Below are 72,089 nucleotides of genomic sequence, written 5' to 3'. Positions count from 1 at the left end.
TGAATACTGAACTGTAACTGACGACATGGTCAATACACTAGAATCTGTTTATGGAAGCTACTAATAACCAACATAAAACTATATGAGCTAAATGTGGAGTCTGATGTATACGCCCCATCGAGAGTACCCAATATACCTTACCAAGGGTATAGAGGCACGACTGGCGTGATCACTAAGTATAATGCCCATAGAAGGGACTTACCTGTGGGGGCACGTAGTTTTGGGACTATGAGGGTGACTGAACCTAGTCCAACTCCGTATTTAGGCCTACTCCCAATAGAATGTATAATATACAACACAACTGAAATAAACTAGATAGCTCGATATTCTGAAATGTTAACTAAAAATGCAACATTAATGTAATGATAATGAAACATTCTTAACTGGAGCATGTATATCTGTGTAAAATGACCTAGTGTAACATCTCGCCAATTGAAAGAACTAGGAAGAAGTTAAAAAATGGAAATAGTCATTTTTGGAAAGTATATAAAAATCTCGAAAATTGTGAAGTATGTTAAGTTGAATTTTTAGTCATATTCAAACGACAATAACTACAAGCTCAGGATGAGTTAGGTGAGCCTCTAGATATCGTAGGAAAGATCTTGGAATAATCTTTCCAACGCAACCAAGTTTGTGCGATTCCGAGTTTGTATGAGTGAGATATGTCCATTGGAAGTTGGGTTGTTCGATTAAGGAAAGTCCAATCCGGATTTGATGCAGTGCAAAATTGGCCTAGAACCACATCTCTAACTGATATTAGGAGTTTCTTGGGTTAGACTGGCTATTATAGAAGGTTCGTAAATGGGTTCTCATCTATTTCATCCCCTTTGACCAAGTTAACTCAGAAGATAGTTAAGTTTCAATGGTCTGAAACTTGTGAGAAAAGCCTTCATGAGTTAAAGAAGAGGTTAACTACTGCCCCAGTGTTGACCTTACCAGAAGGTACTCAAGGTTTTGTAGAGTTGGTTTGGGTTGCGTATTAATCAAAATGGCAAGGTTATAGCTTGTGCCTCCAGATAGTTGAAAGTTCATGAGAAGAATTACCCAACCCATGACTTAGAGTTGTCTACTGTAGTATTTGCTTTGAAGATATGACATCATTATTTGTATGGTGTTCATGTTGTTGTATTCACTGATCACAAGAGTCTTTAGTATGTGTTTACTCAGAAAGAGCTTAATCTCAGACAAATGAGGTGGTTAGAATTATTCAAGGATTATGACATGAGTATTCTTTATCACCCAGGTAGGGCTAATGTGGTTGATGATGCTTTAAGAAGGTTGTCTATGGGTAGTACCGCCCATGTTGAGGAAGAAAATAGAGAGTTAGCAAAATATGTGCATAGGCTTGCACACCTGGGAGTCCGACTAATGGATTCCACAGAAGGAGGGGTAGTGGTGATGAATAAGGCTGAATCATCATTAGTATAAGAAGTAAAAGAGAAGTAAGACCAAGATCCCATTTTGCTTGAATTGAAGGCAAATGTTCATAAGCAAAAAGTTATGGCTTTTGAACAATGGGGAGATGGTGTATTGAGGTATCAAGGTAGATTGTGTGTACCAAGGGTGGATGAACTCCAAGAGAGGATCATGGAGGAAGCTCATAGCTCCAGATATTCCATTCATCCGGGTTCCACAAAGATGTATCGCGATTTGAGAGAAGTTTATTGGTGGAGTAACATGAAGAAGGGCATTGCAGAGTTTGTGGCTAAGTGTCTGAATTGCCAACAAGCTAAAGTAGAACATCAAAGGCATGATGGCTTGGCTCAAAATATAGAACTTCCATAATGGAAGTGGGAACTGATTAATATGCATTTCATCACATGTTTATTAAGGTCTCGTAGGCAGCATGATTCGATATGGGTGATTGTTGTTAGAATGACAAAATCAGCCCACTCTTTGCCAGTAAAGACTACCCATACAACAGAGGATTATGTCAAGTTGTATCTTCAAGAAGTGGTTAGACTTCATGGAGTTTCGGTCTCCATTATTTCAGACAGAGGTGGGCAAGTTAATGCACAGTTTTGGAAGTCATTTTGAAAAGGTTTGGGTTCAAAGGTGAACTTAAGTACTGCTTTTCATCCTCAGACAGATGGGCAAACAGAGCGCACTATTCAGACCTTAGAAGACATGTTGAGGGCCTATGTTATTGATTTCAAAGGAAATTCAGATGATCACATACCCTTTATTGAATTTGCTTACAACAATAGTTACCACTCTAACATCAAAATGGCTCCTTATGAAGCTCTTTATGGGAGAAGATGCAGATCTCCTATTGGATGGTTTGAAGTTGGTGAAGCTGGGTTGATAGGACCTACTTTAGTTCATCAAGATATGGAGAACGTGAAAGTTATTCAAGAGATGTTGAAAACAACATAGAGTCGTCAGAAATCCTATACTGATGTTAGAAGAAAGGAGTTAGAGTTTGAAGTAGACGATTGGGTATATCTTAAAGTTTCACCGATGAAGGGTGTTATGAGATTTGGTAAGAAAGGGAAGCTTAGTCCTCAGTATATTGGCCCTTACAGAATATAGAAAAGGGTAGGTAATATAGCTTATGAGTTGGAGCTACCACAACAGTTAGCCACGGTTCATCCGGTATTCCACATCTCTATGTCGAAGAAGTGCATGGGGATTCCTTCATTGATCATACCAACTGAAGATATTGGGATCAAGGATAGCTTATCTTATGAAGAGATTCCGGTTCAAATTCTAGATCGCCAAGTTCGCAAGTTGAGAACAAAAGAGGTAGCATAATTCAAAGTTCTTTGGAGGAATCAGTTTGTTGAGGAAGCTACTTGGGAAGCTGAGGAGGACATGAAGAAGAGATATCCACATCTATTCAAATCTGGAGAAGTTCCTAATTAAGGTACTAATCCTTTTCTTGGTATTTATTTATAAGTTGGCATGTTGTTTTTGCATTTGTTTGTTGGGTGTTTGAACTGAATAATTGATGTCGCACCCTTAGACTAGTAAGAGTAGTCTCATTCGAGGAAGAATGTTCCCAAGGGGAATATATTGTAATATCTCGCTAATTGAAAGAACTAGGAAGAAGTTAAAAATTGGAAATAGTCAATTTTGGAAAGTATATAAAAATCTGGAAAAAATTGTGAAGTATGTTAAGTTGAGTTTTTGGTCAACTTAAAATGACCATAACTGCTAGATCATTATGATTTATTTGTGATTATAGATACCTTAGGAAATCTCTTGGAATAATCTTTCCAACGCCGCCAAGTTTGTGCGATTTCGAGTTCGTATGAGTGAGATATGTCCATTGAAAGTTGGGCTGCTCGATTAAGGAAAGTCCAATCCGGATTTGGAAGGGTAGTTCGGTCTTTTCCATACCCAACTTAATTAATTCGTTTTTGGTAATATTTCTAAGGGTCTAAACTGAAATTGGTCAGTTTACGCTTTTGAAATTAGGGTTATGGTTTTTGGAGAAAGAAAGCAAGAGGAGAGAAGAGGAGAAAAGAGCCAAAAATCATCGTTCGTAAGGTTTTCGCTTGTGGATTTCATCAATGGATGATCCCTACGAGGTATGTGAGATCACATAGTATTGAGTTAGTTCACCCACACTCCAATCATGATTCCATTCATCAAAGTATATTAGATTAGAAAGTAAATCCTTTGAGTTCTTGATGAAATTCATTTGAATTCTTGTGGGTTGTGTTGTTGAAGTTTTCTTGAGTTTGATTCGTTTTTTTAGGTGTGATTTCGAGTAGAATATGATCTATTTTGAGGGTGTAGTCGATTCCAAACGTTTGGGAAAGAACCATTGGAGTTTAGAGGGTTTAGAGATGAAAAATGAGAAAAATCGGGGATTTTCTAGGCAGGGGCTTCGGGCGTCGCGCCTCACAGAGCTCCCCACTTCAGAGTTTGAAGTTTGGGCTTTGGGGCGACACGCCAGACAGAGCGCCACAACTTCAGCTCTGAAGTTTGTGCTCTGGCTCCCCGCGCCTCTTAGAGCGCCAGGGACGCCAGTTCTTCCCATTTCTTTCCCAACTTTCAGTACTAGTTCCTTAGCTATGTACCTATGTTTTCTAGTTGATTCCAATACTCTTAGGTACATATAAACATCATGAAATCATCCACAAATATGAGATCATGAACCTTAAATCCATAATTCAATTCAAGGAAGGTTAAGAGTCAAGTCTGAAAGTTAAGAAGCAAGTCAAGAGAAGTTTATAAAAGTTTTCAAAAGTCTTTCACAAACGTTTGAAATTTGTTTTAAGACTTAAGTTTTGAGTTAAGCAAAGAGTAAAGAGTTGAGTTCATTTCTCAAAAATCTATAAGGGAACTAAGTATTCCCAAAGAGTTTAAAATGTTTTCACATTTGAACAAGAAAGGGAAACACCGATTTCCAAGAGAGCTTTTAAGCTAAAGTTTTGAGTAATTATCTCAAACCAAAGAAAGAAGTTTTGATTTAAAACATATGAGCTAAGTATATTTTGAGAGTAGTAATGAGCACCGATATGGGGATGCGAGTTCATATTGACTCAAGTCTCCATAAACAATGTAGTCATCATGCGTAGTAAGGATCATACTTTTTAGATAACTCCTTGTTGATCCAGTTGAGCACTCATAGTCAATTGGTGAGCCTCTTTACATTCTGGAGGACTCCTTATATTTTACTTTCAGAATACACTGTTAGGATGATTAGGGGTCTTGTCCCTACACCCCTCTTTTTTTAGAGGCTTCATAGACAGATAGTTATAGTTCTTTAGTCTTATTCATTTCAGTTCTATACGTTTAAGAATTGAGTTGTCATTTTTTCTAAGTTATTATCTTTTAAGATTATTTCATAGATTGTATTTCTTAAGTTTAAGTCTTCCGCTGACTAAGTAAGTCAGACCAAGGGTTCGCTTGGGGCCAGCAATAGTTCTCGAGTGTCAGCCACGTCCGGGGTGTAGGCTCGGGCATGACAAACTTGGTATCAGAGCCCAGAGTTTAAGAGTACTAGGAAGTCTATGAAGCCGTTTCTGTAGAGTCCTAGTTATTGATGTGAAGCGCGCCATATCTATAATTAGGAGACTGCAACATTTAGGAACTATCTCACTTCTTTCACACTCATTTCGTGCATTAGAGTGTGATCTCTAAAAAGTTTCTTCTAATTCGTGCTTGCGCGTATTTTCAGATAATTATGCCTCCACGAAGAGCAGTCAGAGGTCGTCCTGCTAGACGCAATATTGAGGAGTAAGGGGTACCTAATGCACCTGAAGTGCAACCCCAAGGGGAAGTTACTAATGCTGAGTTCAGAGAAGCAATAAGGATGCTAAGTCAAGCTGTGACTAACCAGATTGGGAAACAAAGAGGAGCTCGACAAGAAGAGGCTGACACTTTGAAGATTTGTGAGCTCTTGAGAATGAACCCTCCAAGTTTCACTGGTTCAAGCACTTCTGAGGATCCAGAGAATTTTATTGAGGAGCTATAAAAAAGGTATTTGATGTCATGCACATAGCTGATACTGAGAGGGTGGAACTAGCTTCACACCAAATGAAGGGTGTCTCTAGGATTTGGTTCAATCAATGGAAGAAGAACCGAGCTGAGGATGTACCACCTGCGATATGGGCTTGTTTTGAGAAGGCCTTTTTTGGGGCGTTTCTTTCCTCGAGAACTGAAAGAGGCTAAGGTACGAGAGTTCCTTACCCTTAAGCAAGAGTCGCTAAGTGTTCATGAGTATGGGTTGAAGTTCACCCAACTATCTAGTTATGCTCCAGAGATAGTTGCGGATATGAGGAGTAAAATGAGTCTGTTTGTTGTTGGGTTGTCCCGTCTATCAAGCAAAGAGGGCAGGGCAGCCATGCTAATTGGGGACATGAATATATCGAGGTTAATGGTATATGTTCAGCAGGTTGAGGAAGAGAAGCTCATGAATAGGGAGGAGTTTAGAAATAAGAACGCTAAGACAAGGAATGAGTCTGGGAAGTAGAAAAGCAATGTGAACCGTTCGTCCTTTCAGCAAAAGCAAAAGGGGCCTGCTCCAACATCTTCTAGTGCACATGCACTCAGAAACAAAGGTGAGTATGATAGCCACAATTCCCAGCACTTCAGAGCTAGACCTGCACAGTTTCAGGGATGTGTAGCAGAAGGAGGTAATTAGGCTCCTGCATGTGTTAAGTGTGGTAGAAACCACCTAGTTAAGTGTCGTGATGGCTAGTCAGGTTGCTTCAAGTATGGACAAGAGAGTCACTTCATGAAAGAGTGCCCTAAGAACCGGTAAGGTAGTGGGAATCAGGGCAATAAAGCCCAATCTTCATCAGTTGCTCCACCAGACAGGGCTGCACCTAGAGGAGCTACTTTCGGTACTGATAGGGGAACAAACCGTCTTTATGCGATCACTAGTCGTCAAGAGTAAGATAACTCTCCAGATGTTGTCACTGGTATGATCAAAGTCTTTATTCTTGATGTTTATGCTTTGCTGGACCCAGGAGAAAGTTTATCTTTTGTGACTCCTTATGTTGCAAATAGTTTTGATGTTCTTCCTGAGAAACTTTATGAACCCTTTTGTGTTTCTACACCTGTTGGGGAGTCTATTCTAGCAGAGCGGGTATATCGTGATTGTGTCATTTCCATCAATCACAAAGACACCATGTCTGATTTAATTAAGTTAGACATGGTAGGTTTTTTATTTTATTCTAGGTATGGACTGGCTTCATGCCTGTTATGCCTCCATTGATTTTAGAACTCGAGTTGTTAAGTTCCAAATTCCAAATGAGCCAGTCTTAGAGTGGAAAAGTAGTTTAGTAGTGCCTAAGGGTTGTTTCATTGCGTACCTTAAGGAAAGAAAGTTGGTTTCTAAGGGTTGTATTTATCACTTAGTCTGAGTTAATGACTCTAGTGTTGAGATACCTCTTATCCAATCAGTTCCTATAGTAAAATAGTTTCCAAAAGTCTTTCTAGATGATCTACCTGGAGTCCCTCCTAAGAGAGAGATAGACTTTGGTATAGATGTTCTTTTAGATACTCATCCTATCTCTATTCCACCATATAGAATGGCACCAACAGAGTTGAAAACGCTTAAAGAACAATTAAAAGATCTCATTGATAAGGGTTTCATTCGACCAAGTGTCTCACTTTGGGGCGCTTCGATCTTATTTGTGAGAAATAAAGATGGTTCCCTTAGGATGTGTATAGATTACTGTCTGTTGAACAAGGTTACCATCAAGAACAAGTATCATTATCCGAGAATTGATGATCTTTTCGATCAGCTCTAAGGTGCTTCGTGTTTTTCTAAGACTTACCTCAAATCTGGTTACCATCAGTTGAAAGTAAGGGAGTATGTTATTCCCAAGACAACATTCATGACCCGTTATGGTCATTATGAGTTGTTGGTCATGTTGTTCGGTTTAACTAATGCATCTGCAGCGTTCATGGACCTTATGAATAAAGTATTCAAAACTTATTTAGATATGTTTGTTATCGTCTTCATTGATGACATACTAATCTATTCAAGGAATGAAGAGGATTATGCTAGTCATCTCAAAATTGTTCTCCAGACATTAAAAGATAGAGAGTTGTATGCCAAGTTCTCTAAGTGCGAGTTTTGGCTTGAGTGTGTGGCATTCTTAGGTCACATTGTGTATGGAGAGGTAATTAAAGTTAATACTTAGAAAATTGATGTAGTGAAAAATTGGCCTAGACCCACATCTCCAACTGATATTAGGAGTTTCGTGGGTTAGGCTGGCTATTATAGAAGGTTCACAGAGGGGTTCACATCTATTTCATCCCCTTTGACCAGGTTAACTCAGAAGATAGTCAAGTTTCAATGGTCTGAAGCTTGTGAGAAAAGCTTTCATAAGTTAAAGAAGAGGTTAACTACTGCCCCAGTGGTGAACTTACCAGAAGGTACTCAAGGTTTTATAGAGTTGGTTTGGGTTGCGTATTAATGCAAAATGTCAAGGTTATAGCTTATGCCTCCAGATAGTTGAAAGTTCATGAGAAGAATTACCCAACCCATGACTTAGAGTTGTTTGTTGTAGTATTTGCTTTGAAGATATGACATCATTATTTGTATGGTGTTCATGTTGATGTATTCACTGATCACAAGAGTCTTCAGTGTGTGTTTACTCAGAAAGAGCTTAATCTCAGACAAATGAGGTGATTCGAATTATTCAAGGATTATGACATGAGTATTCTTTATCACCCAGGTAAGGCTAATGTGGTTGATGATGCTTTAAGCAGGTTGTCTATGGGTAGTACCGCCCATGTTGAGGAAGAAAATAGAGAGTTAACAAAATATGTACATAGACTTGCACACCTGGGAGTCCAACAAATGGATTCCACAGAAGGAGGGGTAGTGGTGATGAATAGGGCTGAATCATCATTAGTGTAAGAAGTAAAAGAGAAGCAAGACCAAGATCCCATTTTGCTTGAATTGAAGGCAAATGTTCATAAGCAAAAAGTTATGGCTTTTGAACAATGGGGAGATGGTGTATTGAGGTATCAAGGTAGATTGTGTGTACCAAGGGTGGATGGACTCCAAGAGAGGATCATGGAGGAAGCTCATAGCTCCAGATATTCCATTCATCCGGGTTCCACAAAGATGTATCGCGATTTGAGAGAAGTTTATTAGTGGAGTAGCATGAAGAAGGGCATTGCAGAGTTTGTGGCTAAGTGTCTGAATTGCCAACAAGCTAAAGTAGAGCATCAAAGGCATGGTGGTTTGGCTCAAAATATAGAACTTCCAGAATGGAAATGGGAGTTGATTAATATGGATTTCATCACAGGTTTATCAAGGTCTCGTAGGCAGCATGATTTGATATGGGTGATTGCTGTTAGAATGACAAAATCAACCCACTCTTTGCCAGTAAAGACTACTCATACAACAGAGGATTATGTCAAGCTGTATCTTCAAGAAGTGGTTAGACTTCATGGAGTTTCGGTCTCCATTATTCCAGACAGAGGTGGTCAATTTAATGCACAATTTTGGAAGTCATTTCGAAAAGATTTGGGTTCATAGGTAAACTTAAGTACTGCCCTTCATCCTCAGACTGATGGGAAAATAGAGCGCACTATTCAGACCTTAAAAGACATGTTGAGGGCCTGTGTGATTGAGTACAAAGGAAATTCAGATGATCACCTACCCCTTATTGAATTTGCTTACAACAATAGTTACCACTCTAGCATCGAAATGGCTCCTTTTGAAGCTCTTTATTTTAAAAAATGCAGATCTCCTATTGGATAGTTTGATGTTGGTGAAGCTGGGTTGATAGGACCTACTTTAGTTCATCAAGATATGGAGAACGTGAAAGTGATTCAAGAGAGGTTGAAAACAACACAGAGTCGTCAGAAAACCTATACTGATGTTAGGTGAAGGGAGTTAGAGTTTGAAGTAGACGATTGGGTATATCTTAAAGTTTCACCGATGAAGGGTGTTATGAGATTTGGTAATAAGGGGAAGCTTAGTCCGAGGTATATTGGCCCTTAGAGAATATAGAAAAGGGTAGGTAATATAGCTTATGAGTTGGAGCTACCACAAGTGTTAGCCGCGGTTCATCAGGTATTCCACATCTCTATGTCGAAGAAGTGCATGGGGATTCCTTCATTGATCATACCAACTGAAGATATTGGGATCAAGGATAGCTTATCTTATGAAGAGATTCCGGTTCAAATTCTAGATCGCCAAGTTTGCAAGTTGAGAACAAAAGAGGTAGCATCACTCAAAGTTCTTTGGAGGAATCCGTCTGTTGAGGAAGCTACTTGGGAAGCTGAGGAGGACATGAAGAAGAGATATCCACATCTATACGAATCTAGAGAAGTTCCTAATTAAGGTACTAATCCTTTTCTTGGTATTTATTTATAAGTTGGCATGTTGTTTTTGCATTTGTTTGTTGGGTGTTTGAACTGAATAACTGATGTCGCACCCTTAGACTAGTAAGAGTAGTCTCATTCGAGGAAGAATGTTCCCAAGGGGAATATATTGTAATATCTCGCTAATTGAAAGAACTAGGAAGAAGTTAAAAATTGGAAATAGTCAATTTTGGAAAGTATATAAAAATCTGGAAAAAATTGTGAAGTATGTTAAGTTGAGTTTTTGGTCAACTTCAAATGACCATAACTGCTAGATCATTATGATTTATTTGTGATTACAGATACCTTAGGAAATCTCTTGGAATAATCTTTCCAACGCCGCCAAGTTTGTGCGATTCCGAGTTCGTATGAGTGAGATATGTCCATTGGAAGTTGGGCTGCTCGATTAAGGAAAGTCCAATCCGGATTTGGAAGGGTAGTTTGGTCTTTTCCATACCCAACTTAATTAGTTCGTTTTTGGTAATATTTCTAAGGGTCTAAACTGAAATTGGTCAGTTTACGCTTTTGAAATTAGAGTTATGATTTTTGGAGAAAGAACGCAAGAGGAGAGAAGAGGAGAAAAGAGCCAAAGATCATCGTTCGTAAGGTTTTTGCTTGTGGATTTCGTCAATGGGTGATCCCTACGAGGTATGTGAGATCACATAGTGTTGGGTTAGTTCACGCACGCGCCAATGATGATTCCATTCATCAAAGTATATTAGATTAGAAAGTAAATCCTTTGAGTTCTTGATGAAATTCATTTGAATTCTTGTGGGTTGTGTTGTTGAAGTTTTCTTGAGTTTGATTCATTTTTTTAGGTGTGATTTCGAGTAGAATATGATCTATTTTGAGGGTGTGGTCGATTCTAAACGTTTGGGGAAAGAACCATTGGAGTTTAGACGGTTTAGAGATGAATAATGAGGAAAATCGGGGATTTTCTAGGCAGGGGCTTGGGGCGTCGCGCCTCACAGAGCTCTCCACTTCAGAGTCTGAAGTTTGGGCTCTGGGGCGACACGCCAGACAGAGCGCCACAACTTCAGCTCTGAAGTTTGTGCTCTGGCGCCCCGCGCCTCTCAGAGCGCCAGGGACACTAGTTTTTCCCATTTTTTCCCCAACTTTTAGTACTAGTTGCTTAGCAATGTACCTATGGTTTCTAGTTGATTCCAATACTCTTAGGTACATATAAACATCATGAAATCATCCATAAGCATGAGATCATGAACCTTAAATCCATAATTCAATTCAATAAAGGTTAAGAGTCAAGTCTGGAAGTTAAGAAGCAAGTCAAGAGAAGTTTATAAAAGTTTTTAAAAGTCTTTCACAAACGTTTTAATCTTGGTTTAAGACTTAAGTTTCGAGTTAAGAAAAGAGTAAAGAGTTGAGTTCATTTATCAAAAAGCTATAAGGGAACTAAGTATTTCCAAGAGTTTAAAATGTTTTCACATTTGAACAAGAAAGGGAAACACCGATTTCCAAGAGAGCTTTTAAGCTAAAGTTTTGAGTAATTATCTCAAACCAAAGAAAGAAGTTTTTATTTAAAACATGAGCTAAGTATATTTTGGGAGTACTATTGACCACCGACATGAGGATGCGAGTTCATATTAACTCAAGTCTCTATAAACCATGTAGCCATCATGGGTAGTAAACGATCATACTTTATAGATGACTCCTTAAGTTGCTTTTTAGCATAGACTAGTGGATCTACTTAGTTAAGGTGTTCTGTATGACGGCAAAGTATATGACAGTTCTAGCAACGTGGGCAAGATGTTGTATCACCACTTAGGCTCATAGTAGTGGGTGTCGGTTTGAGAAACTCCCACAAAAACTATATTACTTTATTACATGAATAAAGTTGAGCTTGCTATCTGAGTTGCTTGCCATTGTTTTAAAAGTTTTCTATATATTGCATATATTTTATTGATTTATATTGAGTTAAGTTATTCATGAGTTGAGTAAAGCCAAGGTAACTGTTCCTTTCAGATTCTTTTCAAGCCTATGTATGTTTAGCATTCCAACTCGCATACTCGTACATTCAATGTACTGATGCCAGTTGGCCTGCATCTTATTATGGTGCAGACACAGGTAACTAGGATCATCACCCAGCGCTTCGTTGATCCAGTTGAGCACTCAGAGTCAGTTGGTGAGCCTCTTTGCATTTCAGAGGACTCTTTATATTTTGCTTTTAGTATTTCATTGTTAGGATGATCGGGGGTCTTGCCTCGACATCCTTCTTTGTTTTAGAGGCTTCATAGATAGATAGTTACATTTCTTTAGTCTTATTCATTTCAGTTGTATATGTTTAAGACTTGAGTTGCCATATTGGCTAAGTTATTATCTTTTAAGATTATTGCATGGGTTGTATTTCTTAAGTTTAAGTCTTCCGCTGAGTAAGTAAGTCAGGCCAAGGGTTCACTTGGGGCCAGCAATGGTTCTCAAGTACCAGCCATGTCTAGGGTGTAGGCTCGGGGCGTGACATCTAGAAAGTGTAATTAATGAACTAAACGAATCTACACAAGTAGAGTTCTAAATTTCATGCAAGGATTTAGCAACATACTTACGAAAACGTAACATTCTGATTAGGATTAATCTAGCAGCTACATAACAACAATAATCTGAAGTTCTAAAAACCCTAGGTCTAAACATAATTAAGGGAATCAAGAATCTGACTGAATTCTAGGAACCTAACGGGTAAAAGAAGCCCACTAGTGAAATCCCACATACCTGATGACCAAATTCACGGAGAAATTTTTCAATTTTGGGGCAGAGAACTGAAGAAAACATTGTTCTGTGTTCTTGAAGGACTGCTCGACTTTTTCTCTTTGTTTTGCTCTAAGATCAGTGATTTTTTGCTGAATGATCAATTAAGGTAAGTTCTTATTAAGTCACTAGGCTCAAACTGACCAACACTACATAGTTTAGGGGTTGAATGATGTAGTTTAGGGGTCCAACGCATAGGAAAAAGACCAAACAGTCCATGACTTAATAGTCAGACACAACCGACAAACGGCCCCTCTGACGGACTATCAAAGGGACCACGGACCGTCAAGCTGGTCATGGTCCTTGGTCAAGTAGCTACTGGTTTTGAGGTGAGCTTCCACAGGGAGCACCATGATCTATCGTCAGGACCACTGCCCGTAAAGGGTCCCGTGGTCTGATGTCTGGTCGTTGTGAACTCTGGTGGCTCCTACGAGCACCAATACGACCCGTGAGGTGATCCATGGCCCGTGATGGGCTCTATGGTCCACCTCTGCTGGAGGGGTGTTGAGTTTACGGGCAGGTCGACAGACCGTGATCCCTCTCATGGTTTGTTAATCCTATCGTGGTTCACTGGTTCTGGTGTTTTTCTCTTACATTTTCTAAGTGTTATTTCTGAGGTGTTACAATATCTCCCCCTTGGGAACATTCATCCTCGAATGAAGTCTAAATTAGCTGGATAAGGAGGTATACGCTGAAAATGCAAGTATAAACTAAAGGAACATGATACTAAGACTGAATCTACGGATGAGTAACTGAAAGACTGGAGAGGACCTATTACCTCAAGCTGGAAGGTAATCGAAAGGAAAAAGATGAGGATACTTGGTCTTCATGGTTGCTTCTATTTCCCAACTAGCTCCCTCTACGGACTGACTCCTCCACAAAAATTCATTGAAACGACTTCTTTGTTTCTCAACCTTCGAACCTAACGATCAAGAATCTCAACTAGAACATCCTCATAAGTGAGACTATCCTTCACATCCACACTTTCAAATGGTACTATGGATGCTGGATCACCCACACTTTTTTCAACAATGAAATGTGAAAGACCGGATGCATTGCTGCTAGTTGTGCTGGTAACTCTAACTCATAGGCCACTTTTCCAATTCTTTTCAAAATCCTGTAAGGGCCTAATATCTAGGACTGAGCTTCCCTTTCTTGCCAAACCTCATCACCCCCTTTATAGGTGACACTTTCAAGAAAACCAATCATTAATCTGGAACTCCAAGTCCCTTCTCCTTACAACTGCATAGGACTTCTGGACTCTGGGCTGTCTTAAGTCTATCTCTGATGAGCTGAACTTTTTCTATAACATCATGAACCGAATATGTCCCTATCAAGGATGCTTCGCCTATTTCAAACCAACCAATTGGAGATCTGCATCTACGCCCATACAATGCCTCATAAGGGCCCATCTGAATGTTGGAATGGTAGCTATTATTGTAGGTGAAGTCTATAACAGGAAGGGGATCATCCCAACTACCCTTGAAATCGATCATACAAGCTCTTAACATATCCTCTAAGGTCTGAATGGTACGCTCTGCCTGACCATCCGTTTGTGGATGAAATGTTGCTTTAAGATTAACATGAGTAATAAGACCTTTCTAAAACGACTTCTAGAAATGAGAGGTAAACTGAGGACCTCTATCTGAGATGATAGACAAAGGAACCACATGCAACCTGACTATCTCATTAATGTAAAGTTTAACGTAGTCCTCTGCCGAATCTGTAGTCTTGACTGCCAAAAAGTGTGCAGACTTAGTAACTCTGTCAACTATCACTCAAATGGAGTCATGCTTTCAGCGAGTACAAGGTAAACTTGTAATGAAGTACATGTTGATCACTTCCTACTTCCATATAGGAATGTTAAACTCTTGAGTCATACCTTCTGGTTTCTGATGTTCTACCTTCACTTGTTGATAACTAGGGCACTTAGCCACAAAATCTGCTATATCCCTTTTCATAACATTCCACCAAAAGACTTCCCGCAGATCATGGTACATCTTAGTGGTGCATTGATTAATATAATACCTGAAGTTATGGGCTTCTACAAAAATCTATTGTCTGAACTCACCCACCTTAGGAACACATAGACGACCCTGATAGCAAAGCACACCATCTCCCCACTAGGAGAAAACCTCAACTCTCTATTGATGAACTGCACCCTTCAATTGAAGAAATATAGGATCACTGCCTTGTTTTCCTTAACCTCCGCTACCAATGAAGATTCTAAACTATTCTGAACTGTTACACCACCATCTGATAGGCTCATAAGGCAAACTCCCAAGCGAGCAAGCCTATAACATCTTTTTCTAGTTATTTCCTTTCTCTCTCCACATGCACTACACTACCCATAGATAGCCAGCTAAGAGCATCTGCTACTACATTAGCCTAACAAGGATGGTAAAGTACATTCATATCGTAGTCCTTGAGGAACTCAAGTCATTTCCTCTAGCGAAGATTCAACTCTTTCTGGGTGAACACATACTGAAGGATCTTTTGGTCTATGAACATATCCATGTGAACACCATACAAGTAATATCTCCAGATTTTAAGGGCAAATACCACTGTTGCAAGCTCGAGGTCATGAGTTGGATAGTACTTCTCATGCACCTTAAGTTGTCTAGACGCATACGCTATAACCTTACCTAGCTACATCAATATACAACCTAGGCTGACTCTGGATGCATCACAATAGATAGCATAATCGTCTGAACCCTCTGGTAGAGTCGAAATAGGTCAATTCTGCGAAGCTCTTCTCACACTCATCTGACCACTGAAACTTAACCTTTTTCTGAGTTAATTTAGTCAATAAAGAAGCTATGGATGAAAATCCTTCCATGAACCTTCTTTAATAACCTGCCAAACCCAAGAAACTTCTGATATCTATAGGAGAGGTAGGTCTGGGCCATTGCTTCACTGCCTCTATTTTCTGAGAATCCACTCGGATCCTTTCGCTAGACACAATATGCCCAAGGAAAGCAACATATTTCAACCAAAACTCACACTTGCTAAACTTAGCGAATGACTGGAGATCTTTGAGAGTTTACAGGACAACCCTCAAATGAGTCGCATGTTCTTCCTCATTCCTAGAGTAAATAAGGATATCATCATAAAGAAGATAACGACCAAGTCCAAATACTGCTTGAACACCGTGTTCATCAAATCCATAAAAGTTGCAGGAGTATTGGTTAGTCCAAATGACATAACTACAAATTCATATTGACCATACCGAGTCCTGAAGGCTGTTTTTGGAATGTCCCTATCTCTGACTCTGAGTTGATGATAACCGGATCTGAGGTCTATCTTCGAGAAATGACTAGCACCCTGAAGTTGGTCGAACAAGTCATCAATCCTGGGATAGGATACTTATTCTTGATTGTGACTTTGTTCAACAGTCTATAGTCAATGCACATCCTGAGAGAACCATCTTTCTTTTTCATGAACAACACTAGTGCACCCCATGGGGAAATGATCTAGAAGGTCTTTTAACTACTCTTTCAATTCCTTAATCTCAGATGGAGCCATTTTGTAAGGAGGAATAGAAAGAGGCTGGGTATCTAGAAGGAGATCAACTCCGAAGTTGATTTCCCTTTCGGGAGGAACTCCGGGAAGATCTTTTGGAAACACTTCCAGAAACTCATTAACTACTGGAACTGACTCAAGAGTTGGGGTTTCGAAGCTTGAATCCTTAACCCAAACTAGATGATAAAGACGACCCTTAGAAATCATTTTTCTAGCCTTAAGGTAAGAAATGAATCGACCCATAGGCACTGAGCTACTACCCTTCCATTCTAAGATTGGCTCGTTTGGAAACTAAAAACGAACGATCCTAGTTCTACAATCAACTGAGACATAGCAGGAATGTAACCAATCTATGCCTAGAATGATATCTAAGTCAACCATTTCTAACTCTACAAGATATGCTGAGGTGACTTTTTGGGAGACTGTGATGGGGCAACTTTTGTATACCCGTCTAGCTATAACTAGGCCACCGACTAGAGAAGAGGCTGAGAAGGGTTCAGAAAGAGTTTCTGGACTGACACCAATTTTACTGTTATATAGGGAGTTACAAAGGAAAGAGTGGCCCCTCGATCTAACAAAGCATAAACATTTAAATGAAAGACTCGTAACGTACCAGTAACCCATCTAGAGAATCTTCCTGATCCTGGCGATCCTGGAGAGCATACAACATGTTCTGGTGCTGGCCGCCACCTGTACCAGCTGAACCACCATACTGAGTTGCGCGAACTGTTGGTGTTGCTGGAGTTGTAGACTGAGCCCTACTATTGGTACCTCTTTGTCCCTGTTTAGAAGAAGGGCAATCCCTCAACCTATGGCCAGACTGACCACATCCAAAACATCATTCCTTCCCTGCAATACACTCGCCCGGATGGTTCTTACCACACTTAGGACAAGTTGGGTAGGTCCTATTACCTGAAACACTCCCTTGAGAATTAGAGCCTGATGCCCTACCTTTCTGATCCTATTAAAACCCGGGGGATGGAGCACTAGCTGATGAAGGTGCTGGAGCTGAAGATTTCTGCTAGAATTGAGATAATTTCCACCACCCAATTTCTGCTGAGAATAATTATAGTTACCTGTCCTAGCACTCTTATTGTCCTTAGCATGTTCCCTAAGCTTGTGTCCCTCAACCTGCTGAGCATGAGTCATAAGCCTAGAGATATTCATATCTTCCAGCAACATAATGTTTCAACACTCTATTTTCACTAAGTCGAATACCCCATACAAAATCTTGTTCATTTGTGCCCTTGGATCAGCAACCATGTGAAGAGCATACCTGGAGAGTTGGGTGAACTTGAGTCCATACTCTTGGACTGACATGCTACCTTGCCTCAAAGTGATGAACTCTTGAGCTTTTGTCTCCCTCAACTCTCTTGGAAAGAACCTGTCCAGAAAAGTCTCACTAAAACACTGCCAAGTGATAGGAACTACATTTGTACCCCTGTTTACTTTCCATTGAGTAAACCAGATGTGAGCTACATCCTTAGACTGGTAGGAAGCCAACCCTACCCTATCATTTCCAGTCACTTGCATCACTTCAAAGATCTTCTTGACCTCATTAATGAAGTTCTGTGGAGCCTCACCAACCTGCGACCCTATAAATTCAGGTGGATTCATTCTAACAAAATCCCAAACTCTTGTTGTAGCTGACCCAACATTAGTGTTAGTAGGAACTGGGATGCTGATTGTTCTGGTTGGTCACACTCTGAGCCAAAAACTGAATAGCATTCTGAAATTCTGTATTTGAAACCTCTTGGTCTAGAACTGGAGGAACTACACTAGCGTTGCAGGCATTCGCATTCCTTCCATAAGCTTTACAAGGAGGCATGATCTGAAAATGCATAACGATAAATTAGAACGAGAAGTTGGATCATATCTCATGCGCGACAAGAATAGCAAAGAGAGTGAAGTTTTCCTAAAACACTTCGTAGCCTCCCTCTCATTAGATATGGTGCACTTCACACCCATGAAAAAGACTCTACTTAGTGCAGATTTTCAAACAACGTAGGACACTTAAACCTAATGCTCTGATAACAAGTTTGTCACACCCTGAAGGTACCCCAGGGCTTAAACACGTGACCTAGGATCATGAGTGACCCCAAGCTAACCTTGAGCTGACATATAATATCATACTAAGATAACTGAAATAAGAAGTAATGTGCGGAAGCTTAAACATGAGATAAACTAATGATGGGGAATACCCAATCTAAGTCTGAATATATATAAATACTTAGCAAGAGTTTAAGACAATGAACTATAACTCAAATGCTAAAGGTAAATCTGTCTATGCCTGAAATAAGCCTCTAACTGACTGGAGATGTTGTGACATGCCCCCAGCTAACTCTAGCAAATACTGAAAATTGAAATGAAAAGACTAAATATAGAAACATGTTTATTATCCTCAAAATATGAGGACTCACCACTGAAGATGTTGAACTGAAGATCAAGAACCGATCTATGCGTGATCTTAATGCTGAGGACCTGAACCTACATCACGAGAAGATGTAACGCAGAGTATGCGTCAGTACTTAAAAGGTACTAAGCATGCAAGATAGAATAAAGGTGAATAAAACATATAAATTAACAAAGCATATTGAGCAATGATATAATCTGAACATGATAAATATGATAAACATACTGAATATATGAACTAATTGAATGTAGTGACCAAGTTTCTAACATACTAAAACTGAATACTGAACTGTAACTGATAACCTGGTCAATAAACTAGAATCGGTGGGAGCTACTAATAATTGACATAAAACCACATGACCTAAATGTGGAGTCCGATATATACGCCCCATCGAGAGGACCCAATATACCTTGCCAAGGGTCTAAAGGCATGACTGGCGTGATCACTAAGTATAATGCCTACAGAGGGGACTTACCTATGGGGCACGTAGTTCTGGGACTATGAGGGTGACTGACCCTAGTCCAATTTGGTATTTAAGCCTACTCCTAATAGAATGTATAAAATACAGCACAACTAAAATAAACTAGATAGCTCGATATTCTGAATTGCTAACTAAAAATGCAACATTAATGTACTGATAATGAAATATTCTTAATTGAAGCATGTATATCTGTGTAAACTGACCTAGCAAGTGTAATTCATGAACTAAACGAATATACACAACTAGGGTTCTGAATTTCATGGAAGGATTTAGCAACATAGTTATGAAAACGTAATATTTTGATTAGGATTAGTCTAACAACTACATCATAGCAATAATCTGAAGTTCTAGAAACCCTAGGACTAAACATAATTAAGGGAATCAAGAATCTGATTGAATTCTAGGGACCTAATGGGTGAAAGGAACCCATTAGTGAAATCCCACATAACTGGTGACGAAATTCACAGAGAAATCTTTCGATTTTGGGGATGGAACTAAAGAAAACCTTGTTGTGTGTTCTTGAAGGACTGCTCGACTTTTTCTCTATGTTTTGCTCTAAGATCGATGAATATTTGGTGAATGATCGATTAGGGTAAGTTCTAATTAAGTTACTAGGCTCAAACTGACCATCGCTACGTAGTTTAGGGGTTAAACGACGTAGTTTAGGGTCCAACACATAGGGAAAAGACCAAATGACCCCTGACTTAAAAGTCTGACGCAGCCGACCACAAACCCTCTAACGGACCATCAAAGGGACCACGGACCGTCAAGCTGGTCGTGGTCCTTGGTCCAATAGCTACTAGTTCTGAGGCGAGCTTTCACGGGCACCACCACGGTCCGTCGTCAGGACCACGGCCCGTGAATGGTCCTGTGGTTTGATGTATGGGCCTTGTAAACTCTGCCTGGCTCCCACGAGCACCAGTACGGCCCGTGAGGTGGTCACGTCCATAAGTATGACCCTTTCTACCCACGTTGGCTACATGGTTTATGGAGACTTGAGTTATTATGAACTCGTCCCCATATCAGTGCTCAATACTACTCCCAAAATATACTCAGCTCATATCTTTAAAAACAGAAATCTTTCTCTGTGGTTTGAGGTTATTACTCAAAACTTATCTCTTAAAAGAGACGTTACTCAAACTGCTCAAAACTCTTTTGGAAATCCAAGTTTCCTCCTCTTTTAAATGTGAAAATATTTATTCATGGGACTACTTAGTTCCCATATATCATTTTAAAGAAAATGAACTCAAATCTACTCTTTTTCAACTCAAGTGCTCAAGTCTTAAAACATGTTTAGAAGAATTTGTAAAAAGACTTCTCAAAACAAAGTTCATGCTGAATTATGGACGTGAACAACTCAATACACAGAACTCAACAACTCCAAAACTCAGGAACTTCAATGATACTAATCATTTAAGAATTCTCAACTCAGAGGGTTCATGAGGAATTATGGTCATGAACAACTCAACTCAAGGACGTCATTATACTACTCATCTCAAGAATGTTCAACTCATGGAGTTCATGCGGAATTATGGGCATGAACAACTCAACTCAAGGACTTCATGGGTAACATGTAATAGTCCCATGATTAGTAATATAATCTCAAAAGGGTTAGGAACTCATTACTCAAGACTTAGAACTTGAAGATACTACTCCTCTCAAATATGCTCAATTTATGAAGTTCATGCGGAATTTATGGGCATGAACGACTTGACTCGATGGTCTAAATAAAAATATGGAACTCATGTATACAACTCTTCTCATTCTCATACTTACTTCCTCAAAACTTAGTTCAAATCGATATTTAATCTCAAGGGATTCACAATTGAACTCAAAGACATTCTTGAACTCTACTCTTAACTCTCTCTTGAATTTGAACTAAGAATTCAAAAGTTATGTTTCATGATATGAAATACTCGTGATGATAAAGTAGACTCATGAATACATTCTCCTCATTCTCATACTCACTTGCTCGAGTCTTGAAACAAGTTATTAGAAATTGTAGAAGACTCCTCAAAAGACTCAAAGGGACTTTTCTCAAATTGTTCGGCAGAACTCTCAAAACTTAACTCTTAACTCAATTTGATTTATAAATTCAAGGTTATGATAATTTTATGAATGATTTCTAGGTGTATATAAGTAGTTTAGAGTGTTTAGAATCGATAGGGCTTGAAGGTACCCTTTTAAAGGACTCAAATGGGTGAAACGACGGAGAAAGGGTGGGGGCAGGTGACCCTGGCACACTGAGTGGCACAGAGCACCAACCCTCTACCTATAGAGGTCTGGTTGGGGGTTCACTGGCTGGCGTAGGGTGCCAGGTCCCAATCCAGAAAACCCCGACGACTTTCTTTGCTCGTTTTCTCACCCTAGTTCGCTTAGATTCGAACGGTTTCTTCCCCAATCACTTGGATTCGATTACTCAACATAAGTACATACTAATCTACCCAATATATCCCTCAAAACACTCACTTTCATCTCAAGAATTCATCAAAACCCCCAACAAAACAAGATTTAGAATGAAACCTTAAGAACACCTAACAAGAACTTAAATCTTTCAATCTTTATCGACAAATTCGAATATGAATATCATGTTTGGCATGTGGTTGAATGAACCCAATACTATTGAAACATACATACCTCTTAGGTATCAAATCCATGGCGAAAATCCATAACAAAACTCAAGAACCTCGACGAACGCCTTGATCATTTCCTCTGCTCTTCTCTTTTCTCTTCTTTTCTCTTCTTGAACTCTCAACTAAAACTTTAGGCGTATATTAGGATTATAAAACTGAACCTAATCAGATTAGATCCCTAAAACCTTACTAAAAATGAACTAAATCTAATTGGGTAAGGAAAAGACCAAAGTACCCCTTACTATTTTCGGGTAACTTTCCTTATTTGGACAGCCCGACTTCAAACAGGCATATCTCCCTCATACGAGCTCAAAAATTAGCAAACTCATTGGCGTTGGAAAGATAAATCAAAGACCTTTCATTTGATATCTTATAGCTCACCTAACCCATTTGTACTAAAAGTTATGATCGTTTGAAGTTGACCCAAAACTTAGAGGAACTTAGGAATGACTTGAATGAACTCTCTTTAGTTCTTATTGAAACTCAAGGTTCTACATCTAGTGACCTTAACACTCAAGAAATATTAAATTCCTTGGTAAAATCCTACTCACAACAAAGGATGGTTCGAGACTTGGCTCAAAAAGTTTTTAGGGTGTTACAAGGGTCATACTTTTTAGATGATTCCTTATTTCTTTTTAAGCATAGCTTAGTGGATCCACTTAGTTGAGGATGTCTTATACGCCGGTTAGGTATAAGATAGTTTTGACAGCGTGGGCGAGAGGTTGTATCATCACATAGCTCATAGTGATGGTTGTCGGTTAGAGAATCTCCCAAATTGAGTTATTTTGTATTTTTACATACAAAAAGAGTTATTATTGTATTCTAAAAATCATTGAGTTGAGGTTGATTTGAGATTGTATTCTAAATACATCTTTATTTTTGTTTATATACTATATTGAGTTGAGTATCTATGAGTTGAGGTTGAGTTGAGTAGAGTTGGGGTGAGTATTTTTCCTTTTTTCCAAGTTCAAGCTTTAATGTTCTGCTCAGTGTTCCCCTTACATGCTCGTACATTTAATGTACTGATGCCATTTGGCCTGCATCGTTTCATGTAGATAGAGGAGATCAAGGTCATAAACAGGCGCTTCATTGATACCATAGCAGTTTAAGTTAGCTTTGGTGAGCCTCCTTGCTTCCGGAGGATCCCTTATTTATCTCCATTATTTCAGTTTTGTTAGGATGATCGGGGGTCTTGTCCCAACATCCCTAATAGTATTAGAGTCTTCATAGATATATAGTAGTATTTGAGGAGTCTTTCTTTCATTTTCATTGTTAATGTTTTAAAGACTGTGAGTTGAACACTTATGTTCATTTGAGTATTTTGAGTTAACTACTTTATTTATGAGTTGAGTTGTTTGTGTGATTATATTTCACTTGAGTAAGTCTTCCCCTGAGAGTTGAATTAGGTCAAGGGTTCACTTGGAGCCAACAATGGTTCTTGAGTGGCTGCCACGTCCAGGGTGTAGGCTCGGGGCGTGACATCCTTCAACCATTTTAGTGGTCAAGAGAGCCTTTATGGCAGTTTGCTTGGCAGCACGATTTTGCTCTCCAAACATCTCTTTGAGAGATTCGAGCATATCATAAGATGATGTCATAGACTGATATTGATGCTGCAAGACATTCGCTATTGAGGTAAGAATGTATCACCTTGCCATCTCATCAGCCTTGACCCATTTATCATAGGCCTTGATCTCCTCATCAGTAGCATCAACTGGTTTAATGGGGGTTATTTTTCAACCAACACATATTTGAAACCCTCAGATGTTAGAACAATATCAAGGTTTCATTTCCAGTCTACATAGTTAGGACCTTCCAGTTTGTTTTGGTTCAAAAAAGAGGACAGAGGTTAGAAGTGAAACATAGCTAATCTGAGAGATATTTAAAACAGATCATTAGTAACATATGCTTTATTTTTAAAAAAATAAAACAAAACAAGACACATATAATCATGCTAATGAACAGTTATAATCGATTGGAAAACTTAACTATTCAAGAAATATTTGAGCAAGTTCATAAATATAGTACCACTTAAACAGGACAAGTCCAACTCAGTTAGAAAGTAATTTGTGAAGTTTAGTCAGGTATATATATATTGTCTTTTGTTCATTGATTCAACATGCAACTTAATTGGAATGTTAAAACAAGTCATCAGATCAAAAGGCAAACATAACAGTATCAAAATATACAAGTTTATCCGATAGGAAAGAGGACCTATGTCAATATATAAACTCATATATTAACTGTAAAAATCATTTGTAAGAAGCAGGGATGAACTCTTAAAACTCTTTTAAAATATCAAAAACAATTTTTTTTCAAACAACAAAAATTGTTTTCCAAAAGAACAACATGATATATACATATTTAATCAAACATGTATCAAAATCATGGACTCTTATTACATAATCAATTATATGTAAGAAGGCTTTGATATCAATTGTTAGAATATACACAGCAGAAGCAATATTCAAGATCCCGGACAAATACAATAGCATAATAATGTAAACTAAATAACTTGTGAAACTCTAATAATTTTAAGCTTTCACACAACTCGTTCAGGAACTGGGACTCCAGGATATATTTCAGCCTTCTACTAATTCCTGACTAACTCTCTCAATCAAATCTTGTGTGGGCAAGAAATATTTTCAGAAAAAAAAAGATGATCTTTCCTTGAGAACCACCACCCCAATTTATATTTTTTAGCAGAGGAGAAAGGTTTGAAAGATGAAATGTTTCTAGTCATAATTAATAGCCATTAGTAGTCATTAAATAACTTTAAGTGTATTTAGGCACCATTAAGTGTATCCAACAACCATGATCAATAGTCATCAACAACCATTATATATCATTAAGTGTGTTTTGACACCGTCAAGGTATCGAACAGGCATGATCAATAGTTATCAACAATCACTAAATAACATCAAGTGTATCTTGACATCGTTAAGGTATCCAACATCCATGATCAATACTCCCTCTGTCCCTAATTACTTATTCACTTTTGAATTGGCACACCTATTAAGAAATTAATAATTGATATAGTCAGTTTACCATTTTACCCCTATTAATTATGAAGTGGATGAATTAAAAACTTAATATTTTCAAGAAGTTCTACCTTTTTCAAAGTAATTAATTGAGGATATAATAGGTAAAAAAAATTGTCCTTTCTTGATTTGTAAAAATGGACAAGTAATTAGGGACAACTAAAAAAGAAAATGTGGACAAGTAATTAGGGACATATGGAGTAGCTATCAACAACCACTAAATACCATTAAGTGTATTAAGACAATCATTAAACACCAAATGTATTTAAACACCATCAATATCCATTAATAACCAATAACAACAATATTTGCTACTTTCATCTTTTAAGGAAACAAAGAACCCAATATTTTCCTCTTTCTTCTTTTAAGGAAATAAAAAAGTTTTTTCTCTTTTAAACTAATAAAAGTCAAAAACGATTTATTCCTAGACTGAAGAAAAATACTTACAGTCATTTCTTTTCCAAACTCGATCAATTAATCAGACATAGTACAGACCACAAATTTATTAACAAAGGCTTCCAATTATAATATTTAATTCATAAAAGCATGAATTAACCATATCATAATAAATCATAGATTGTACCACTAAAAATCTGTAACTGCACTCCTTTATTTAATTTTAATTTTTCTGCAACTTATTTAACTCCCCATGTTAGACTCAGATGAGAATGCAAAATGATGATTCTATTAAATCTGGCAACAAACTTTTAAATACAAACTAAGCAACTAACTGAACCTAAAGTGCAGGTCACTATCTGCACATTATCTCCCACTAACAACTATCCTAAATATGCTCCAACCATCAGGAGACTTATTCAACCTATAAAATATAGTAACAAGAGATAAATAAGGATAGTTAATACACCCCCTCAATTAAGGCAAGGTGTAACAATGCCTAACTTGGAACGACACCTAGTAAAGGCTGACTTAGGCAGTGGCTTAGTGAAGGTATGAGCAAGTTGATCACAAGCATGATCATGAGTAACATTAACTCGATGAGCTTGAACCTGGTCACGGACATATGTAAAATCTACAACAACATGTTTCATACGGGTATGGAACACTGGATTGTGACATAAGTAAGTAACTCCAATATTGTCACAGCAGATTATTGGCATCTTCGAGATGCTAACATGTAATTCATGAAGTAAATTCCGCACCCACTTGATCTCTGCAAGTGCATTGGCGACTGATTGTACTCTGCCTCAGTAGACGAACGAGCCACTGCTCAGTGCTTCTTTGATGACCAACTGACTGGATTTGGTCCAAAGAAAAGTATGTAACCTGATGTAGAAATTTTGTCATTCGGATCACCAGCCTAGTCAGCATCAGCATACATATACAAATTTGATTCAGAGCTGCGAACGATGTGAAGGCCTGAACTAGCGGTTTCTTTGAGATACTGTAGTACTCTTTTAACTGCTTTCTAATGCTCATCAGTTGGAGTGTGCATAAATTGCGACAATTTATTGACTGCATAAAATATGTCGGGCCTAGTGAGGGACAAATACTGCAATTTTCCAAGGGTATGCTGGTAGCGCGTGGCATCAGTAGGTGGCGAGCTATCAGCAACTCGAAGTGGTACACTAGAACACATGGGAGTGGAAACACCTTTACAATTGTCCATGTCCAGTTCGGAAATAATTTCCAGAATGTATTTGGATTGAGAAAGAATGAGACCATTTGGTACTCGCTTAACATCAACACCTAAGAAGTAGTTGAGAGAGCCAAGATCCTTCAATGAAAATATGTCTGCCAAGGAACTGATGACAAATTGAATCACATGTGGCTGGTTGCCAGTGATTATGATGTCATCAACATAGACAAGCACATAAATGACTACAGCCAGCTGCTGCCAGACAAATAAAAAGCTGTCAAATTCTATTCTGACAAGTTGTATTTTCAGCAAATGTGCACACAGAGCATTATACCAAGCCCGAGGGGATTGTTTGAGGCCATAGATAACTTTCTTCATTTTGCAAACATGGGTTGGAAATTGGGGATTAATAAAGCCTCAGGGTTGAGACATACAAACTTCTTCATCCAACTCTCTGTGTAGGAAAGCATTATTGACATCAAGTTGATGAATTGGCCAATTGTGTTTCATAGCTATAGATAGCACCAATCTTATGGTTGTCGGTTTGACAACAAGACTAAACGTCTGATGAAAATATAAGCCAGGGTGCTGCGTGAATCCTTTGGAAACTAGACGGCATTTGTAACGGTCTATAGAACTATCTGCTCTTTTCTTGATTCTGTGCAACCACTTGCAGTCCACAACATTTTTTGACGTGTCTTGCGGCATGAGTTCCCAAGTTTTGATTTCTTATTAAAGCATCATATTCGACTTTTATTGCTTCTCTCCACTCTTCATGTTTATGAGCCTATTCGAAAGTTACCGGCGAAGGAGTCAAATGGGTCAGAAAAGAAAGCTTGTTGTTAGGCTTGAAGATACAATTTTGGGATCGAGTTATAATTCGATTCGAGGATGATAGTGGATCGGGGCAGCAGGTGGTGATGAAGAGGTATGTATTGTTGGTTGTGTGGGATGTGAACCTTGTTGGGGCGACAGGGGTGGAAGAAGGGATTTTGTAGTGGTTGGGTTTGGTAGCTGGGGTTGCAAGTTGTTGGCTGCTATTTTTCTTCGTTGGTATGTGAGCAAAGGCTTATGGGGAGCAGGGTCAGGCGGAAGAGAAGGGGCAGGAAGGTGAGTAGAAGAAGAAACAGGAAGTTGTGAATTACCTGATGTCTCGGGTGCTGCTAGTACTTGGCCATGTCTGTTAGAGTGATCATCTCCAGGGGAAGAGGTTGTATTGTTAGAGTTGGACTCTACATGGACTTGAATAAGAGATGGAATAGAGAGAGGAAGATTAGAATTGTAGTTGGACTGTCCTCTTTGGAGTCAATAACTTCCCAGTTTAATTGGAAAGTATATTTTCGTAGATGGATGAACATTTGTTGAAAAGGAAATTCTTTTTCAAAAAATTAAACATCACAACTTATGAAAATTTTGGACTGGATGGGGTCAAAACAGATGCGAGCATGGTGAGTCTGAGAGATACTCAAATACACATACGGGGTGGACCGAGGTTTAAGTTTATTTTTGGTATAAGGTTTAAGCCAAGGATAACAGAGACAACCAAAAACTTTTAGGGCGTTATAGTCAGGTGATTGACCAAATAACATTTGGTAGGGTGACTCACTATTGAGGATGAGAATGGGAAGTCGGTTAATAAGGTAGACAACATAGTGACAGGCAAAGGACCATAGGTCAGGGGGTAAGGATGCCTCATGAAGAAAGGTTTTAGCAGTTTCAAGAATATGACGATGTCGACATTCAGCTATGGCAACGCGTTGGGGTGTGTAGGGAGGGGAAAGTAACTGTTCAATGCCATGTTTCTGAAGATAGGGCTCCATCTGTATAAATGGAAGAAATTTTCAACTAAAGAATGAAACTTCGAAAAAATTGACGCCATCTCACTTTTATTTTTAAGAGTATACAACCAAGTATATTTGGTGTATTGATCAATAAAAATGCAATAATATAACTTCTTGTCAAGTGATAAGATGGGTGATAGTCCCTTAAATCACTAAAGATAATTTGGAGAGGAAAATTACTGGACAAAGTGAGTCGTTTGAATGGTAAACGATGTACTTTATTAGAAGAACAAGCATTACAAAGTTCAAACTTTTCTTTGCTAGAAACAACAGGTAAAGAAAATTTCTTCAAAATAAAATTTAAAATGGTAGAGTGGGGATGAAATCGACAATGCCAGAGTTGAAGTGGGGCTTTTGTGGAGGCAAGGTTAATGAATGGTTTCCTGGATTGAAGATGTGGCCACTCATACCGTCCATTTTTATTCCGGCCTTGTACCAACGGCTTCAGAGTATGCAAGTCCTTTACGACAAAAGTAAAAGGAAAAAATTCAATAGATGTGAGGTTATCTTGACAAAACTTAGCAACAGAAATGAGATTTTTTTTAATGGATGGAGCACAAAGTGTGTCGGAAACTTAAAAGCAGTTTTAGATGCCTGAATGAGAGTTGAACCAGTATGGGTGATAGGAATGGTTTTACCATCACCCATAGAGATTTCTTTCGTTCATGTATACTCTTCAAGGTTGTAGGGTTCAGTAGTGACATTGTGAGTTGCACCAGAGTCTAGAACCCAAGAGTTTCTAGACGATTGTAGGCCAAATGCAAAGTTAACATTTACTTCAAAATTATTGTGCGACTTGGAGTGACATACATCTGTTGTGTGCCAAACTTTTGGCACAATTGACATTTGATAGATTGCTTAAATTGTCTCCTGTTTTGTTGATTGTTGGAATCCGATTACGGATTATTGGAATTCCATTGTCGAGACTGAAATGGTTTCCGTTGCTGATTGTTGAAGCGAGAATTATTCCTATTGAATTGCGAAGGTGTGTTGGACTTCTGAACAACAACAGTTATGATCATAGAGGATTGTTTTTCCAGATCTTGATGTTTGAGGAAAAGCTCATGATCTGTGATATTGTGAAATAATTATTCAAAGCTCAAGGAAGATTCTTGTGCGTGTATTGCAGCAGAGATTTTACGGTACTCGGGGCCAAGACCACTTAGAATTTTGACAATAATTTCATCGTCATTGACAGGTGAACCAACAACTTTGAGAGCATCAGAGAGAGAACGAACCTCCTGTAAGTATTATGCAATGGTTTTAGAAGCCTTCTTGGTATTTTTCAATTGATCTCGCAAGCTAAAGATGTTAGTATGACTTTTGTTGGCATAGGTTGTGTGAAGGAGTTCCCACGCTTTGTTAATAGATGTTGCTGCGGCAACAGTTGGAGCAATGGTAGGATCGACCGATGCCATCATTTGCTTGTTGGATCAATTGATCTTGAGAGAACCAAATCTGATAATTGGGATTTGGTACAGTAAGATTATTTTGGATAATCGTAAAGGATGGAGCTGTTGTGGTTCCATCAAGATGTCCAATGAGTTGATGCCCGTTTAGTTGCATCACAAGTTGTGCTTTCCAGGTTGAAAAGTTGAGGTTACCTTGTAGCTTAAGAGGTAACTGAGCAACACGGTTAAATTGCACCACATGAGTGGTGGCAAAAATCGTAGAACTACTGGCAGCAGTAGCATCAATAACTAGAACCATAGATGAGCAAGCTTTAAAAGAAATAGATGGATCTAACTCGGTGGAGCTTATAAATCTCTGATACCATATAAAGATTCAGATGAGAATGCAAAAGGATGATTCTATTTAATCTGACAGCAAGCTTTTAAATACAAACTAAGAAACTAACTAAACCTAAAGTGCAGACCACTATCTACACATTATCTACCACTAACAACTATCCTAAATATGCTCCAACCATCAGGAGACTTATTCAACCTATAAAATATAGTAACAAGAGATAAATAAGGATAGTTAATAAGAATTATCGACACCAATCAATTAAATCAAACTTCTGAAAAATTTAATCCATTGATTAATTTAGTCCTTTATCTTTATGCTTAAATTAATTCACATGACGGATATACATATATAATCCGCCTGCAGGGTTTTAACGTGACTACTTATAAGAAACCATAAAGGGGTGTCTTCTTTCTCATATCCGAGATATGGTTCTATCAACTAATTATTATTTCACGAATTTAATTTTGTTATTATCCAATCCATTAGGAATATTTTGACTCATCATAGAATTTTGTCTTTTAATAGATTAAAATAATAAAGTAAACTACACAGATCATAATAACTACATCAAGATTATGAGTATAAGCTCATGTAATGGACTAGAGATATTATTTATTGAAATTCAGAACCTAAATACATATCTCAATTTGGTCCATTCAATACATGAAAAATGTACTAACACAAGAAGTTGGAATTTTACCATTCACATAATTAAGATTGAATTATATTTAATCTTGTGTTACATTCATCAAGATGTTTGTCCAACTTCATCTTTGATTGCAAACATTTAATTTATAACTTATAAGAACCGAAAATTTTAATCTTCCGCGTATGAGTTAAACAACTCTACTAAAAAAATCGTCTACTATATAAGTAATGGACACACATATAAACACAATGATCTATTTAAACAAAGACTTTATTGTAATAATTAATATAAAACGTAAAGTCTTTATAAAGGATTAAAATCAATACTATAACTCAACCATATGGTTAATAGTATATCTCAACAATTACCTAGTATTTGGTTGTGTGCGCTCAATATCATCATCATCTTCACTATTATCAGGGATTTTTTTTCTTTTAACTAATTAATCATAGTATTAGCAATATCATACTTTTTATTCTATATTTATGATCTTTTTGAACTCGATCGGCTTCTGATGCATGCTTACTGGGTACCCAATGTTTGGGTACTCATGCTTCACTTCTCCATCATTTTCTGATGCATCTCCTTGAATGAGACACCCTCGCTTAGCATTGATTCTCCTGTGACCATCGTAGACTTAGATCATGGGGAACTTTTGGCATCCTAGACTTGTTGCTCTTTCCTCTTTTGTACAGTTTATGTATTTTGTATTTTGATTAGCTGCTGTATATAGTTCTTTTTGTTTTTAGTCACTCTTGTACCAATGATGCCAAGTAAAGGATTGATTCTTATATATAGTTTTGTCTTTCTCGATAACTTTCGGGACTTTTATTATATATTTTGTATCGCCTTATACATAGCTATGATATGACCCCCTCTTCTACTTGTTATTTCTTCTCTGTAGTTTTGTTTAAGTATATTTATTTCTTTTTTCTTAAGATTTTTACTTTTGGAGATTTATAGTAAGAGCCCCCAAGGCTGATTTTGGATCATGACGATTGAGGTGTTGTCTGATCGAAATGTTGCAGCCTTCTAATTTTGATGTACTTTGTTTCATTGGTGGAACTGTAAGTAGCGACTTTTCTTTTTAAATTTTATGATTACAATATGCATTTTTTGATGGTAACAATTGTTTGTGAGGTGCTGAGAACACTTATTGGATCGTTGTTAATTGATGTTTTCATTTGTGATACAATGCTCTGTTTATCAACATGAGATTGATAAACTTGAATAAATAATAGAAGAAAAAGGATTGACATAAGAAAACTTGAGTAAAAATATTTTTATAAGTGAACAAGTGTGTATAGTTTTACACCAAGTGATTAAATATATTTGAAAAAAATTGAAATATTTGTTCAAAATTAAATTTTCAAAAATACATCTTATATCAATCGAAAAAGAGAAGATTAAACGGAACTGATCTATTAACCAGATTCAACTAAATATAGTGGACTTTTGAATGAAGATCTTTGAATTAATGTCGAGAAGTTTTAATTATAGAAAGGAGATAAGAACAAGCAAATAATGCAAAAAACTCTTAACATTTTTCACGTGGAAGTAGTCATGTGAATAATGCTCCCAAAATCTCAAATATGAAAGAAGAAAAACATGTTTAATAAAGATATGGCAATGTTCATCCTGGAGGGAGGGGTGGGGTGGAGGTACCTAAATCCTCAAGGAATTGAGAGAAGTCGTGAATTATGATAATCTAAATATTTCACTGTTTTGTCTTCTAGTGCAAGATATTTATTAATTACATCCTCATCCTAGTTGTAAATTTATCTATAGCCTCAATTGAAATTATTTAGCAGATCAAAAAAAGCTATCACCTCAATTGTATCGATCAATGGATCGGAAGGCTCCATCCCTCAATTTTATTGATTTTCAAATTGATTCATCCTTCCTTATCCCCCACATTTGTGCTTTTCAATTGTAACATTCCTACAAATCTGCCTCCTACCCAGATCAGTCTTTTCTCCTCAGTAATAACGGTTTGAAGATCTACTCCGAATGTTAATCCTCCTAATTCGTCATTTCATTAATTTTTTCATTCAGGTAAGTTCTTTCTTCTTCTTTTTTTACTTAAATTTGACCACATTCATGTTATGCAATTTTTTTTTAATTGTTGGTGATGTTCTACATTAATTTTATTTTAATTAAGATATAGATCGTTGTTTTATATTTAAACTTTTTATGAAATTGTTATGAACTTCTATTTGATAAGCTTTGTTGATTGAATTCTCATGTATACATTTAATAAATGTCAGTCAAATTAGCTACATATGAATTTTAAACTAGTTTTATGGACTATATGAGTCCTCTATGTATGTTTGTTTAACTTGTACATCGGATTTAAGAATAAAATAATTTGCATACCCTTTGAAAATCATCTTTATAAATTTTAGAATATCCTCTACCTAAAAGAATTAAAAAAAAAACTTGTTTTTTTACTCATTTTTCTTAGGTATATTTTGAGAATTAGTGAAGTAAGTTCTTGTAGTAGTGTGACTTTTGTAGATAAAACATGGGTCAACTTTATTCCATATAGTGTTAATAGTGCTTCGCTTACGCTATCTCTAGCTACTCTTGATTATCACGTTAAATTTTTCAAAATTGAATCTTAACATATTTCAAAGGAAATGCATTTTATTTAAAACATTCATTCTTTCAAAGATTTAGAGTGGCTTATAATCTATGTTTTTTTTTCATCAGTAGAATTCTTGGTATCTTGTTGCTTCTTAATTTTATCATTAATGTTATTTTCAAGTTTTCAAGTTATGTGGGACTTCAATCCTAAGTCACTATTTGTAGATTTAATGAAACCTTTCTTATGTCTATAATATAATTTATGAGCTCTTATAAAAAGCGGGGGAGGGGGGTATAGTTTTAGGTATGAACTAGGGATTATGGTTTGTTCAGTTAGATGTTATAGTTAGTATCAGCCTCTTGATATTTAATTTAGTCCAGATGCAAGTGATACTTAAAATAATATTTTCTAATTTATAAACTATGATTCTTACAACTTTCGGGCATTTATTTATATTTCATAAATTATTTATTTAAATAAAGATTTACTTTTGTGTTTCACATAGATCTCTCGGTAATGGAAACATCTTTTATAGAGTTAGATGATTTTTAGTTAAAGTTATTTTCATATTCTTTCTAAATGTATGTGATTGTATGTCCACTTATTGATTTTTCATATTTTATTTTTTAGGTCTTCCCTTCAAATGTGTAATGAAGAAAACGAAAAGAGTCACTGATAATCACTTGAAACGCATTTTTATATACTGGTGTGTTTCATGTAAATTACAATAATACCTAATTGGGACATATATAAATTGATGTAATTGTATGTCATTTTAGACTCACAGAGCACGTGAAAGCTATATTCTATATTCTTATAGAACTTCTCTATGTAAAACAATAGTTATCAGCTTATTTTTCGTGTTTTCTTAAAGTTAGTATGAAAGAAATGAGAAAAGGGTACTTCATTATTTGGAAAAAAAAAATCATTATATTGATGTGCTTCATTTAACTATGTACATAGCTTTACCAATATATAGATTGACATTGTTGCTTCATTGTGATTTCAGGTTCAGGAAGCATTACAATAATTTGTTTGGACTTAATTAAATCACTGAACTTCTAAAAGAAAAGAAAGCTAACGGCAATGTCGCGTCGTACTAGTACAAGAAATATCATTTTGCGAAATGAGGCCACTTATCAATATGGTCATGTAAGAACTATGACCTCTACTGCACGTAGTTCTAGAATTTCCTATGTAAGACCAGGAATCCGTCTCAATGGTATGGTACTCAATATTTCGGGATATTATTATTCCTCTGATGGGAGCTTAACTATTGTTTTGGCTAATGGAACAAACATATACCGTGTTACCATTGTTCCAAGAAATCGTTTTTCCTATTGGATTCCGAATGAAATGCTAACAAATACAATGACTCCTGTCCTACCAAATATGAATAATTTATGGAGCTTGCCTTATCCTGTGATGAATTATGCCTCAAGATTTGCGGATGTGAACCATGGACCAAATCGTATGCCATTTCCACTACATCCTGCCAATTTTCATACGGTTAGTTTAGTCGTCTTCTCTTTTTTAGCTTTATTTTTCTTTTTAATCATAAATTTATTGCAATCTTCATATAATTAGTTTTCTCATACTCATACTTAATTTAATTACTAACTTAGAATTATCATGCTATAAGTATGTTTTAATGTTTAGATGTAATTATTTTTAATGATTGGGTTGTGTTAATTGTTAAATCTCCATAGTAATAAGTACTAATTTGCTTTTATGTTAAGGAACCATGGTTCAACTATAGGTAGTTGTTGAGGTGTAGAGAACCATTCTGTGCATATGCATTCCACTCCATAGTTTGCTAATCTATTAGCGACATGATTACCTTCTCTATAATAAGTATGGTGAATGATAGTAACTTCAAAATTTTGTATCACCCTCTTAATATGTTGGATATCATCCCAAATGCTCCAGGAGGTTTAGAAGTATAAGTAATCCATTGGACAAGTAACAAAGAATCAGTCTCGACTTCAACCTTCCTGATGTTATTAGAGCAACACCATTCTAGTCCCTATAGCATATATAGCATTAGTTTCAACTTGATTATTAGATACTTCACCCAGATTGAAGGCATAGGCTGCAATCAACATTCCATTCTCATCTCTGGTAATACCTCCATCACTACCAGGGCCTGAATTGCCCCTGGAAGTCCCATCAGAATTTAATTTTAAGAAGTCATGTCCAGGTTTCCTCCACTTTATCGCCATGATAGTATTAAATGGTTCGACATTGAAAATTTCATCATAGAGCTTATTTTTTTATATTTCAACTAATTAATTTATCTTTTTACTTCTGATATAAGTTTATTTTCTAAAACATGAATATTTCAAAATATAAGATATTTTTTTTCAAAATATGATCTATATATAATTTTAACTAGAGTTAAATGGTAAATAATACATTTGAAATATCAGATATTATTTTGTTGATTGCCTAATGTGATTTGCATCTTTCTTGGATAGCCTATGGGTAGGTTTTTGCTTCTGCATGAATCCTTAAAACTAACTTTTAATACAGAAAAAGATAATGAAAAAATTTATCACTTGACAAGAGTTTCTTAAATGATAATGGTTGTTCAATTTTATAAAATTTCCATGCCTAGTTGATTTTTCCTTGCCAAGCAAATTATGTATATTTGATCTGTAACATTTACTTCTTTTTAGAGATTATAACAAGTTGTATGTGACATTTTAGGTACAAAATTTCATGACTCAAATTTTTCATGTTTGAGTTATGATAAAATAATGGACAAATAATAGTATAATTTATTTTTCTTTATGAAATAATTTCTTCGTACAAACTATGATCTTGAATTTAGGGTTTGTTGGCCCGTCAAGATCAGACTGGAAATGTTAATAGGGGATTGAGCAGAGAAGTCATTTTTGCACGTATGAATTGCGTCATGTATCAGTCAACTGAAATATCTACAAGTGATGAGGATACATGTTCTATTTGTTTGGTAAAGACTTTATTTTCATTTGATTGTCTCCTCCTATTGCTTAAGGTCTAGTCATGTAAGTTCAATTGTTTTCTTGATTTTGTAGGATGGCTTCTCTGATGGGCAGATTATTGGAAGCACTGACTGTCACCACACCTTTCACTTTGATTGCATCAATCAATGGCTCATGCAAGTGAATTCCTGCCCCATTTGCAGAAGGACTGCATTGGCAGTCTAAATATTCCAAACTAGAATTTTATTACTAGAACTTTTTCATTATGTGCTTGTCAATTTGACAGTTAACTTGTAAAATGTATATTGAGCATTTTGTGTACTGAAATGGTTTGTTTAAAATATTATGATCGATATGTGTTTTCAATGTACCCTTTGCATCCTGGAGGAGGTGTGTAGTTTCTTATGCTATGAAAAAAATATGTTGTTTGATGATACAAACATAGAGTTAACATGTTGTGCTCACTAATTACTTTTCCTAAAATAGAACTAGTTGAGATAGAATGAGTTTGCACGTCCACTTGAGGTGCATGTTCATTTTACTTTATTAACTGAGGACTTATTGGAAACAACCTTTCTAACTCATAAGATAGAGGTAAAATTTGCATACATTTTATCCTTATCAAACTTCAATTATGGGATCATATTCGATGATGTTGTTATATATTCTATGGTGCTCCCTAGTAGCTTAATTTGTTTATTACAATTGTCTAACCTCTCAATTTCCCTTTGTTTAGGTATATTATATGTTGGGGATTTTAATTCTAGGAAGATCTTTTAAACCCTGATATGAGTTACAAAGTTAGTAATATGCAAAATGAAGGGTTTGTTGTGTGTTGAAATGGTGGTAAAACCTTGTGTTCATGTTGATTAACAAATGGTAATTGAATGAAAGATAAATCGTTAGTACACATATGGATGGAGTCCTGTTCAGTTAAAATTTTACATCCTTCATTTATATGGCATTTATGTTATTTACACTTATAAAAAGGAAAAAACAAATTCTCATTAGCAGATAACAAAGGCCGTTTCATCTAATCATTAATGACAATGTAATGGAAATGTCCTCCATTTAAGGAAATGGTCTATTTTGGACATTTTTGTTCTTTTTATCTTATTTTTGCTTTTTGGCAACTTTCGTTCTTTTGATCTTTTAATGTCCCTTTAATCCTCAATATCGTATAATACCAAAATTAGTTATGTTCAAAGGGTGTATTCAATAATTTTCTCTTGTACGGTACTTTCTCTATATGGCACAATCCAAAAACTCAGGACATGATGACACCTACTAGCATCCCATCAGTAGGTAAACCGAATTGATAGACAGAAACAAGAAGTAATGGGTTATCATGCCGAAGAGAAGAATTCAGAAAAAAAAGAACAAATATCAAATTAAAATAAGAGGCGAACTGTGCACCTTTATCAAGCTTTGTACCCTTATGATCCTCCATATGACTCCAAAAATGAGAGGTGAATTGTGCACCTCTATCAGGCACAATAGAAATGGGCAGTCCATGCAACCGAACAAATTCACGAATGTAGATCCTAGAAAATTGCTCTGCATTATAGTTAGTCTTCACATGAATGAAATGAGACGAATTGGTCAACCGATCCACAATAACCCAAATAGAATAAAATTCACCCAAAGTCAAGGGTAATCTAGTTAGGATATCCAAGGTAATGCACTCCCACTTCCACATAGGTATGGGCATCCTTTGAATCGTACCGCCCGGTATCTGATGCTCATACTTCACTTGTTGACAGTTCAAGCACTTGAAAACAAAGTCCACAATATCTTTTTTCATACCACACCACCAATAATGTTGCTTCAAATCGTGGCACATTTTTGTTGCCCTTGGGTGAATAGAGTATTTCGAACAATGAGCATCCTCTAATATCATACGCACCCAACCACCAACTCCAGGAACACAAATACGGCCACAAATCCTCAAAATTCCCTCGGGATCAAAAGTCACCGACTTGGCTTCACCTCTCAACACCTTATACCAAATTGCTCTCAAATTGTCATCCTCAACTTGGTGGGCACGAATCTGATCCATCAATGTAGACCTAGCCTTTAACGAAGGTTAAAACATGGTGAGGTAAAGAAATATTAAGTCGAACCAACTGTCTAGCCAACAACTGAACCTCTAAAGCCAAAGGTCTCTCCTCCACCTTAAGAAAGACTAAGCTACCCATACTAGGTTCCTTCCAACTCAAAGCATCCGCTACCATGTTTGCCTTTCCCGAGTGATAAAGAATGGTGATTTCATAGTCCTTCAATAGTTCCAACCATCTACGCTGCCTCATTTTCATATCTAAGAAAAGAGATACTTAAGGCTATGATGATCAGTAAAGACCTCACAATGCACACTATAGAGATAATGCCTCCATAACTTCAAGACGAAGACCACTGCCACTAATTCTAAATCATGAGTAGGGTTGTTCTTCTCATTCACCTTCAACTATCGAGAAGCATAGGCTATGAATCTCTCTTTTTGCATCAACACACCCCTTAGGCCAACACTCGAAACATCACAGAATACCACAAATGTCACAACCTCCTCGGGTAATGTTAAGATAGGTGTTGAGCTCAATAACTCCTTGACCTTTTGAAGTCTTAACTCACACTCATCGGTCCACAGAAACACCACATGCTTCTGAGTGTACTTAGTCAATGGAGTTGCGATGGAAGAGAAACTTTGAATGAACTGACGATTATTGCCTGGTAACCCGATGAAACTTTGTATCTCTGTTTGGAAAGTAGGTCTCACCCAATCACAAACTACCCTAACCTTGGCCGGATCAATCATAATACCTTTCTTGGTCACCACATGACCCAAGAAAGCCTCGGACTCAAGCCAAAACTCGCACTTGGAGAATTTGCATACAACTTCTCTCTCAATCTCTAAGGTACAGTCCTCAAGTGACGAACATGATTGATCTCATTCTTGGAATAAACCAAGATATCATCAATAAACATAATCACAAAAGAATCCAAATAAGGCCAAAATACTCAGTTCATCAAGTCCATAAAAGCGGTCGGAGGATAAGTTAGTCCAAAGGATATGATTACAAACTCATAATGCCCATAATGAGTCATGGAAGTTGTCTTCGGTATATCAAAATCCCGAACTCTCAATTGATGGTAGCCAGACCTCAAGTCAATCTTGGAGAACACTAATACACCCTAAAGTTGATCAAACAAATCATCGATGCGGGGAAGATGGTACTTATTATTGATCGATCGTAGTCTTGTTCAACAATATATAATCGATGCACATCCTCATACTACTATCCTTTTTTCTTCACAAATAAGACTAGTGCACTCCATGGTGACAAACTAGGACGAATAAACACTTTATGCAACAAGTCCTCCAGTTGAGCCTTCAATTCCTTCAACTCCACCGGAGCCATCCGATAAGGAGATATGGAAATGGGCTTGGTGCCCGACTCCATGTCAATCAAAAAGTTGATGTCACGGTTAGGAGGAACACTTGGTAAGTCGGTAGGAAACACATCTATTAACTCTTTCACCACTCTCATTGTCTCGAAAATAGATGGATCTTTCGTAAGATTGTGAATATGTGTCAAATCAGATAAGCACCCATTTTCCATCATATGATAGGAACAAAGAAAAGATATCACTCCCTTTGGATATTAACTCTGAGCACCCGCACCCTTCTACACCAATTGAGGTAAAATGGGGTAAAATCAAGACACTATCTTTGTATAATAATATAAGATTGCATGGAGGGGAGATAACCAGTTCATGCTCAATATCACATCAAAATCAAGTATATCAAGTAAAATCAGGTCTGCCTGAGTCCCTCTATCAAAAAATGCCATAACACACCTCTGATACATCTGATCCACCACTAAGGAATTGTCTACAATAGTTGAGACGCTAATAGGCACAACAAGGGACTCACATATATGATCAAGACCCACAACCAAATAATTAGACACATAAGAGTAGGTCAACCTGGGATCAAATAATAATGTAGCAGAACAATGACAGGCTGGGATAGTACTTGTGATCAATGCATTTGAGGCCTCTGTCTCGGATCTACCTCGTATAACATAGAGTTGTCTATGGTTACCACTAGTTTGAGAGCCACTACGAGCACTATGTAGAGCTCCCTAAGCTCCTCTCTTAGTACCCTTGGTACAACCTCTAGTACTCTATGAAGTACCACACACCACTGTAGATGGCGTAGAACGAATAGCATGTGATCCTGACTAGACAATATAAGAGAAATGTCTAGGGAAATCCTTTGTGTTGTGCTCAAACTCCTCATAAACAAAAATAAAACATGAGGACCTAAACCCCATTGAGAGTAACTAGAAGAGTCTACACACCATCCCTGACTTGAAGAGCCACTATGCATGCCTTGACCGATCTGACTAGGCCTTGATCTGCTAACACCATATGTACTCTAAATAGCTACCAGTACTGGTCTACCCTAATAACCCTGTGAGCCCTAACCTGAATAATCTCTACCTCTAAATGAATAACCGTTGAACTGGCCCTAGCGATAAAACCTCTTGGCACCGCTACCCTGTCTAGCGTGCTGAATACTCTCGATCATCCTGGAATGACTAATATTACTCTAGAACGTACCACCTGATAACACAAGAGAAGTTGCGACCTCTTGAAGATAATTGGCGAACACCCTTACCAACTTACAAATCTACTCAAACTCTGTGGGAATACTCGATATTGCATAATGGGACAGCTAATAGAAATGAGCTCCATACTTATAAACTAATAAAGAGCCATGCTCCAATTTATCGAACTTATCCCTGCACTGATATCTAAGGCTATAGGGAAAAAACCTCTCAAAGAATACCTTAGTAAACTTCTCACAACCCATAGCAGAAGAATCAACGGGCCTACAAGCAAGAACTAATCTCCACCACTCCTTGGCCACTCTTGAAAATTAAGAAATGTAAGACACCCCATGAACACTTTTTAAATTCCAGAAGTAGAGGAGCCTATGTAGAAGAAGTTGTGGAAGAGCACCACCACGGTTCAGGTCCCGACACATGGGGAATTAATTTAGGTGCAAGGATCGTGAATCAAGGGAAGAATGAGACCATAATTTGGAAGTCACCCCCGATCGAGACCTAGATAACAACCTAACTGAGTATGTCATAATGTCCGTATCATGGTGAAGATAAGGTAAGGTTGTGATTTTTTCTTAAAAAATAAAACGAACGCCTTCGAGTTATTGGCTCATCCAACCCAGAAGCATTCATGAGTCGCTAGTTCAACTGTCCCTCGGAGACAGGGTCAAGAAGTACCATGCATGGTTTCCCCCGTCCTCTAAGATGCCCAGGTCGAACAACATATCCTGGAACACAATGAAGAAGTCAAAAACCTCATCTCCATCTGAACTATCAAATCCAAGAGGTCCCAATCTAACGAATCTCTCTCAAAACTTTTCTGCTCGGTAACCGACCATATTTGCACCAGTAGAAAGAGGTGGAGCTACAAATCTCAAAACGGCCAAAGAAGGAACTAAAGAGGAATCAGGAGTCTGAAATCCCATACTTAGCCCCTGAACTGACGGTGTAGCACCAACTATAATAGGAGAACCAGTAGTAACCGGCCAGATACCAAAAGTAGGGGCACTATCCAATGTAGAAAATAACCTGCCAATCAACTCTTAAAGCATCAGAGTGTTGTTGAGAACCAAGAAAGGATGGGTTGGTCCCCTCTCTTCATTATGCAGCTCAATAACATCATGATGGTCATATACAGTGTGAGGTGATGTCTCACTTGCTCTTCCTCGAGCAGGTGTTTCCCCTCTCGCTCGGCCATTACCCCTAACTCCACTACATCTCTTACCTCATCTAAAAACTGTGGCTCGGGCAGCAGGTACTGGCTCTAGTCCTCGCCATCTACGTATAGAGAATAGTTTAGAGGTATGCAATACTTGATATGAATAATTCACACAAAAGGAATCAAAGGAAAGAAATTTCTCCTACTAGGTATCTTGTAGCCTCTCGAAAATAAGTACGAACGTCTACGTACGGATTTTGAAGACTCTACAACACACCTTGTTGTTTAACTTATGGAATAGGTGAATCGTTCACTCTAATACCAAATTGTCACGACCCAAAAGTCTAGGTCATGATGGCACAAACATTGAAAACCCAAAAATAGTGTGTATGCCAAAATAAATAACACATACGATATTTCCAAATGGAAGTTAGGCCACAACCGATAAGAAAACAACAAAGAAGTTCCTAAAACATGTATCATGAGTATAAAGAGCATTCAATACATTTGTAGATTCTAATGCAGTAGGGTCGGTATTGCTTAGGCATCGAGGTATCTTAAGATGCATGAGCACAACTACCCCACTCATGACTGTAAGTTGGCAATGGTAGTGTTTTGTCTCAAGATCTAGAGGCACTACCTATATGGATTTCGTTGCAAGATCTACATTTTTCAGAGGAGTCTTTAGTATATTATGAGTTAGAGGGACCTTAATTCTAGGTAGCATTGTTGGATTGAGCTTCTCAAGTACTATGACCTCTCTATTCTCTACCATCATGGCAAGGAGAATGTGGTAGCAGATGCTTTGAGCCAACAGGCGGTGAGTATGGGTAGTGTAGCCTTCATGTCTACTATTGAGTGACCTTTAGCTTTAGACATTTATTCCTTAGCTAATCAGATGATTCAATTAGATATTTCAAATTCTAGGTGTGTCTTAGCCTATATGGGAGTTCAGTCTTCCTTACATGATCGGATCCATGGTCTTCAGTTTGAGAATGAGACTTTGGTGGTGCTTTTCGATCGGGTGTTAGAGGATGATTTCGATCAAGCTACTTTAGATTTAGATGGGGTTTTGAGATTTGTTGGCCGTAATTGTGTTTAAAAGAGTAGAGGGTTTGATCCAGTTGATGCTTTATGAGGCCCACAATTCTAGATACTCTATAAATCTGGGCACCACGAAGATTTATCGCAATTTTAGGCAGCATTATTGGTGGAGCAGCATGAGTAGAGATATTGCAGGCTATGTGTCTCGTTTCCTGGGTTGCTAGCAGGTGAAGGCCGATCATTTGAGACCTGGTGGTGAGTTTCGAAGATTACCCATTCTGGAGTGGAAATAGAATCGCATCACTATGGACTTTGTGGCAAGTTTGCCTTGGACTTCTACAGGTGTTGACAATATTTGGGTCGCTATTGATCGATTGACCATGTCAGCACATGTCCTTCCTATTCAATCTTCATTTCGCGTCACGCTTGGTACCCATCTGCTCCTCCATATAACTCCAAAAATGAAAGGTGAACTATGCACCTCTCTCAGACACAACAGAAATCCTCGAATTTAGGTCTATATGCATACATAAGAAAAAAGGTTCAGGTCTTAATTTGAAATGTGCGGAGTGTAATTACATGAGAGTTGACTTGCACATTAAAATCTGGAAGTTATGAATATGAAATACGAGAGAGTTAGCTCCGCACACAATCACATCTACACTCACTATCACATTTTTTCAAATTCTCACATTAATGAAGCAATGGATTTTTTCTTTTCAATAGTACCGTCTTCGTCATGAATAGCACAATATTCAAAGGAATAAAAATGGTATGTGTTCAAGGCTCATAATTTAAGATATTACAACATTTATCAAATATGATTTTGTTCGATTAAAAAAAATAAAAATACGAGAGAGTTGTGAATATTAATAAAAATTAATTAGTTAATTAATATTCAATAACTAAGTATTTTCTTATCATCATAAATTAAGTTGAAATAGGTTAAGACATGAAAATGAAAAAAAAATCAAAATACTTAAAACTTTTATTTTATTTGCAACGCTGTAAATTTACATTCCACATAGAATTAAAAGAACCTCATTGAAAATACCAAAAAGAATAAGAATAATTAGGAGACATTCACATGCTCATAAATATAAAACATGCAAATGGCTGTTACCTTTTAAAAATGACATTTTTAATAGTTTATTATTTCGTTATGAATCAATAAATTAAACAAACTTACTTTATTGTCAATGAATTTTAAACGTTACCACAAATGAATTAAACAAACTTATAAAGTTGAATCTAATAACCAGAGATCAAATAAAGGAAATCGCACCATTCAACATGAGAAGAAAAGAAAAGTAGAAGATACAAATGAGGGATAGCAAAAAAAATACTCGAATATATATATCATTTATTTTATGCCTTTCACACTATAATTTATATTATTCAATGAATAAAATATAAATGGTAAAAATACTATAGTTAATAATTAATATCAACATTTTCTATTTTATAACTCAACTTTTTAATATATAGAAATTAAATAATAATAATAATAATAATAATAATAATCATAATAATAATAATAATAAAAATAAAAAAAAGATAAACGTACGACGTGGAACGACTAGTAATATCGAAATATGCACATTTTAGGTCGAACATCAATGTTCTATGCCAATATTTATTTTTATTTTACTCGAAATGTAAGATATAGTTAATATTTCTAAAACTTTTCTACCCCATGTGATCTATACTTGTACTAACTACTTTTCTATATTTAAATAAGACCCGTTATCACGTTAATACGCTATACGCGTCGACTTTAAGTGCGATGATTACGTATCACTAAATTGCACCATGTGGAGATTCTGACCAAGGATTAATTCTATATATATTCATAATATAACGGAATGTTTCTATTTATTATTATTATTAATTCTGTACGTCAATGATACCTTTTTATATTAATTTATAATGCCTCTTATTCGATAAGTTTTATTTTATATTTGAAGTCAAAGGTTCATATGCTCTCATGATTAGACCAATTATGAATGAACATGAAAGAACATGTATGTACTAATTATTGTACCGTATCATACGGAAGACCAATTATTATTTCACAATGTCGTATGCATTTGATCCTTAAGTAGTGTCTTGAAAATTATCATGAAAAAAAGAAGTATAATTAGAAAACATGAAATTAGTGACAAAATTTATTAGTAATTCTCAGCATATCTATCGCTAAATAGCCTTTAGTTAGCTAATAATTGATTTTTCTTATTAGGTCCTAAATAATATTAGCATGAAATTCTTATTGTTTAGCTATGAAATTTTGTCTGTTATTGATTTCTTAATTATTAGCGGTGAATGAAAAAGATTCCTCTAGAAGAGCAATCCAAAATCAGTTCATATCGCTTTTCTTAGTGATTTCTTAATAAGTCATCTAGTGAAATAGGGAGCCACTTATTTATCGTCAAATGAAACTTGTAAATACGGGCCAAATAATCTTCTTTTTCTAAAAATAAAAATAAAAAATAAAATAGAGAAAATGATAACCTACACACACTTAGAAAATAAAAACTCAGATAACTTCAACATGTATATATATTCACATTACCTATTAATCGGGGGCGCGGATCTAAGAGGTCGTCAAGATGTTCATCCGAACTTACTGAATTCACCCAATAAATGACTAGAGGGTGACTCACTGGTATACGGGATTCAAAACTTACGTTGAGATTCCAAGCTCAAATACTAAGCACTACAATAAATAAATAAAAAGCCGAATCCCCTTGAAAATCCTAGATCACTATTAACAAAACAAAGTCGACTTACAAAGGGAATTTTTCAAAGTAAACCAAATGCATGAACTCCAAAACCCTATAAATAATATGTACTATACCCTTATAAAACATCTGCTAATTAATTCTCCGTTACTCAAAGATAATTCATATTCTTTTCCTAATTAAACCTTCAGAAAAAGAATGCTAATCACCAAGAAACATGTGTCTCTTCTTCTTCTTCTAGTTATCATGTTTTTCTTCCATTTATCATCGGGGACGAAGATTACATACAATGTGCAGAGTTACGGAGCCAAACCTGATGGAAAATCGGATTCAACGAAAGCATTTCTGAATGCATGGGCTGCAGCTTGTGCTTCCACAAAGTCCGTCATGATATATGTACCACAAGGAAGGTATTTACTAGCAAGTGCTGCATTTTGGGGACAAAATTGCAAGAATAAAGATACTACAATAAAGATTGATGGTACCTTAGTAGCTCCCTCTGATTATAAAGTTATAGGTAATACTGGAAATTGGCTAAAGTTTGAGAGAGTTAATGGACTTACAATTTCTGGTGGAACTTTTGATGGTCAAGGTGCTGCTCTTTGGACTTGTAAAACCTCTGGCAAAAGTTGTCCTAATGGTGCAACGGTATGTTCCATATCTTATTCTAATGTGTGATATGCAGACAGAGTCGGAGCTAGGTGGAGGTTCGTGTGTTCGGACGAATGCACTAGCTTTTTCGTAGACTGTATTCATATATATATATATATATATATATGTATATTTATAACCTGTGAACGCCTAATAAAAAATTGATCAACAACTCAGTGGTAAGAAAGGTAGTGAAAATACTTTTCACACTAGTGTTTGTGGGTTCGAAGCCTACTATCAATCAAAACTTCTCTTTTCCTTTTTTAAAAGAAGTATGTTTTGCAATATTTTCTCTTAGAAGCCCCAAACTCCTAACGCTGGCTCCGCCTCTCTGAATATTGCAGACACTTGCGTTTTACAATTCAAACAACATAGTTATAAGTGGATTGACTTCATTAAACAGCCAAATGTTCCATATGGTTATTGATGGATGCCAAAATGCTAAGCTGCAGAACATGAAAATTTCAGCCTCAGCTAACAGCCCAAACACAGATGGGATTCATATAGCAGCTTCTACTGGTGTCACCATTTTGAAAACAGTAATTGGTACCGGCGATGATTGTATATCAATAGGCCCTGGAACCTCCAACTTGTGGATTGAAAATGTCTCTTGTGGCCCTGGCCATGGCATAAGGTAAATTGACAAAAAGCTCATGCATGCATATTAGTATTCGCTTACACTGTCAGCAAATAAAAGTACTCCACTCTTGTTTATTTTCTCAGCATTGGAAGTCTGGGGTGGAGTATGCAAGAAGCAGGGGTTCAAAATGTTACAGTGAAGACGACTACGTTTAGAGGTACTCAAAATGGATTGAGAATAAAGACATGGGCAAGGCCTAGTAATGGATTTGTGAAGGGTGTTCTGTTTCAACATTCCGTGATGGTGAACGCCAGATATCCCATCTTAATTGATCAAGAATATTGCCCTGATCAGAAGAATTGCCCTGGCCAGGTACAATTGCGCGCTTCAGTTGGAAATTTAATATGCATATATATATACATAAATACATTAGGCAGTTATAACTCAAATACGTTTTTTCAATTAACAGGCATCAGGTGTTAAGATAAGCGATGTAACATATCAAGACATTCATGGAACATCGACATCTCAAGTTGCACTTAAACTTGCTTGTAGTAAGGCTAATCCCTGTCAAGGGATTAGACTGGAAGATGTAAATCTAACCTTTAAAAATCAACAAGCACAAGCGTTATGCTCCAATGCTGCTGGAACTTCCTATGGTGTAAATAAACCAGAAAGCTGTTTGTAATTTAACTAGATTTCGTATATATTCATTGTGTCTACACTGATTGCGATAGAAATTTTGGTAATTTCGTTATGGTTGACCTAGTATATATTCAGAGGTCATTCTAATCTTAGGAGTGTTAGTTTGTGTGAATTGGCTTTTGGTATTATTTTAATGAAATGTGGCATTAGCTAGGTTGCATTGGCTTCTCTATATGTATGACTCCAGGAAACATTGCATTGTTCCATGAAAGTGAAAATATCAGCAAACATGATCCTGATGTGCCAAGTCATCTCCAAAATCCTCTCTATCGTATTGGTACCTGTTTCAACTTAGGGCACCTGGCTTTCACTAGTTACAATGTATTTGATACTGATATGCTATATATACACCCTAAGATGATGTAAATCGGTTGTCACGCTCCGATCCTACACCCTGGACGTGGCAGACACTCGATGTCATTGCTGGTCCGAGTTGTCCATAACATGGCATTAGACATGAGGATACATCTAAACATGAGTGGAGGAATACATTTAAAAGTATTTGAAGAGATAACTTTCATAAGAAAACATATTTCATAACGTAAGTCATAGAAATTTAGGACCATTGTCAAAGGACACGAAGGTCCAAACGTAACGCAACTATTGGTCTATCTATGAAGCCTGTAACCGGGACAAGGCCCTCGGTATACCTTAAAAGAAAACATAGATTCCTAAAATATGTAGACTATGCCCCAGAAACAGAGAGAGGCTCACTAATAACAAGATATGGAACCTAGTGAGCGGCCTGATCACGTGTCTGCGTACATGAGTCTACATCAATAAAAAGATGCAGCGTCATTGACAAAAGGGATGTAAATACATATGAAATAGTATTTTATGTAAAATGGAGGAATATAACATAATGTACATATTAGATTAATTGAAGCAACTAATGTAGACATAATCGTAACATATGAAGGTTAAGAGATGAGGTCGTTCAGGATGCCTTAAGTATACCTCATTTATCATATTTTAGTTCATTATGGGAGTCTAATAGTGTAACCAAATTAAAACCCACCATGTGAGTGCATGGAGTCTAATCGCAGCCCAATCAGCTAAGCCATCTCATAGCTTGTCGGGTATGAGACATGCGCGTATATATCATGTGAATCCATAACTACCACTTACCCGAGGCATGAAAGGAGTCTCCCAAACCAACGGTACAATCCTTAACTTATGTGGGCCAACATAGTTTGAGGCATTTGTCATGTAGACTTATGCTTTCTCAATTAACTATTTAGCTCCTTTAAGCTCATGTGATCATGGATTATCTAGAAGACTGTATGAGGATAGAAAACGTCTTTAAATACATTAAAACCTCCAAGATATTTACAAGAGACCAACTAAATACCCTCAAGAAACTAATCTAAGCAGGTACAAGAGCTACTGAAGAAGTACAGTTTATACAAGAAAATAAGTTACCAAAAATTCTCATCCAAGCATGTTTACCAAAAATATTAACCAAAGTCAAATTTTGGTCAAAACTAAAAAGTTAAAACGCCTAATGGCAGAAACTGAAAATGAAAGCCTCAAAATCCGTGCCAAGCATCCTAGTACATCCAAAATGACCTTCCGAAACTAACCGCACTAACGAAATTCTCATACGAGCAAGTTTACCAAAAATATTGATCAAAGTCAAATCTTGGTCAAAGCTTAAAAGTTAAAACGCCTAAGGGCACAAACTAAAAATGAAAGCCTCAAAATCAGAACCAACCATCATATTAGATCAAAAATGACTTTCTGGAGCTAATCGCGCTAACGGAATTCTCATCCGAGCACATTTATTAAAAAAATTGACCAAAGTCAAATTTTGGCCAAAAGTTAAAACTTAAAACGCCTAATGGCACACTGAAAATGAAAGTCTCAAAGTCCGAACCAATCATCCTATTATATAAAAAATGACCTTCCAAAGCTAACCGCGCTGACGAAATTCTCATCCGAGCATGTTTACCAAAAAAATTTACCCAAGTCAAATTTTGGTCAAAACGCCTAACGGCACAAACTAAAAATGAAAGCTTCAAAACCTGAACCAATCATCCTATTAGACCAAAAACAACCTTCCTGAGCTAATCTCACTGGCGGAGTTCTCATTTGAGTATGTTTACCAAAATGTTGACTGAAATTAAACTTTGGCTAAAAGTTAAAAGTTAAAATGTCTAACGGCACAAAGTGAAAAAGAAAGCCTCAAAAACTCGAACGAACCATCATATTAGATAAAAAATAACCTTTCAAACCTAACCACGCTGACAGAATTCCCATCCGTGCACGTTTACCAAAAATATTGACCAAAGTCAAATTTTGGCCAAAAGTTAAAAGTTAAAACGCCTAATGGCACAAATTGAAAATGAAAGCCTCAAAATCCAAACCAATCATCCTATTGGATAAATAATGACCTTTTGAAGCTAACCGCGCTGACAAAATTCTCATCCGATCATGTTTATTAAAACTATTGACCGAAGTCAAATTATCCAAAATTTAAAAGTAAAATGCCTAATGGCATAAACTGAAAACTAAAGCTTCAAATTAAGTCACATTATTGAACATTTGCCCCTCTTTAAGTACAACAATCTCTGTTTTTTAGTTTCTCATCATACATAAATTTGAAAACGTCACCCTGCATTTTGTCGCTTACTTTTGCCATTGGATGCTCAACTTCTTAGTCATCATCACTTACACATTCAAATACTCCATTTTCATCAGATTCATAATCAGAAAAGGCATCGTCATTATTTTGTTCATCTGAGTGAACCTCCATATTATCAACCATATTTCCATCTTCTTCATCGTCAGTCCACTGAAAATTTTTACCTTCTGCTTCTTCAGGATTTTCATCTATTATATTTAGATTTATTTGAACCTCTCTCTTCTCCATATTCTTGTACGTATTGAACAATATTCTTAAATCTATATCATTATCCATTTTTATTGTACCAGCAGTATTCTGATGAACCGCTTCTAAGCTAGTGGTTTTTTCTAACCAAGTAGAAGGACGTCCTGTTACAATATTATGAGCATCTTCTAACAAATTCAATATCCCATAGCAATTTTCATTCACATTAAAACTTGGTAGAATTTATCAAGATAATGTATTGACAAGGTGAATGACATCCCTGAAATAATAAAATAGATTAATTGTAAGTTTGGTCTATTTTAAAGCAAAAAAAAAAAAAAAAAAAAAGGTCATGTCTAGGGAAAAGGAAAGCATCATATACAATATGCAATATCAGAAAATTTGCAAAACTCTTTTTAAAATGCACTTAATTAATATGTCACTTTCACACTCTTAAAATTCAGTTTGAAGAAATAAAAAAAAAACAATGATCAATGACTACATATCAAAGAAAAAAGGGTAATCCATTAATTAATAACTAAAAAAGAAGTTCAATATGCAAATAAATTGGTACAAAAGTAAATAATCTCAAATAAAAATTTACCCTAATTTTGAGAGGGTGAAAATGAATAGATTTTTATTGATTATGTGCTTCAACTGAACAACAAAGAGAAGAGTTGTCGTTGTAGAAGATGAAACACCCATTTATTTATTAGGGCACCCCATTAATTGTTAATATAGTGAAAATTACTATCTGCCCTTGTTGTCATCGGTCAAATTTTTTACGATGCAGGTCAATGGCCGAATTTCGGTAAAAAGGGGGAAAGGGGGGGGGGTTAATTATTGTTTAAAGTTGGGGGAGGGGGAGTTTGATTTTTAAAGCAAACTTCAGGGGGGAATGATTTTCACCCGTTTTTTCTTTCCAAAAAAAATTAAGAAAAAGTCATGATAAATTAAATTTGAATTGACAAAATTAGTAACATTATTAGTGAATGTAACAATATATGTAAGTAAAGAAAAATTTATTACTAAACGCTAGAATTCTTATAAAAATACCAATTGATATCTAGCATTAAATATATCAGTAAAGCCCAAATTCGGGGGAAAGTATTGATTCAATATTACATCATTAGATTTACTTATTATTTCAACACTAGATGACGATTTACCAAACAATTTAACTTCTCAATTCGTAAATTTACCAACCATTTAAATATTAGTTAGTAATTTAATAATTTACCAATAAATTTAATCTTAGTTAGTAAAATTTACTGTAACACCCCGTATCGAAAAATAGAGAATTCAGATTTCTGGTGTTACAGGTGGCACTTACGGACACCATCCACGGACCGTAGATGGACTCACGGTCCGTCCTGCAGGTCCGTGGTTCATGACAGAAAACTTCCCCAGAACTCAGTTAGAAAATTTGGCTAAGTCCTGACTCACGGACAGACCCACGGTCCGTAGATCAGACCACGGTCGTGGTCTGTGTCCGTGGATCGAGACTTCCCTTAACCAGCCTCTGACACAAACTACGATCGACCAGCACAGACCGTCATTCGATCCACGGTCCATAGGTCTGACCGTAGATGAGGGTCAGCAGCCAGTTAGCTGAAAAATATTGATGGGTCAACTTCAGATGGTCATAACTCTTAGCAAAAAATTAATTATGTGTCCCATCACCTATGGTTAGATAGATAATTGAATTATCTTTCCAACGCCACCGAGTTTACTAAATTCTGACCTCTGAGTAAACAGTTATGCCCATTTTAGTGAAGCCCTGTCGGGCAGACTCGACCTACGGACCCAATCGACGGACCGTCGATTGATTGACGGACCATAGGTCCATTCCGTCAGTCACTCCGACAACAGTTAATTCAGGGGTCTTTTGGTTTTTTCCTATTTCGATTAACCCCTTAGATACGTCATTTAAACCCTAAATCATGAGGTTTTAATCAGTTTAAGCCTAGAAACATAACTAGAACTTAACCAAGTCAATTCATTAATCAAAAACTTAGAAAAATTAGAAGCAAGAGAGGAGAAAAAGGTCAAGAACCCTAGTTCAAGAATGCAACGAGGTTTCTTCAGTTCTAGCCCCAAAATCGAAAGATTTCTCCGTGGAATTCGTCACCAGGTATGTGGGATTTCACTAGTGGGTTCCTTTCGCCCATTAGGTCCCTAGAATTCAGTCAGATTCTTTATTCCATGATTATGAACAGACCTAGGGTTTCTAGAATTGCAACAGATCATCATAAATTAGTTATTTAAATGTTCCAAATCAGATTATCATGTTATTGCTAAGTTTCTTACATAAATTTCAGAACCCTAGCTATGTATTTCATTAGTTCTTGAATTACACATGCTAGGTCAGATATTTCAGTTATTCAGATATACATGCTCCAGTTTTATGCCACATTATCAGTATATTTCAGCATAAACCCTATTTTGAGTTATAAATCATGAGAAGCTTTTCTTTAAGACAACACTTGAGTTTTAAACTGAGTTTTTGAGAAAGTTAAGATGAGTTTTGAGAAAGAGCTTCTAAAACATGATTAGTATGACAATTGAGTAGGTCATCAATGTATGAATAGTATGGTATCTAGATATACCATCAATGTTTATGCAGTATGACTTCCCAAGTCATCAATGATCATAGTATAATATGATGTTGAATTGTTTTTAAAAAAAAGGGGGTTTTCAAGTATGAGTATCTACATGTCAGTATTTTGAGTTATTCAATCATAATATATTCAATTATACATGCCTCAGTTTATGAATGCATCATTATCAGATTAATTGTTGCATTCTCAGTTTGCATGTTCAGTTTTGAGCTATCCAGTATTTACAGAAACTCAGTCATAATGTGTTAACCACTTAATCTATTGGGAGTAGCATAATACCGAGTTGGACTAGGGTTTCAGCGTACCCATATAGTCCCAGAACTACGAGCCACGTAGGTGTAAGTCCCCTCTGTGGGCAACATCAGTTTAGTGTTCACGCTAGTCATGCCTCTATACCTTTGGCCGGGTATATTGGGTCCTCTCGATGGGGCGTATACATCGGACTCCACATTTAGCTCATGTGATTTTATGTCGGTTATTAGTAGCTCTCACAGTTCAGTCAGACTCTATTGCATTGACCATATTTCAGTACAGTCAGTATTCAGTCTCAGCATGTTATAAATTTGGTCATTGCATCAGTTAGCTCAGTATTCAGTATTTTCAGTATCTATATCATGTTCAGATTATTTCATTGCTTTATTGCTTTGTTCAGTTATATGTTATTTCAGCTTTACTCTATCCTGCATGCTCAGTACCCTTCAAGTACTGACGCATACGTGCGCTACATCTTCTCGTGATGTAGGTTCAGGTTCTCAGCATCCAGATCACGCTTAGATCGATTCCCGATCTTCAGTTCAGCAGCATCAGTGGTGAGTCCTCATTCTTCGAGGACTAGTGACATGTTTATCTTTATCGATTTTAGTCTTTAGTTTCAGTTTTTCTAGATCTAGTTAGGGCATGTCCCAACATTTCTAGTCAGTTTAGAGGCTTAATTCAGACATAGTTAGATTCAGCTTAGTGTTTTGAGTTTGATATTTCTTTTGTATTAAACTCTCAGATTTGATATATTCAGTTATAGTATATGGGTATTCCCCATCTTTTCAGATTTATTTATGAATTAGCTTCTGCATCAGTTTATTATCTTTAGTATGCTCATGATCATGCCAGCAAGGTTAGCTTGGGATCACTTGTGGTCCTAGGTCCCGTGTCCGCGTCTCGGGGGTAGCTCGGGGCGTGACATTTACTATATATCAAACTCAACATTCATATGTAATATTATCAACTAAAAATTAATATGTTGGTAAATTTTACCAATGAATTAATGATCGGTTGGTATATTACCAATTATTTTGATTATGTTAGTAATTTACAAACCATAATCTTTATTCGTCGGCAAAATTTTCAACTGATTGGATATTTGTTGGCAAGTTTACCAACAATTACATTTCGTTACTAATTTACCAACACAATTATATTTGGTTGGTAAATTTAGCAACAAACTCTTGTCGTTGGTAAATGGTTGGTTAGTAATTCGTTGGTAATCTGTTAATAAATTATATAAACATTTTTTTGTCATATTTACGAATCGATATATACTTCGTTGGTAATATTACTAACAAAAGGAGTGCATTAGTAATATTTCAGTTGGTAATCCATTGATAGAAAGTTGCTAAATTTGGTGCCATTTTTTCCGCTGTATATACCAACTAAAATACTTATTAATATTTTGATTGATAATCTGTTCGAATTTCGTTATTAAGTTTTAAAATATAATTCAGTTAAAAATATGTTGGTAATTTGTTAGTAAAATACTAACAAATTTAAGTTGTTAGTAAAATTTGTTGGCAATATCATGTGGTTTTTAGCGTGGCTTGGTGATAAGTTGATGCATTGTACATATTTCCATGTTTATACTAGTAGTAGTGGCATTTTTCTCTAAGTTTTCTGTCTTACAACTTTATTACTCCTTGTGATTTGCAGTTATTCGGTTATCACATGTTGCTTATTCTTATTGATCCTGTTTGAATAATGTGTTATGCATTTTCAATTATTTTCAATGTCCTCTTTATTTTTGTATGTTTCTTTGAGCTATTTTGATGTTCGTTACTCAATCCGAGAATAGTTGGTACTCATAAAGTTTGCATACACTCTATTCTCCTACACTTCGCTTATAGAATTAGACTGAATTGGTTATTGTGTTGTTGTGTATTGGATTACTTTATTTAAGGATTATCTCACGATAAATTTTGAAAAATGCCTAACACTTCCTCTCGTAATAAAGAAAAACTCTTACCTAAAATCTCACAAATTTTGGAGAGTAACAGAAGGACATATCATCAATACAAATACATTTCCCAATATTTTCTAAAATTAGGTGATGATTATGAACTAAAATCAAAGGAAGCATAGCCATAAATTGAGGTATTTTGACCAGTTTAAAATGAGGTGCAACACTTTTTTTTTTTTGTCAAAGTTGATCGAATTGGTATATATCACAAATTTAATATCAACATTCTAATAATTTCTAATATCAATCACAATTAAAAAATAAAAATTGCAATTTTTCCTGATTTCCATAGATAATAATAATAATAAAAAAAACAAAAAAAACCTTGATCTTTAGGTTGAATTTTAGACAATTTGTTTGGTGGTGATTTCACTACTTTTATTAACTTGGAGGAAACTTATTTAATGTATGAAAATTATTTCCCTTTCTCCTTAGGAATATATTATATTCTATAGCATTGACTTCATTATAGAAAGTTAGATTATGATATTGACACATTACCAGTCCGGAAGTAAGTTTAACTACTTTCTGAAAGAGGACAACAATAAAAGATTATAAGGTTTCTTTTTAACAAAAAATATTCATATCACAATTATATCGTTCCTATCAAACTAGGTGGAAATTTTTTGTTTAATTAAAAATTAAAGTATTTCGAATCTGTTTGAATTGATTTATTTAATGTGTTTTTAAGTTGCGTAAATTTAGAAAGCGCTTTTAAACACTGATTTTGAGTCAAAATATTAAAAATAAGCAAAAAATAATAAGTTAGAAGTTTTAATTTATAATTTTTTACTTATAAATCAACAGTTAAGAATCAAAAATCAATCCAAACCGGCTCAATAGGAGATACCAACTTCTAATACCTAATGCAGGAAGTGGATAAACGACTTCTTATAATTGAAAATGTGAGTATGATTTCAAGAAATACTTGTTGAAAAAGATATCCACATGTATTGTTGAATTTCATGTAGTTGAAGGTTTGTTGAACTTCTGATAGTTAATTGATAGATATATACATTTTTAGTGTGTTTCAATTTAGTTCATACATTTTCTTCTTTACTTCACTCCTACAAGAATAACATAAGTTTATTGAATCAACACTACACTTTTAATATTACCTTTAATAGAATTCTTTTATAACCATACAAATATTATGATATATTTAATATCATAAATTTTAAAAGTCCATAATAGTCATATACTCCCTTTGCTTCATATTATGCGATTCATATTGATCTGAAACGTCCTTTAAGAAAGCTTTAGTTAGAAGTGTATTTTACCAAACTAACCTTATTAATATAGTTTTGGAACTCTAAATTTGACTTATACTACTTTATATAGTATTTAATACTAAGGGCAAAAAGAAAAAAAATATAATGAAATTCTTTTGATTTCATAAGTTGGACAAGTAAATTAAAACAATTATCTTTAGTATTGAGGTCAAAGAAATATGAAATAGAGAAAGTAAATAATATGACATATATTAAACCATAAATTTTAAATGCATTCAACTTTTCTAAAATTATGTAACAACTACTTAAGACATAATACATGAATGTGCATTTTAACTTGATTTTAATGGACATTTAAATTTGTTAACTTTGAGTGTGCATAAAAAATACTTAAATTTTGTATAAAGTTATGAATAAGTAGACACATGTGTGTTACTTGACAATTCACGTGATGAGATACATTCAAAATAATGTTTTATATCATATACAAATATTATGTTATGTAGAACACGTGTATCTACTTATTTAACTTTATACAAATTTAATTGTCTATTTATTTAAACCAAAAATTAGAGCCTAGATTAGATCATATTTATGTATTTCTCTAATAATTAATGATATATATTCTGTGTGTCAGAAAGTCTTCATGTAACTAACTTTTTTCCGTTAAACATGTAGAAATCCAATTGGCTATCGACTTAATAATGTTAAAGATTTTAGATTAAAAGTCTTCCTCAACACGACCAAAAACGAACTATAGTTGCCCAAAACCTAACTCACGTCAACGTCTTAAAGGATCAACATAGTTTTCTCTCCTACTCTACCATTTTACATAAAGTCATTTCCTTTTTAATGACCCTTATTATAATTAAAAATAATTTAGCTTTAAAATTCCTCTTTTATTTTTAATGAAATGATACTCTGTCACCCAAATATCTAAAGATTGTTTTAGATCACAAATTTCAAAAATCTTCTTTATTTTCTTAAATATTGTGTCAAGTCAAAAGGTGTCACATAAAAAACGGATGGGGTATTTTTTTTAAAAAACAAATCCAACCCATGATAATGGAGGGTGATCACTAACACAAAGTCTATAAATTCCTTTCAAATCCATCTTCAATTCCACATCCACTCCCTCCAATTAATATTTGATCAACCTTGTGACTTATTGAATAAATAACAAACAAGCTGAAAATGAGGTTCTTAGTAAAAAATCTCCCACTTTTTTTCACAATCTTCTTCTTGCTCTTCAACTCTTCCATTGCTATATATAACATCAAAAACTATGGAGCAAAATCGAATGGCAAAATCGACTCATCGAAAGCCTTTATGAGTGCATGGGATGCAGCATGTGCATCTACTAGCCCATCCACCATTTACGTACCACAAGGAAGTTACTTGCTTAAAAATGCATATTTCCAAGGCCAAAAATGCAAGAGTAAGTCTATTACCTTACGTATCGATGGCACTATACTAGCTCCATCGGATTATAATATCAATAGGAACGAAGAAAATTGGATCAAATTTGAACAAGTTAACGGAGTTTCCATCTATGGAGGAACCTTAGATGGACAAGCTACTAGTCTTTGGGCTTGCAAAACGTCTAGCAACAATTGTCCTCAAGGAACAATGGTACGTTTCATCAAACTCTGTCCCAATTTATGTGACTTAATTTCCTTTTTAGTCAGTCCTAAAAAGAATGACACATTTCTATATTAAGTAGCAATTTAACTATAAAATGTCTATTTTACCCTTAATGAAATGATTTACAGCCACACAAATTTATATCATTCATTTTGGACCACAAGTTTTAAAAGTCTTCCTTTCTTTCTTAAACTCCGTATCGAGTCAAACTACCTCACATAAAATGAGACGGAGGAAGTAGTGTATTTTATTCGCGAAAAAATAATATAACAATATGCATTTGTCAGGGACTTACATTTTCCAACTCAAGCAACATAAATATCATTGGATTAACATCACAAAACAGCCAAATGTTCCACATTTTGGTAGATAATTGTGATAATGTGAAGCTACAAAGAGTAAAGGTATCCGCTCCAGGAAACAGTCCAAACACTGATGGTATTCACGTCCAATATTCATCTAGAGTTACGATAATGAACTCACGTATTGGTACTGGAGATGATTGTATCTCAATTGGCCCTGGCACCTCTAACTTATGGATCGAAAACATAGCATGTGGACCCGGTCATGGAATAAGGTTTCAATCATAACTTTGTCTGTCTCAATTTATATGAACGATATTTGGTACTTGTTTATTTTCTTCACCTAATAATTACGTACCATCATGGTGCAGCATTGGGAGTTTAGGCTGGGAAGTACAAGAACCTGGAGTACAAAACGTTACGGTTAAAACCGTAACGTTCACAGGAACACAAAATGGATTGAGAGTAAAAACATGGGCAAGAACAAGCAATGGATTCGTCAAAGATATTCTTTTCCAACATATTGTTATGACCAACGTTCAAAACCCTATCATTATTGATCAAAATTACTGTCCCAACAATGAAAATTGTCCTCATCAAGTAAGTGATTAATTAATATATTGTTTGTTCTAACAACTATATATAGACGATTTCTTACGTATATTATTTTTTGTTTTCGCAAAATATATTTAGGGCTCGGGTGTAAAAATCAGTGACATAAAGTATCGAGACATACGTGGAACATCAGCGACGGAAGTTGCAGTGAAATTTGATTGTAGCAAGAAATATCCATGCAGTGGGATATCACTAGAAGATGTAAATCTTAGCTATAAAAATCAACCAGCTGAAGCTTCTTGTGCTAATGCTGGAGGAAGAGCTTCTGGTTTTGAAAAACCAAATAGTTGCTTGTAGGTTAATTAGAAAATATTGATTAAACCAATGGTTTGATATTTGGTTATAAGCAAGCTAGATCACCATATTATATTTATATTAATACAAAATGTAAGTTCACAAGTGCAATTATTTTTAATTAGAAGTTGTGTTTGGTGGAAAAATCTTGTGGGTGCAAATCAAGGATTAAAAAGATATATTTATATTAATACAAAATGTAAGTTCACAAGTGCAATTATTTTTAATTATGAAGTTGTGTTTGGTGGAAAAATCTTGTGGGTGCAAATCAAGGATTAAAAAGATATATATATATATATAGTAGTATAATACATAATTAACTTCTTCAATTGTAACATTTTTAAATAGACGTTAGAAATTTTGTGGGAATCATTTGTTTGGGGAACAATGAAAATAACACAATAATAATATAACTTATTATTTAGTAAAATAGTAATACTAAAAATTAGATAAATATTACCAGGGTGATATTTAAATATTAGTGCAGAAGATTAATACTTGAGTCGTGTTAGGCACTATCTTAAGAAACTATTTCAACGATATGAAATATTTTCCAGGATTAAACAAGTCTTTCATATTTAAATAAATGATACATGAATCAACAAATTAATTAACATCAGCAAGTTATTACTAGAGAAATAAAATAACAAAGTCAAAATAATTAATTGACTTAAAACAGAAAGATAAAAGAGAGAGGCCAGAGGAAGTGCAAGTGCAAGTGCAAGTGGAGAGAATTTGTTGTGCTTAATCTTACTTTGAAAGAAGGAATTGAAAGCTATGTATAGAAAGAGGAAACCTATCAAAAGAAGACATGTGGATGGACACTTGGATAACAAATCTTCATGCAAGAAGCCATTTTATTTTAATTGTGCCAGCACTATTCTTTCAAATACTACTTCTCTAAGTAAAATGATTCTTCTTCGATACACTAACTATTTTGGCTTTCTAAATATACTTTAAAAATACATTCATTTGAAATGAATATTTACTTACAATCTCCCACATATTTCAAAAGAATTTATAGAAAAAAGAATATAACTTCTTGAAATCTCATGGACAAAATGTAATAGGTTTGATGCCTTTCGGACTATAAACCAAACTTAGATCAATAAAATTTAATTTACAGAATTATTGGTGAAATATAATATTTCTATGAACCAATAATTCTTATTGTAAATCAGAGACTTTATCAATCACATTTTGACCTCAATAATTTTATTGTTCAACACGGTATTGCGCCAATAGGCCATGCGCGTGCCTGAAATTCATGAGAGCTTTAGAGACTAGGCCAAAGTCTCATAGGAGCGGCCACAGTACTTCACTTCTCATAAATGTGAATTCATCAAGCTAAGTGTATACTGCTTTAAATACACCATTCTTAATTACGGACTATGAATTCATTAAGAGTAAATTACTCATCCCTCATTTTTAGTAGCAGTTCAAGCACTTTCAGTTAGTTTGCAGTGTCAATATTGACTTGTTATAGGTTGGATTACCATCTCTATTGACAATCACATTGGCCTTAAACCCATCTCTATTAAGGTCAGGGCCGACTCTTGCATATGAATTTTTAGACCAATGTCTGAGGCCCCCAAAAAATTTCTATTAAAAAAAATCATGTTTAATTTTTTCATGAAAAAAATTAATTCATTATAATAAAAAAAAAAAAAAATATATATATATATATATTTCGCTAACACTCACATTATTTATCCTTTTTAACTCCTTTTGTACTCTATTTCTTCAAATCTTTGATAGTTAGAGTAATATTCTGCCAAAAATATGAATCAATAGCCGAAATGTTTTGAACAAAGTAAATTACAAATATTTTTTTATTTCTTAGTAACTTTTCATATTAAAGTAGGGTATACCAAGTTATCAACTTTTTGAATCAGATTCTATGATTCTAACTCTCATCTTTATTTAAAATTTATAATTTATTACTTATAGAACTATATTATTGATTCATATAATAATTGTCTCAATAAAATGATGTTTTTCAATGTTGAATTGATAAAGTCTTGCTTAAAAATAATAATTAAAAAAAGTATTTGAAAAAATCATTTATAAAAAAAATATTAAGGAATAATTTACATCTAAAAATTTAGAAAAATAAATAAATACAAATAAAATTTATTTAAATTTAGGTCTCTAATTAAAATTTCGCTTTAGGCCTCGAATTATGTTAAGTTGCCCCTGATTATGGTTTGAAGAATTAATTTTCTTCCCATGGGTTTAGTCAGTGAATCGACCGAATTCAATTCTGACTTCACATAATCAATTGCAATTATTTTATCACTTAGCAGCTACTTAACGACATCATGCATCAATGTCATGTGTCTGCTTTTACAATTATAAGATTTATTCTTCTCAATAGTAATTGCGGCTTCACAATCACAGTGTATACATGAGGCAATTCATCCTTTTATTAAAGAGATATTCGATAAGAAATTTCTTAGCCACTCAGCCTTAAAACCAACTAGCTTCAGAGCTACAAACTCGAACTCCATAGTCGATCTAGCAATGATCGTATGTTTAGCTGATTTTCAGGATATTGCACCATCGCCTAAGGTGAACACATATCCACTAGTGAATTTTGTCTCATCTGAATCATAGATCCAGGTTGCATCACAATACCTTCTACTGTAGAAGGAAATCTACTATACATGATACCATAACTAATTGTTCCTCTCAAATATTTCATCATGTATTTAATGCAAAATCAATGCTTATTATTGGGATTATGGGTATATCTACTCAATCTACACACAACATAGGCGATATCAGACCTAGTAAAATTCATCAAATGTAATAGACATTCAATAATTTGAGTATATTTAGACTGAATAACTAGGTCACCATTTCTTTTTCAATTGAGAGTTAGCATCATAGTGAGTGGCTACAGGTGTCACCTCAAAACATTCAAACTTTTTGACAAGTCTTTCCACATAATGTTCTTGAGATAACATTATACCATCTTCACTCCTTATAACTTTAACTCTCAATATCATATTTACCTCACTCAGATCTTTCATATCAAAATTAGTAGACAAAAATAATTTGGTACTTTTCACAATATTCAAACTTGTACCAAATATAAGTCTGTCATCAACATATAAGCATATTATCACATTATCAGTGTCTACTCTTTTAGTATAAACACATTTATCCACTTCAACAGATACATAGTTGTCTCTCAGTAAGACTTGGTCTAATTTTTCATGCCACTGTTTAGGAACTTATTTAAGGTCATAGAGAGATTTAATTAATTTACAATTTTTCTTCTCCAGGAATAACATCCTTCAGGTTGAACCATATAAATCTCTTCTTCTAAATCACCATTTAAGAAAGTTATTTTTACATCCATTTGATGAATAAAAGGCTTGTGAATTGAAACTAAGGCAATTAACATTCGAATGAAAGAAATTCTAGTTACTGGTGCAAATATATCAAAATAGTCAATATTTTGTTTTTGAGAAAATCCTTAGCCACTAACCAAGCTTTATATTTATCTATAGATCCATCAGGATTAAGTTTCTTTTTGAAAATTCATTCACAACTAATAGGTTTTGCACCAGGAGGTAAATCAGTCAAAATTCATGTATTATTTTTCAAAATTGAATCAATTTCAATTTTCATTGCATCTTTCCAAAATTTATCATTAGAAGAAGGTATAGCTTCAAAATAATTTAATGGATCATTGTCAACAAGAAAAGTTTGAAAATCATTTTCATAAGAAAAATATTCTTTTCTAGACCTTTGCTCCTTCACAGTTCCTCAATGTTAGAGGTATTCTCATTATTTCTTTCAGCAGGTGAATGAAATTTTTTAGTCACATAGTGAAAAAATATATTCAAACAATTCATCATTCTTTGTCTCAATAATAGTATTACAATCAAGCACATTACTTTTCAAAACAAGAAATCTATATGCATCACAGTGTTCAGCATATCCAATAAGCATTCAATCGGTAATTTTAGAACTTATTGTTCTCTTTTTAGGTTCAGGCTAAAGAACTTTAGCAAGACACCCCCATGCTTTTAAATATTTAAAATTAGGTTTATACCCTTTCCACAATTCATAAGGAGTTTTACCAGTTCTTTTATGAGGAATTCCATTCTGTAAGTGACATGCAAATAATATAGCTTCACCCCACAAATTATCATGAGCATTAGAACTAATTAGCATGAAATTCATTATTTCTTTTAAAGTTCTATTTTTCCTTTCAGCTATTCCATTAGATTCAGAGAAATAAGGCAGGGTTACTTCATGAATAATTCCTTCTTTTTCGCATAAAACATTTGAGGATACATATTCTACTCCTCTATCAGATAGAATTTTTTTTTATTTTTCTACTAAGTTAGATTTTCAACTTCAGTCTTATAAGAAATAAGTGCATTATCTTTATTTCTAAGCAAATACAACTTAGTAAATCTGGAAAAATCATCAATAAAGGTCACATAATATTTTTGACCACCTCTAGTCATAGTCTATTTCAAATAATCCAAATCAGTGTGGATCAAATATAATAATTTAGTTTCTCTATTTACTGAAAAATATGTTTTTTAGTAATTTTAGCTTCTATACACATTTCACACTTATCAAGTTTATTTAAATCTAAATCAGATATTAAACCAAGAGATCGCTTATTTTTTTATGTATGAGACATTAACATATTCTAATCTAGCATCCCATAAAGAAATAGGTTCAATCATATAAATAAATCAATTGCCCACAAAAATATATTTTTAGTCAATATATAACCTCAATGCCAAAGTTTTACCAAATGTGAGTTTCGGAAGATTTTTCATTTTTCAAGAAATTTAGTTGTCCTTGAGCCACCAAAATAAATAATTTCTTCTTCTTTCTCAACTTTGGTGTATGACACAAAATCATTTCTGTTTATACAAATGTGTCTTGTAGCACCAGAGTTTATCACCCAGTTTCTCACATTGACCTCAATATTATTTCGAAATGACTGCAAAAACCATATCATCCGCTTCAGCAAAAAAATTATTTTTAGCTTAGCGGGTATGTTCTTTCTAATATTCTTTTGCATTGAGGTGTATTTTTTATGAAGGTTTTATTATTAGCATTGGACTTGTAATCACGTCTGTTTACATACCTGTATTTTTCTTTACCATAAGTCTTCGGCAGACAGTAGCAGTCACGGTAGCACCAAAATCAATATCATCAATAGTTTCAAGATATATATTATTTGTTATAGTTTCTTAGATTGTTGGGGAACAATGAAAATAACACAATAATAAAATAAATTATTATTTAGCAAAATAGTAATATTAAAATTACATAAATATTACTACAATGATATTTTAAGTATTAGGCACTTTCCAATTTAAGTCGTGTTGAGCACAGTCCAAAGAAACTATTTGTAATACCTCGATATTAGAAAGAGCTAATTTTAGAAAGAACTAAATCAGAAAGAGCCAAATTGAGAATTTTGCAAGTTATGCTTAAGTTGTGAGTTTTGGGTCAACTTCAAACGACCATAACTTTCAGTACAAGATGTGTTAGGTGGTCCATAAGATATAAAATGAATCTTTGAATCATCTTTTCAGTGCCACCGAGTTTGCTAAATTTCGAGTTTAGATGAGGGAGATATGTCGGTTTGAAGTCAGCCTGTCTAGTTAAGGAAATTTACCCGAATTAATGAGGGATATTTTGGTCGTTTCCTTACCCCCGTTAGCTTTAAACGTTTTTAGTAATATTTTAGGGGTCAAGATTGACTTAGATCAATTTTCACAATTCTAAAATACGCTTAGGATTTTAGAGAGAAGAGAAAAGAGGAGAAAAGGAAGAACGATCAATATTCTTGCGAAGCTTTGAGGATTTCCGTCAAGAATTTGATTCTTTCGAGGTATGTAAGTTCTCATAGTGTTGGGTTCATTCACCCATACGCCAATCATGTGATTTTTATCCGTAATTTCGTTCTTGAGGTTTTGTGCTCCATTATTTTATAATGAAGTTCTTGTTGAGTTCTTGAGGTGAGAATTGCAAATGAGTGTTGTTCTTGGTGGGTTTTGGTGTAGATTTTGTTGGGATTATGTTTCCAAAGGAGTTTGAAGGAATTCATTCGAACCTAGATAAGTAAGAACTAGAGTTTGAGAAGAGATTTTCGTCAAAAATCTGGGAATAAGGGTGGGGCGGCGTGCCATCACTGCCCCAGAACTATTGCCCAATAGTTTGGGGCCTGGCGTGGTGGGCCACTCATTGCGCCCCAAACACTTGTCTGTAGTTGTGGGGTTGGCGCCCCGCGCCACTCAGTGCGTGAGGGTCGCCAGGTCCCCTACCCTTTCGATCTTCTTTTCGTGTGAGTTCCCTCGAATCGTACCTACGTTTTCTACTTGATATCCACATATAAAATCTTCATTAATGCTTGAGAGATCATGCATATTCAAGTCATAACTCTTGAATTCATAATTCAAATTCAAGATACAGTTAAGAGTAAAGTTCGAGGAAGTTCTTTCGAGTCTTTTGAGAAGTCTTTTGCAAGCCTTTTAAAATTTGTTTTAAGACTTGAGTATGAGGATGAGGAGAGTTGAGTTTCATTTTTTAAAATGAATATATGGGAACTAATTATTCCCAAGAGTAAATGGTTTTACATTTAAAATGAGAGGAAACATCAATTTCCAAAAGTGTTCATGAGGAGTTCTTGAGTACTATCTCTTTTAAGAGAATATTTTGAGTAATAATCTCAAAGTTTGAGGATGAGGAAATTTTTTTAAACATACGAGTTGAGTTATATTATTAGTAATAGTATTGAGCACTGATATGGGGACGTGTTCAAACAACTCAAAGTCTTCATAAACCATGTAGCCAACGTGGGTAGAAAGGGTCATACTTTTTAGATGATTTCTTATTTCTTTTAAGCATAGCTTAGTAGATCCACTTAGTTGAGTATGTCTTATACTCCGGCAACGTATAAGACAGTTCTGACAGCGTGAGCGAGACGATGTATCATCACATAACTCATAGTGATGGTTGTCGGTTAGAAAATCCCTAAATAAGAGTTATTATTGTATTTTTAAATACATTGAGTTGTTATCTATTGTTTTGAAACGCTTTATATAAATTGCATCTTTATTATTGTTTTTATACCATGTTTAGTTGGGTATCCATGCGTTGAGGTTAAGTTGAGTGGAGATGAGGTGAGTGTATTTCATTCTTTCCAAGTTCAAGCTTTTATGTTATGTTCAGTGTTCCCCTTACATACTCGTACATTTAATGTACTGATGTCATTTGGCCTGCATTATTTCAGGATGCAGATACAGGTAACTAGGGTCATCAACAGGCGCTTCGCTGATACCACTTGTAGTTCGAGTTAGCTTTGGTGAGACTCCTTGCTTCCGAAGGATTCCATTTACTTTTCAATTTTGTTAGGATGTCGTGGGTCTTGTTCCGACTTTCATCTTCATCATTTAGAGGCTTCATAGATAGACAGTAGTAGTTGAAGAGTCTTTTCTCATTCCCTTGTTGATGTTTTAAAGATTGTGAGTTGAACACTTATGTTCATTTGAGTATTGAGTAAACTATTTTATTTTATGATATCTTATGAGTTGAGCTTGTTTCGAGATTTCTATTGTTGAGTAAGTCTTTCCGCCGAGAGTTGAGCCAGACCAAGGGTTCGCTTGGGGCCAACAATGGTTCTCGAATGTCGGTTACGTCCAGGGCGTAGACTTGGGGCAGGACACTATTTTAGCAGTATGAAATGTTTTCTCATAATTAAATAACTCTTCCCTATTTTAATAGAGGATACATAAATCAATAAATTAATTAACATCGACAACTTATTAGTGAAGAAATACAAAGCCAAAATAATTAATTAACTTAAAACAGAAAGATAAAAGAGAGAGAGGCCGAGAGGCCAGAGAAGTGCAAGAGTAAATGGAGAGAATTTGATGTGATTAATCTTACTTTGAAAGAAGGAATTGAAAGTTATCTATAGAAAGAGGAAACATATCAAAAGAAGACATGTGGATGGACACTCGGATAACAAAGCTTCTTGTAAGAAGCCATTAGTTTTCAATTGTGCCAGCACTAATCTTTCAAATACCACTTCTCCAAGTAAAATGATTCTTCTTCAATACATGTAACACCCCGAATCCGAAATAGGGTAAGATAGCTATTTTCAGAAGTTGCATATGCCAACCCACGAGGGCCATCCACAACCCCTGAATTGGACCATGGATCATAGGTGTGGTCCGTGTATGGCATCCCAAAAGAGGTTCAAGGGGATTGGACCTACGACATAAACCAATGGACCGTTGGTGGGACCACGATCTGTGGTCGAGGGCCCGTGGTCCATTCCCCTAGAATCAAGCTACTGACCACGAACGACGATCGTGCAGGACGGCCCGTCGTCCTGATAATGGTCTGTCATCAGTGGTCCTTGAATGGTGGGTTGGCAGTTATTTTTTAAGGTCAGTTGGGTCTTTTCCTAATTAATCTAGCCTAATACTATGTCGCTTTGCCTAAGTCTAAGAGCTCTATATAAGTGTTTTTATCACCAAATTTCCAATAGAAATCATTCTCTCAATTCACCAAAAAGAAGAACTTTCTCCAAAATATTTCTCTCTGTAGAACTTTAAGAAGAAGAAGGATATTCAACGTAGGGTTTCAAGTCAAGTCTCAATTCCTCCATTGAAGATTAGCAATTGGCTTCAACGTATGATAGTTTTGATCCATGGATTCCTTCCATTCATGGAGATCCCAAATTCTCCTATTTTCAAAGTTAGAAATCTCCAATTGAGTTAGGGTTTTCTTCAATTGCCATGGGTTCTCTTGATTTTTGATTGAAATGATTGAATTATGATCGATCTTATGCATGAATTGATGAAATACTATGATTTTATGATGACTTCCCCATGAACCCATGTAATCCCCTTGTTTTCCAAGTTATGATCATATGATGTGGGATTTTGATTATGAAGGAAGAGTTTTATGAAATCAAGCATGTATTGATAGATTTACATGAATTTATGATGGAATCCACATCTAACCCTTATTTTCTAAATGTTGATGATTGGCAGTGGGTTTTGAACCTTGAAAGGTGATTTATGGAATTATGCATGTTCTTATGAGAATTATGAAAATGTTTTAAGAATGCTTTGAGAGTAAAGTATCAATGATGATGTTAATGATGTGTTATTGAAAGGATTTTCTCATAATCACATGAAAGCATAATTGTGAAAAGTTTTCTAACATAAGTAAGGATTCTAAGGTTGTGAAAGGTTTGCTCACCTAATTGAATCAAAGATAAAGAGCTATCCTAATGAAACCTAGCTTGGATTGAATACTTAATTGTAATTTTCCATGGATGATGACTTAGCTTGGATTGGCAAGATGGTGTGCCGTTCCATGGATAATAAGAACAAGTAAGAAATAACTATTTTGTGGGATTTATGCTTAGCACCGAGAGAATATTGATATGGAGGCTCTCCCATTAGTAGAGGTCGGGTTTCTAGTAGCACTATCCTTATCTCTTACCTAAGTGCCCACATAGGATGATTGTCTAGATATACATTAGCAAGTGGATCCACTTAAGCTAGAATTTATGGTCCTTACCTTGGCAATTAGTAGCACACCCCTTTTCGATGTGGGAGACACTGGGATCATGTTATAGCTCACATAGTATCTATATCGGTTAAGGCTAGTTACCACATTAATAAGGAACTAAGGTTACTTCAAGAAGTATCTCATATGAGTTCAAAGATTTTAAATATGTTAGTTTGCATTGACTATGATTTTATGACTTATGTTTTCTTACCATCTTATATCATGTTTTAACTTGGTCAATTGCATGTCATGAAATGTCCCATTTTAGCATGATTTAAATGTTGTATGCATAGCTATCATACTTGGTACATTGTTTTGTACTAACGCATACTCTTGCCTACATTTCCTCAAATGTAGGGTAGAAAATTACGGTCCTCAATTTTCTGGCTAGTGGTTGATTTCGAGATTCTCGAGTTCCTCATGCTTTGAGGATGAAATTTTATTGTTTAGCTCCTTTATTGTATTTTAGTTTTGGACATGATGTATGGGATAGGCCCAATTTTATTCTATTGTACTAGATGGCTAATGAGACAAGTTTTTAGACTTCCGCTTTCTTTTATAAAAACTATTGGACATGAAATGTTGTGTTATCTCTTATGTTCCATTTCTTATGTTATGAATGTTAAGTGGCTTGTATGAAACCTCTCGGGGTATTGTACGCCATGTTACATCTAGGGGGTACCCCTGGGTCATGACAATACACTAATTATTTTGGTTTCGTAAATACACTTTAAAAATCAATTCATTTGAAATAAATATTTACTTACATCCTTTACCATAACAATTTAAAATTATATACATACCCATTTTTAAACCAACCCCAAACTAACAAAAAGAAAATATGAATCATGTATCAACCATTGCTTACCATATGTTTTAATGTACTTAATTTCTTTTGGTAACAACCGTAAAATATTAACAGTACCACCGAAGAACAATTACAAATAAAGAGCACCTATTTCTGATAACATAAGCTAGGTCTCCTCAAACACAAAAACTAATTACATAGTAAATGTTGAATAAAATGCCTATAAATATGTGCTTTCTTTCAAATGTTAAGTAAGTGTAATATCTCAATGATGTCCTTTTTAATACGTGTTCATGCCTCTTCTGTATGTACATGCTTGCCTTTGAACTTTTCAATTTTTAGTATGCCAAGTATTGCAACATCCTAAAAATTTGTAAGTTAAGGCCTGAATCATTATTTATTTGTGTGTAAAGTTGTATCGAGTGATTCTCAAATTGTTCTTAGATGTTAAGGTCATTTCTTAAGTATGAGAATGTATTTGGATATGAATTAAGGTCACAAGAATCCTCTAGAACAAAATTGAGTTGAAAGCTTCCTTACCGATTAAGTTGACATTACATTCTACTTAGGTCAACTTCAAACAAGCATATATCTCAGCACATAATGAATTAGATGGCTCATGACCTATCAAATTCGAGGTTTATGATTCCTCTTTTCAATGCCATAAACTTTTCCTCATTTCAAGTTTGGAGTAAGAAGTTATAACTATTTTACCAGAGACTACCACAACATAGTTTTTCTGAGTCTGTGAACTACGAAACTATTCTACCTGTCAAGTCGTGGAAAAACTTAGAGAGTCAAATTTTGGGGTCGTATTCCTACGGGTCATGGAAACTTCTACGGACCATAGTTTGGACCCATAGAATGAACTTTTAAGCCCTAAAATTTTATATGAATTCTATGAATTGGATCTACGGTCCATAGAAACTTCTACAGGTCCAACGTTCCATAGAATGAAATTATGAGCCTTAAAATTTAATATGAATTCTACGGATTGGATATACGATCCATAGAAACTTCTACGGGTCGTAGTTTAGACTCGTAAAATGAAATTTTAAGCCTTAAAATTCAATATGAATTCCATGGATGGGAAATCCCAAATAGAGTTTTATAATATCACTTAATATGTTGAGTTCAGCGATGAGTAAGTATTTTGTAAATTTAAGTGATTTCACTTTTTTATTATTTACATTTAGTTGAGTATATATTTATATCTATTGCAATTCTTTCATTCATTCATTTTTCTTCGCCTATATTACATACTCATACATTTAATGTAATAATGTTATTCGACTTGCATCTTTTTATGATGCAGTTACAGGTGTTTAGGATCATCAACACGTGCTTCGTTGAGATCACTTTGCACTTCCCATTTGAGAGTTTTGGTGAGTCCTTGCATTCCGAAGGGTCTCATTTTTCATTTCAGTACTTACTTTGGGGCATCGAGGGTCTTGTACCGACGTCCATGTTGAACTTAGAGGCTTCATAGATAGCTAGAGTCGAGTTGTTTTCAGAAATTCTTTCTTTAAAATGTTTTGTGAATATTATATTTTACTTAAATGAGTATTTGAGACACTTCAGTTATATTTTTCTCTTTAAATCTTTTAATTTACTTGAGTCAAATCTTCCGCTAAAAAGTCAGCCAGATCAAGGGTTTATTTAGGAGCTCGTAATAGTTCTCGAGTGTCGACCACATCCAAGGTATAGCCTTGGGGCGTGACAAACTTAATATTAGAGCACAGAGTTCAAGAGCCATAGAGTGTCTATGAAGTCAAATCTAGTAAAGTCATTATTATCGGTATGTAGCACGCACATCTATAATGAAGAAGCTACGACATTTAGGAATGTTTTACTTATGTCTTATTCCTATTCATGCCATCGAGTGCAACTCTATGAAAGTTTTTTCTAACTCGTTCTTACGCTTGTCTTTTCAAATTATGCCTCCATGAAAAGTTGTTCGAGGATGTCCTACAAGGAAGAATGCTAATCCTCAAGGTCAATAAGCTCTCAATGCACCAAAAGTGTAACACCATCAGGGAGATGTCACCAATGTTGCTTCAGTAATGTTATTCATATGTTGACTCAGGTTGTGGCAAATCAGGCTGGTCAACAAGGAGTGACTCATCAGAATATGGTTGATACATCCAGAGTTCTTGAGTTTTGAGGATAAATCCTAGAGTTCACAGGGTCGAAGGTCACTGAAGATTCAAAGAACTTTGTCAAGGAGTTATAGAAAGTGTTTGGAATTATGGATGTTGCTAATGCAGAGCGTGTGGAATTGGCTTCTTACCAACTCAAAGGCATTGCTAACATTTGGAATGACCAGTGGAAAAAAAACAAGGCAGAGAGAGCACCACTTTTGAGCTGGGTTGTGTTTGAGAATGCTTTCTTGGGGCGTTTATTTCCCCGA

The 72,089-nt window shown here is 35.5% G+C and overlaps 3 protein-coding genes across 3 annotated transcripts; 2 read left to right on the top strand and 1 right to left on the bottom strand.

The window, feature by feature from the left end:
- Positions 1 to 36,091: 36,091 nt before the first annotated feature.
- Positions 36,092 to 38,081, bottom strand: LOC125823483 (uncharacterized). Its single transcript, XM_049502860.1, has 3 exons — positions 37,748 to 38,081; positions 37,432 to 37,579; positions 36,092 to 36,230 (listed from the first exon to the last, which is right to left on the bottom strand). Exons 1-3 carry the CDS (start codon positions 38,079 to 38,081, stop codon positions 36,092 to 36,094), a joined length of 621 nt encoding a protein of 206 aa, XP_049358817.1.
- Positions 38,082 to 45,792: 7,711 nt separating this feature from the next.
- On the top strand, positions 45,793 to 47,513 carry LOC125823471 (polygalacturonase-like). The gene is made up of 4 exons (XM_049502849.1): positions 45,793 to 46,242; positions 46,590 to 46,879; positions 46,969 to 47,197; positions 47,295 to 47,513. The coding sequence occupies exons 1-4, from the start codon at positions 45,793 to 45,795 to the stop codon at positions 47,511 to 47,513; spliced, it is 1,188 nt and encodes a 395-aa protein (XP_049358806.1).
- Positions 47,514 to 57,579: 10,066 nt separating this feature from the next.
- Positions 57,580 to 59,440, top strand: LOC125823450 (polygalacturonase-like). The gene is made up of 4 exons (XM_049502832.1): positions 57,580 to 58,072; positions 58,372 to 58,661; positions 58,758 to 58,986; positions 59,080 to 59,440. Exons 1-4 carry the CDS (start codon positions 57,635 to 57,637, stop codon positions 59,296 to 59,298), a joined length of 1,176 nt encoding a protein of 391 aa, XP_049358789.1. The 5' UTR covers positions 57,580 to 57,634; the 3' UTR covers positions 59,299 to 59,440.
- Positions 59,441 to 72,089: the final 12,649 nt, after the last annotated feature.

Source organism: Solanum verrucosum, unplaced genomic scaffold (assembly GCF_900185275.1).
Source record: "Solanum verrucosum unplaced genomic scaffold, falcon-dt-bn FXZP01000012.1, whole genome shotgun sequence".
Taxonomy (NCBI): domain Eukaryota; kingdom Viridiplantae; phylum Streptophyta; class Magnoliopsida; order Solanales; family Solanaceae; genus Solanum; species Solanum verrucosum.
The sequence above is the reverse complement of the archived record's forward strand: the minus strand, read 5'-3'. Positions and strand labels throughout refer to the sequence as shown.

What these genes read in the sequence shown, in the direction of transcription:
- LOC125823483 (XM_049502860.1), bottom strand. Translation starts at nt 38,081, where the DNA reads ATGGATCAGATTCGTGCCCACCAAGTTGAGGATGACAATTTGAGAGCA. An exon ending in TGAGCATCAGATACCGGGCG is followed by an intron (nt 37,580 to 37,747) that starts GTACGATTCAAA and finishes ACTATAATGCAG; the next exon opens with AGCAATTTTCTAGGATCTAC. An exon ending in AAGCTTGATAAAGGTGCACA is followed by an intron (nt 36,231 to 37,431) that starts GTTCGCCTCTTA and finishes CTGCCAATGCAG; the next exon opens with TCCTTCTGCAAATGGGGCAG.
- LOC125823471 (XM_049502849.1), top strand. Translation starts at nt 45,793, where the DNA reads ATGCTAATCACCAAGAAACATGTGTCTCTTCTTCTTCTTCTAGTTATC. An exon ending in GTTGTCCTAATGGTGCAACG is followed by an intron (nt 46,243 to 46,589) that starts GTATGTTCCATA and finishes TGAATATTGCAG; the next exon opens with ACACTTGCGTTTTACAATTC. An exon ending in AGAAGAATTGCCCTGGCCAG is followed by an intron (nt 47,198 to 47,294) that starts GTACAATTGCGC and finishes TTCAATTAACAG; the next exon opens with GCATCAGGTGTTAAGATAAG.
- LOC125823450 (XM_049502832.1), top strand. Translation starts at nt 57,635, where the DNA reads ATGAGGTTCTTAGTAAAAAATCTCCCACTTTTTTTCACAATCTTCTTC. An exon ending in ATTGTCCTCAAGGAACAATG is followed by an intron (nt 58,073 to 58,371) that starts GTACGTTTCATC and finishes TGCATTTGTCAG; the next exon opens with GGACTTACATTTTCCAACTC. An exon ending in GGACCCGGTCATGGAATAAG is followed by an intron (nt 58,662 to 58,757) that starts GTTTCAATCATA and finishes ATCATGGTGCAG; the next exon opens with CATTGGGAGTTTAGGCTGGG.